Raw genomic sequence first — 72,089 nt, 5'->3', positions numbered from 1 at the left:
AAAATCCCAGTGGCTCGATGTGCCAAGCTTTTAGAGCTATACCCCAAGAGACTTGTAGCTGTAATTGCTGCAAAAGGTGGCTTTACAAAGTATTGACTTAGGGGGGTGAATAGTTATGCACTCTCAAGTTTTCTGTTTTTTTTTTGTCTTATTTCTTATTTGTTTCCCAATAAAACATATTTTGCATCATCAAAGTGGTAGGCATGTTGTGTAAATCAAATAATACAAATATTATTTCCAGGTTGTAAGGAAACAAAATAGGAAAAATGCCAAGGGAGGTGAATACTTTTGCAAGCCACTGTATTGTAGAAGGCAGTACCACATATTGTGAAAAGCAGTACTATGTATTTTAAAAGTCCACATGTTCATTCATTTGTATTGCCTCAAACCTTTTCAAATACAAAGTAAATACTTTTCTCTCTTTTCAGGTCTGCTGCTGTCTTTAGTATCCACAACCACTTGAGTCTGAGGGTCTTTTCAGCCCCAAAAAAGACCACACAAAACGTGTTATGAATGAAGAAACGAAATTACTACAATCAAGATCATCAAGCTGGATAGCATCAGTACATAAGTATATTCAACTGATTCTTAGCTAAATCTCTTATCTTCTTTTGTCTGAGCCTGGACTAAAGGGACAACCCATAGTGAATGATGTCACACCAGAGGTACAGTGTAACATGGGTGGGAGGAGGCCACACAATGCAGGCTTATTGTCTCACGCAGGGCCTTCTCTAACAATATTTTTTCTAGACGGCCTTTTTCTTACATTCTCCACAGCATTTAGAGTCCAGGCAATGCTTCCCCTGCTGAGTTGCAGAGCCAATGGGATTACTGCCGCCCATACAAACTATAGCCCTCCCTAACACCCAACCACCCGCCCCAATGCTGGCAAAGCACTATGCCCTTTTTGTGAGGTGCTTTTCACACGAGAGGGTTACATTTGATGGTTGATCTGAAAAACACATTTTTCAGTTACGGCGGGGGCTCCGTATTGGAAGAAGTAAACATATGTTGATGGTTAAATCATATAGTGTACAGTAGACGTCCTGTTAAAGGTTTTTCAATGGAAGCCAACCGTTTAACACACTTTTTTTATTTCCTGCTTGTGACATGATAGACATTGAAATTAATTGGGATTACACATTGAAATTGAGTCCCCTACCTCCCAAGGCAATTTCATGAAGTGGTATTGAATATCTGAGTGAGCAATGTTTGGCTCCATCTTTCTGACTGACTTCACTCTTCAACATAGACCAAAAGAGAGACAGGAAACTTAAAAGAAAGTGGTTTGTGAGGTGTGGGATTTTTCTGTTGAACGCAGCAGACAACCTTTAGACTCCGCTCATTACATGTTCAAGATATTTGATGTCAAAGGTTCATACTGGGGTTAGATCATAGCTCCAGGCAATGTGAAAAGGCCTGTAAGCGAGAGCATGCTCTGTGGAAGCTGTAATTAGAGAAATAAGTCAGACGAAACCTGAAATTAGCCCCAGTACAGTCAATTTGGGCACGTTGACAAGAGTGTGTGTGGTTTGATGTAGATATGTGAGGTTGGGTAGAGTCACTGAGACTGAGAGTTAATTGGTTCCCTTAGAATGGAAGACATCAGTTCCAATGGCTGAGTATCCTACCATGGCCAATGCAAAATACTGCTTTTTGATCCATCTTTCACCAAATGATGCTACTGTACTCTTGACAACCAACTCACAAATATGCCCCCAAATAGAGAGAGAAAGAGAGCATTGGAGACAGAGGGAGACAGAGGGATAGAGAGGGAGGGAGAGGGAGGGATAGGGAGAGGGAGAGAGAGAGCGAGAGAGTTAAAGGCATATGGAGAGAGGGAGAGAGAGTTTCTCCATTCTGAGGGGTAACTAATGTTGAGTGACAGAGAGGCAGAGATCAAAGCTGCCCTGGTGCAGGGGGCCCAGTATTCACAGCTGTAAGAGGGGAAATCACAACGCTAACAGGCACACAGAGCAGAGCAGGGCTGCCGCTGGCTGGTTGCTAGATGACTGGCTGACTGGTGTGGCTGGCTGCTAGATGACTGGTTGGTGTGGGTGGCTGCAAGATGAGTGGTTTTGTGGGTGGCTGGTTGGTGTAGGATGACTAGTTGGTTGCTAGATGACTGGTTGGTTTGGCTGCTAAATGACTGGTTGGTGTGAGTGCTAGATGACTGGTTGGTATGGCTGCTAGATGACTAGTTGGTGTAGGTGGCTGCTAGATGACTGGTTGGTGTAGGTAGCTGCTAGATGACTGGTTGGTGTAGGTGGCTGCTAGATGACTGGTTGGTGTAGGTAGCTGCTAGATGACTGGTTGGTGTGGGTAGCTGCTAGATGACTGGCTGTTTGGTGTGGGTAGTTGGTGTGGCTCAGGATGATTTGTTGGTGTGGGTGCTAGATTTTTTTATTTTTTTTACCTTTATTTAACTAGGCAAGTCAGTTAAGAACAAATTCTTATTTTCAATGACAGCCTAGGAACAGTGGGTTAAATTTGTACCTTGTCAGCTCGGGGGTTTGAACTTGCAACCTTACGGTTACTAGTCCAACGCTCTAACCACTAGGCTACCCTGCCGACCCAATGACCAGATGACTGGCTGGTTGGTGTGGTTGGCTGGTGTGGGTGCTAGATGACTGGCTGGTTGGTGTGGGTGATTGGTGTGGTTACTAGATGACTGATTGGTGTGGGTGCTAGATGACTGGTTGGTGTAGGTGCTAGATGACTGGCTGGTTGGTGTGGGTGGTTGGTGTGGTTGCTAAATGACTGGTTGGTGTGGGTGCTAGATGACTGGCTGGTTGGTGTAGGTGGCTGCTAGATGACTGGTTGGTGTGGGTGCTAGATAACTGGTTGGTGTAGGTGGCTGCTAGATGACTGGTTGGTGTGGGTGCTAGAACTGGTTGGTGTAGGTGGCTGCTAGATGACTGGTTGGTGTAGGTGTCTGCAAAAGTACTGGTTGGTGTGGGTGCAAGATGACTGGCTGGTTGGTGTGGGTGGTTGGTGTGGGTGCTAGATGTCTGGTTGGTGTGGGTGTTAGATGACTGGTTGGTGTGGGTGCTAGAACTGGTTGGTGTAGGTGGCTGCTAGATGACTGGCTGGTGTAGGTGGCTGCTAGATGACTGGTTGGTGTAGGTAGCTGCTAGATGACTGGTTGGTGTGGGTGCTAGATAACTGGTTGGTGTAGGTGGCTGCTAGATGACTGGTTGGTGTGGGTGCTAGATGACTGGTTGGTGTAGGTGCTAGATGACTGTTTGGTGTAAAATGACTGTGGCTGATGTCTGGATGACTGTTTGGTGTGGGTGCTAGATGACTGGTTGGTGTAGGTGGCTGCTAGATGACTGGTTGGTGTAGGTAGCTGCTAGATGACTGGTTGGTGTGGGTGCTAGATAACTGGTTGGTGTAGGTGGCTGCTAGATGACTGGTTGGTGTGGGTGCTAGATGACTGGTTTGTGTAGGTGCTAGATGACAGTTTGGTGTAGGTGGCTGCTGGATGACTGTTTGGTGTGGGTGCTAGATGACTGGTTGGTGTAGGTCACTGCTAAATGACTGGTTGGTCTAGATGTGTGCAAAATGACTGGTTGGTGTGGGTGCTAGATGTCTGGTTGGTGTGGGTGTTAGATGACTGGCTGGTTGGTGTATGTGGCTGCTAGATGACTGGTTGGTGTGGGTGCTAGATGACTGGTTGGTATGGGTGCTGGATGATTGGTTTGTATGGGTGGCTGCTAGATGACTGGTTGGTTGCTGTGGCTGCTAAATGACTGGCTGGTTGCTGTGGGTGTAAATGACTGGTTGGTGTGTGTGGTAGATGACTGGTTGGTGTATGTAGCTGCTAGATGAGTGGTTTTGTGGGTGCTGGATGACTAGTTGGTTGCTAGATGACTGGTTGGTTTGGCTGCTAAATGACTGGTTGGTTTGGCTGCTAGATGACTAGTTGGTGTAGGTGGCTGCTAGATGACTGGTTGGTGTAGGTGGCTGCTAGATGACTGGTTGGTGTGGGTAGCTGCTAGATGACTGGCTGTTTGGTGTGGGTAGTTGGTGTGGCTCAGGATGATTTGTTGGTGTGGGTGCTAGATTTTTTTTATTTTTTTTACCTTTATTTAACTAGGCAAGTCAGTTAAGAACAAATTCTTATTTTCAATGACAGCCTAGGAACAGTGGGTTAAATTTGTACCTTGTCAGCTCGGTGGTTTGAACTTGCAACCTTACGGTTACTAGTCCAACGCTCTAACCACTAGGCTACCCTGCCGCCCCAATGACCAGATGACTGGCTGGTTGGTGTGGTTGGCTGGTGTGGGTGCTAGATGACTGGCTGGTTGGTGTGGGTGGTTGGTGTGGTTACTAGATGACTGGTTGGTGTGGGTGCTAGATGACTGGCTGGTTGGTCTAGGTGGATGCTAGATGACTGGTTGTTATGGGTGTTAGATGACTGGCTGGTTGGTGTAGGTAGCTGCTAGATGACTGGTTAGTGTGGGTGCTAGATGACTGGCTGGTTGGTGTGGGTGGTTGGTGTGGGTGCTAGATGACTGGATGGTTGGTGTAGGTGGCTGCTATATGATTGGTTGGTATGGGTGCTAGATGATTGGTTGGTGGAGGTGGCTGCTAGATGACTGGTTGGTATGCTAGGTAAGAAGGTCGACGACATCCGATCCTCGTTTGCTAAGTCAAACGACACCGCTGGTTCTGCTCACACTGCCCTACCCTGTGCTCTGACCTCTTTCTCCCCTCTCTCTCCAGATGAAATCTCGCGTCTTGTGACGGCCGGCCGCCCAACAACCTGCCCGCTTGACCCTATTCCCTCCTCTCTTCTCCAGACCATTTCCGGAGACCTTCTCCCTTACCTCACCTCGCTCATCAACTCATCCCTGACCGCTGGCTACGTCCCTTCTGTCTTCAAGAGAGCGAGAGTTGCACCCCTTCTGAAAAAACCTACACTCGATCCCTCCGATGTCAACAACTACAGACCAGTATCCCTTCTTTCTTTTCTCTCCAAAACTCTTGAACGTGCCGTCCTTGGCCAGCTCTCCCGCTATCTCTCTCAGAATGACCTTCTTGATCCAAATCAGTCAGGTTTCAAGACTAGTCATTCAACTGAGACTGCTCTTCTCTGTATCACGGAGGCCCTCCGCACTGCTAAAGCTAACTCTCTCTCGTCTGCTCTCATCCTTCTAGACCTATCGGCTGCCTTCGATACTGTGAACCATCAGATCCTCCTCTCCACCCTCTCCGAGTTGGGCATCTCCGGCGCGGCCCACGCTTGGATTGCGTCCTACCTGACAGGTCGCTCCTACCAGGTGGCGTGGCGAGAATCTGTCTCCTCACCACGCGCTCTCACCACTGGCGTCCCCCAGGGCTCTGTTCTAGGCCCTCTCCTATTCTCGCTATACACCAAGTCACTTGGCTCTGTCATAACCTCACATGGTCTCTCCTATCATTGCTATGCAGACGACACACAATTAATCTTCTCCTTTCCCCCTTCTGATGACCAGGTGGCGAATCGCATCTCTGCATGTCTGGCAAACATATCAGTGTGGATGACGGATCACCACCTCAAGCTGAACCTCGGCAAGACGGAGCTGCTCTTCCTCCCGGGGAAGGACTGCCCGTTCAATGATCTCGCCATCACGGTTGACAACTCCATTGTGTCCTCCTCCCAGAGCGCTAAGAACCTTGGCGTGATCCTGAACAACACCCTTTCGTTCTCAACTAACATCAAGGCGGTGGCCCGTTCCTGTAGGTTCATGCTCTACAACATCCGCAGAGTACGACCCTGCCTCACACAGGAAGCGGCGCAGGTCCTAATCCAGGCACTTGTCATCTCCCGCCTGGATTACTGCAACTCGCTGTTGGCTGGGCTCCCTGCCTGTGCCATTAAACCCCTACAACTCATCCAGAACGCCGCAGCCCGTCTGGTGTTCAACCTTCCCAAGTTCTCTCACGTCACCCCGCTCCTCCGCTCTCTCCACTGGCTTCCAGTTGAAGCTCGCATCCGCTACAAGACCATGGTGCTTGCCTACGGAGCTGTGAGGGGAACGGCACCTCAGTACCTCCAGGCTCTGATCAGGCCCTACACCCAAACAAGGGCACTGCGTTCATCCACCTCTGGCCTGCTCGCCTCCCTACCACTGAGGAAGTACAGTTCCCGCGCAGCCCAGTCAAAACTGTTCGCTGCTCTGGCCCCCCAATGGTGGAACAAACTCCCTCACGACGCCAGGACAGCGGAGTCAATCACCACCTTCCGGAGACACCTGAAACCCCACCTCTTTCAGGAATACCTAGGATAGAATAAAGTAATCCTTCTCACTCCCCCCCCTTAAAAGATTTAGATGCACTATTGTAAAGTGGCTGTTCCACTGGATGTCTTAAGGTGAACGCACCAATTTGTAAGTCGCTCTGGATAAGAGCGTCTGCTAAATGACTTAAATGTAAAATGTAAATGTAAATGTATGGGTGCTAGATGACTGGTTGGTGTGGGTGGCGGGTTGGTGTGGGTGGCTGGTGTGGGTGCTAGATGACTGGCTGGCTGGTGTGGGTGGTTGGTGTGGGTGATAGATGACTGGTCGGTGTGGGTGGCTGCTAGATGACTGGTTGGTATGGGTGCTGGATGACTGGTTGGTGTAGGTGGCTGATAGATGACTGGTTGGTGTGGTTAACGGATGACTGGTTGGTGTAGGTGGATGCAAGATGTCTGGTTGGTGTGGGTGTTAGATGACTGAATTGTTGGTGTAGGTGGCTGCCAGGTGACTGGTTGGTGTGGGTGCTAGATGACTGGTTGGTCTATGTGTCTGCAAAATGACTGGTTGGTGTGGGTGCTAGATGACTGGTTGGTGTAGGTGCTAGATGACAGTTTGGTGTAGGTGGCTGCTGGATGATTGTTTGGTGTGGGTGCTAGATGACTGGTTGGTGTAGGTCGCTGCTAAATGACTGGTTGGTCTAGGTGTGTGCAAAATGACTGGTTGGTGTGGGTGCAAGATGACTGGCTGGTTGGTGTGGGTGGTTGGTGTGGGTGCTAGATGTCTGGTTGGTGTGGGTGTTAGATGACTGGCTGGTTGGTGTATGTGGCTGCTAGATGACTGGTTGGTGTGGGTGCTAGATGACTGGTTGGTATGGGTGCTGGATGATTGGTTTGTATGGGTGGCTGCTAGATGACTGGTTGGTATGGGTGCTGGGTGACTGGTTGGTGTAGGTGGCTGCTAGATGACTGGTTGGTGTGGGTGCTAGATGACTGGCTGGTTGCTGTGGGTGGTTGGTGTGGGTGTAGATGACTGGTTGGTATGGGTGCTAGATGGCTGGCTGGTGTGTGTGGTAGATGACCGGTTGGTGTGGGTGGTAGTGGACTGGTTGGTGTAGGTAGCTGCTAGATGACTGGTTAGTGTGGGTGCTAGATGACTGGTTGGTGTGGGTGCTAGATGACTGGTTGGTGTAGGTGGCTGCTAGATGACCGGTTGGTGTGGGTGCTAGATGACTGGCTGGTTGGTGTGGGTGCTAGATGACTGGTTGGTGTAGGTGGCTGCTAGATAACTGTTTGGTGTGGTAGCTAGATGACTGGCTGGTTGGTGTGGGTGCTAGATGACTGGTTGGTAATGGTGCTAGATGACTGGTTAGTGTAGATGGCTGCTAGATGACTGGTTGGTTTGGGTTTTAGATGACTGGCTGCTTGGTGTAGGTGGCTGCTGGATGACTGGCTGGTGTAGGTAGCTGCTAGATGACTGGTCGGTGTGGGTGCTAGATTACTGGTTGGTGTAGGTGCTAGATGACTGGCTGGTTGATGTGGGTGGTTGGTGTGGGTGCTAGATGACTGGTTGGTATGGGTGCTAGACGACTGGTTGGTATAGGTGTTAGATGACTGGTCGGTGTAGGTGGCAGCTAGATGACTGGTTGGTATGGGTGCTAGACGACTGGTTGGTATAGGTGTTAGATGACTGGTCGGTGTAGGTGGCAGCTAAATGACTGGTTGGTGTGGGTGCTAGATGACTGGTTGGTATGGGTGCTAGACGACTGGTTTGTATAGGTGCTAGATGACTGGTAGGTGTAGGTGGTTGCTAGATGACTGGTTGGTATTGGTGCTTGATGATTGGTTTGTATGGGTGGCTGCTAGATGACTGGTTGGTATGGGTGCTGGATGACTGGTTGGTGTAGGTGGCTGCTAGATGACTGGTTGGTGTGGGTGCTAGATGACTGGCTGGTTGCTGTGGGTGGTTGGTGTGGGTGTAGATGACTGGTTGGTATGGGTGCTTGAGGGCTGGCTGGTGTGTGTGGTAGATGACCGGTTGGTGTGGGGTAGGTACTGGTTGGTGTGGTTGGTGACTGGTAGCTGCTAGATGACTGGTTGGTGTGGGTGCTAGATGACTGGTTGGTGTGGGCTAGATGACTAGATGACTGGTTGGTTGTGTAGGTGGCTGCTAGATAACTGGTTGGTGTGGGCTAGCTAGATGACTGGTTGGTTGATGTGTGGGTGCTAGATGACTGGTTGGTAATGGTGCTAGATGACTGGTTAGTGTAGATGGCTGCTAGATGACTGGTTGGTTTGGGTTTTAGATGACTGGCTGCTTGGTGTAGGTGGCTGCTGGATGACTGGCTGGTGTAGGTAGCTGCTAGATGACTGGTCGGTGTGGGTGCTAGATTACTGGTTGGTGTAGGTGCTAGATGACTGGCTGGTTGATGTGGGTGGTTGGTGTGGGTGCTAGATGACTGGTTGGTATGGGTGCTAGACGACTGGTTGGTATAGGTGTTAGATGACTGGTCGGTGTAGGTGGCAGCTAGATGACTGGTTGGTGTGGGTGCTAGATGACTGGTTGGTATGGGTGCTAGACGACTGGTTTGTATAGGTGCTAGATGACTGGTTGGTGTAGGTGGCTGCTAGATGACTGGTTGGTATAGGTGCTAGGTGACTGGTTGGTGTAGGTGGTTGCTAGATGACTGGTTGGTATGGGTGCTTGATGACTGGTTGGTGTGGGTGCTAGATGACTGGCTGGTTGGTATGGGTGCTAGATGACTGGTTGGTGTGGATGCTAGATGACTGGTTGGTGTAGGTGGCTGCTAGATGACTGGTTGGTGTAGGTGGCTGCTAGATGACTGGTTTGTGTGGGTTCTAGATGACTGGTCGGTGTAGGTAGTTGCTAGATGACTGGTTGGTGTGGGTGTTAGATGACTGGTTGGTTGGTGTGGTTGCTAGATGACTGGTTGGTATGGGGGCTAGATGACTGGTTGGTGTAGTTGGATGCTAGATGACTGGTTGGTTGGTGTGGGTGCTAGATGACTGGTTGGTGTTGGTGGCTGCTAGATGACTGGTTGGTATGGGTTCTAGATGACTGGTTGGTGTAGGTGTCTGTTAGATGACTGGTTGGTGTGGATGCTAGATGACTGGTTGGTGTAGGTGGCTGCTAGATGACTGGTTGGTGTGGGTTCTAGATGACTGGTCGGTGTAGGTAGTTGCTAGATGACTGGTTGGTGTGGGTGTTAGATGACTGGTTGGTTGGTGTGGGTGCTTGATGACTGGTTGGTATGGGGGCTAGATGACTGGTTGGTGTAGTTGGATGCTAGATGACTGGTTGGTATGGGGGCTAGATGACTGGTTAGTGTAGGTGGCTGCTAGATGACTGGTCGTTGTGGGTGCTAGATGACTGGTTGGTGTAGGTGGCTGCTAAATGACTGGTTGGTCTAGGTGTGTGCAAAATGACTGGTTGGTGTGGGTGCAAGATGACTGGCCGGTTGGTGTGGGTGGTTGGTGTGGGTGCTAGATGTCTGGTTGGTGTGGGTGTTAGATGACTGGCTGGTTGGTGTAGGTGGCTGCTAGATGACTGGTTGGTGTGGGTGCTAGATGACTGGTTGGTATGGGTGCTGGATGATTGGTTTGTATGGGTGGCTGCTAGATGACTGGTTGGTATGGGTACTGGATGACTGGTTGGTGTAGGTGGCTGCTAGATGACTGGTTGGTGTGGGTGCTAGATGACTGGCTGGTTGCTGTGGGTGGTTGGTGTGGGTGTAGATGACTGGTTGGTATGGGTGCTAGATGGCTGGCTGGTGTGTGTGGTAGATGACCGGTTGGTGTGGGTGGTAGTGGACTGGTTGGTGTAGGTAGCTGCTAGATGACTGGTTAGTGTGGGTGCTAGATGACTGGTTGGTATGGGTGCTAGATGACTGGTTGGTGTAAATGGCTGCTAGATGACTGGTTGGTATGGGTGCTGGATGATTGGTTTGTATGGGTGGCTGCTAGATGACTGGTTGGTATGGGTGCTGGATGACAGGTTGGTGTAGGTGGCTGCTAGATGACTGGTTGGTATGTGTGCTGGATGAGTGGTTTTGTAGGTAGCTGCTAGATCACTTGTCGGTGTGGGTGCTAGATGACTGGCTGGTTGGTGTGGGTGCTAGATGACTGGTTGGTGTAGGTGGCTGCTAGATGACTGGTTGGTATGTGTGCTAGATGACCGGTTGGTGTAGGTGGCTGCTAGATGACTGGTTGGTATGTGTGCTGGATGAGTGGTTTTGTAGGTAGCTGCTAGATCACTTGTCGGTGTGGGTGCTAGATGACTAGCTGGTTGGTGTGGGTGCTAGATGACTGGTTGGTGTAGGTAGCTGCTAGATGACTGGCTGGTATGGGTGCTAGATGACCGGTTGGTGTAGGTGGCTGCTAGATGACTGGTTGGTATGGGTGCTGGATGAGAAACAATCCAATGATTGTACATTGGCTATTAGGACTGATGGTAAAGGCAGATTACCCACTCGTCGTCGGATCCTTACGAGGCACCCAAACCTTCGTCCCCGATATCTCTGTTGGTGTAGGTGTGCTAGATGACTGGTTGGTGTAGTGTGGCTCTCTGGTTGGTAGATGACTGCTGGATGGGGTGGTTTTGTGGTAGTGCTGCTGAGATGACTGGTTAGTGTGGGTGCTAGATTCCTCCTGCGAATGTCAGGGATGAGGGCCTTGTCGGGCGTCTGAAGTAAATCCTTCCCGTTCGACTCGTTAAAGAAAACGTCTTCCTCCAGATCGGGGTGACTAATCACCGTCCTGATATCTAGAAGCCCTTTTCGGTCATAAGACACAGTGGCAGAAACATTAAGTACAAAATAAGTTACAAATAACGCGAAAAAAACGCACTCAATAGTACAATTCATTAGGAGATCCTACAACGGCAGCCATCTACTATTATCATGATTATCGATATTACTGAGTATTTCAACAAAGCACTAATAGGAATACGGATGCGAAATCCAGGCCCCTAACAGAGTATAGCATCGTCTTAAATCCTGCTTAAAATCAAGCATTCCCATATGGATCAATGAAAAAATATATATTTAAAGGCACAAAAAAAGCCCATAATGCCAGACTTACTGTGTGAGGCCAAGAGAAACAATGTGCCTGGCCAGAAAAGTCTGTCTGAAATACACCAAGCTAATTCCATTCTCTCTCATGAAAAAATGGGCTGGAGGGAAGAGGGGGGCACAACTTCAAAACTGGCTGGTAAATTACACACTTCATTCAAAGAATTTGCGTCTGAGCACTGATATATCACACATAGACCAGATTAAAAAATGGCTTAAGGGCAAATCTCATCCATTACAGTTGCGCAGGGCCAAAGTCACAGCATTACGGAGTGATTTATAGACAGTCAAACGAAACGGTGTGGATGGGAGGGGAGAGAGCAGTGCCCGTCGTCAGTCCATTTGGTGCATTAAAGTGAAGTGTAATGGTCTCACTGACTGAATGATGATGGGAAAATGGCCTCCCTGTTTGGGAGCCCTTGAAGTGATTGATTACCATGTGGATTGAATACAACGCTCTATGACCAATCACGCTTTCCGCAACTCATCGTAGGCATAAACAAAAGAGGGGCCATTGAGCGACTGGACCATTGGCGTGGCCCATTCCCCCTGCCTGAAGCAGATACAGCTGTTTCTCAGCCAAACTCACTGTGTCGTCCAAACAGAAGCCTCCAACAGTGAATAATGGTTGTAACTCAATAGCTTTGTCCATTTTTCAAAAGTGCCCAAACACATCAGGCTTGCTTGTTTTCAGATAGGCATCTCGCATTAAGAATGACCAACAATTCAATTAAAACTTGCTTTAAGTAATCAAAGCAATGACTTCACGTTCTGGAAAGTGATCATCAACTGATAATAACTTGACATAGCATCATAAGAGATAGAGAATGGTCCATCTCAGTAGACTGTGTGCGTGAGTGCAATGGTAAGAGTTCATACGGTCAATTGTGTAAGTGACTGTGCTTTACTGTATTAGTTGTAAGTGTCTTGGCAGATATACTGCAGACTGATACAGAGGCTTAAAGATTACTCTGGGATTTGAAGAAAATGAGCTGAAGAAATAAAACCATCTAATGAGTGGATGTAACTTTGATTCAAGACTATATGGTTTCTTTCTCTGCCTAAGTGCTAAGGGAATTCCCCTATCTACAGCCAATTATTCCTGAGTTGAAGGGAAAAACTCCAGCGCTCCTTACTGAGGCAAAGATAACTTTGGTGTATTCATAAGTGGTCAGAGAATATACCTCAAGTCTAATTTTGTATCTATAATGATTTCTTAGTATTTTTGTAATTGGGTCACATGAAGCGAACGTTGGAGGTGAAATCCATCATGTTGATTGCTGGCTCTGTCTGTGGGTTGAGTTTCTGCAGATGTAGTGGGTCTCAGGAGAGGAGCTGCACTGCTCAGCTAGCGCTGCTCGCACTGCTGAGAGCAGCTCTTTACCTTTGTTACTGAACCCAAATGTCTGAACCCCAATGATAAATCACTCACTTTTTATGCGGAGCTCCGACAGGCCATGGCACTGGGTCAGGCCTTTATTCAGAAATCAGACGTCTGAGCGGCCCGGCTGGACGAGACAAGGTCTGCAGAAATACACCCTGATGTGATCATTCTGTCAGCAAGCAGCCCAGGTGGTGTGTGGGGGGGGATAAACTACTCCAGTCCCACTCGGATGCCATCTATACCCAGTAAACCCTGCAATTTGCTGAGATTTGGGCCATAAATTTGTCATAACAAATCCTTTCCAGGAGGCATTCCATCTTCTGTTGGCGTTGATCTCTAAATGTGCTGCTATGCAAATGCAGGAGCTGTTCCGGATATCTTCTGGGAGAGGAAGGCTGTCTGTCTTGCTGTCTGTTTTTCTCAGAAGGAGGACATTGATGTGAACTCTTCTCTCTGAGTGTCCATGAGGGAGGTATGGCAGAGGACCCAGTCTGGTGAGGGTCTGTGTGATCACACATGGACATCTTGGCAGGGATCAGATGAGTAATGGAGGGGTTTTCATGGCCTTTGGACATCCATGACCAAATCAGTCAGAGCGGTCATTTAGTCCTAGCCAGCAGTAAGAAAACAAGTCGAGGGGAGATTGGTGTCCAGCCAAAAGCAACATGGCGGACTCACTGTCTTTCACTCCTTGATGAACGCCCCAGGCAGATATTCTGTGAATCAAAGCATTTTCTTCTGTCCCCCTACTTCATCTCTCTACCAGAGGTGATTCATGCATGATGTCATACGGAATGCCATTTTTTAAATGGTCTTATGTGTGAGGGGCCATTGTCTTGGCCAGTGTCTGCTGTACCGATTAAAAAAATATGAAATGATGAACAGTTAAAGGTCCAATGCAGCCATTTTTATCTCAATATTAATTTCTTTCTCAATATTAATTTCCTTTCTGGGTAACAATTAAGTACCTCACTGTGATTGTTTTCAATTAAAATGGTCCAGAAGAAACAAAAATAGTTTCTTAGCTAAGAGAAATTTCTCAAGCAATCATTTTTCTAGGACTGTTTTGGATTGGTCTGGGTGGGGAAGGGAAAACTGAAAACTAGCTGTTATTGGCAGAGGTTTGGAACTCGCTTTCTTATTGGTCTATTAACTAATTTACCACCTGGTGACATCACCAGGTGGTCTTTTCAAACAGCTCTTACACTAAAAGGGCATTAACACAATTTTCACAAGTTCACAGTATTATTCCAACCTCATTGTCACAAAGGAAATTATGGGTAGCTCTAATGGGAAGCGTCTACCATGATCGCGACACATGATGACAGCTGAGGCTGATATGATCTTGCTTGGGCTATGTAGTGAAAACCTTAAGACAATCCTTGCTTTAGTGATGGGCTTCAGGAGCAGGGGGCTTTTAGTGCTGTTGCAGGACATGTAAAGCGTGGTGTGAAAGGCCCCAGTGATTCCCGTCGGGCCAGTAGAAGGTATTTTAATGGCTCACTGACCCCAGTAGCCAGGCTGTCACCACCTCTCTCACAGGGTCCGCATTGTGCTGCTGTTAACTAGACATCAAGACCCCAGAAACGCAGGAGGCTCCAGCAGGGCCCTCCGACCGAGGGGCCACAAAAGAATGAAATGGAAGAAAAACAAGAGCACCTCACAAAAGGTCTTAACATCACATGGTTGGCTGGAGAGACCAGGAAGGGAGATATGTCTTTACATATCGGCATGCCACCGAAACATCAATTCTTCATGCAACTCTTCACTACAAGGGAGTGCCCTGTGCCCCAGTCATTGTGTGATCATCATGCCTATGTTTATCCAGAATGGAACGGAATAGACATTATAGTTCAAATAGTCAAAATTAATTTAATTAGTTAGGTTTAGAGTGTAAATGCTTTTTTAAATGATGTATGAAAACCTTTAATAATAATATAATATAATTCCTGTTTTCATAGTTGCAATATCTAAAGTACTGTAAATTTTAACAGCAGCCAGCACATACAGTTATTCTACAATGTGGGAGATCTGCGGACTTGACTCTCTCGTTGGCTGGGCGCTGCAAAGCGTCACCATCTGTCACTGCTAAAGCAGTAGTCTACCCCCTGGTCTCTCTGTCAGTAAGAAAACAGTGTGGAGCAATACGCTGTGAAGTTTGCCAAACGATTTACCGATTTAAATGTTGACCTCCAATCTACATATGAGTAAAAAGAAAAACAACTAATCAAGCGCGTCCTGGAATTGCACTGCCGAGAGCTGTGGAGGATTTTTCTCACATTTTGGCACATTCAAACACTAAAGAAAGACGGTCCTTGATGGAATAATTCGTTTTACATCGAAAATATGACGAAGATATTATTACATCTGGTGCATTTGATGTTATTTTTTCATTCCGGTATCGGGGAAGTTTTATCAGAGGAGCCATTCGCAATTACGCAGCAGGACAGCGATATCCACGAAACTACCGGATGGCACCTCCTCGCGCGAAAGCGCACGGCGGGACATGGTCTCCATCAATATGTTTAAAGTCTATGAAAAGTACAGTAAGGAACCACAACGCCATCGAGACGAAAATACCGTCAGAAGTTTTAAGGCTATTCCAGGTGAGTGTTCTCCTGCCCTATGTACGGCAGTAGATTTTATGTAGGCCTTTTTAACGTAAGATGTCATTGAGTGTCCCGAAAGCCGTCTGCTACATAAAATGCATTATTATTATATGTGCATATGTTACTGCATGACACTGTAATGTCACATAACCTAATATGAAGTGGCGGGCTGCTGTAGGTAGGATACAGCAGCTACAGTAGCCTATATCACTTGGAACCGTACAGTGACATAAATATAATTTTGCAAGAGCAAAACGTAAATCATAAATAAAGTTCAGCTACTGAATGTGTTTAATATAAGCACCCCCCATTCCCTGTCACTACTTGATACAAGCTCAATGTGAGAGTATAGGCTACTGTTAGTATCCACGACATATTAGACCAAAGCCGATTATGACGCCAATAGAGGCACATGGAAAATTATTCTCGTGCGCTCCTGAGCATTTCCACATGTCTGAGACCTTTTCAGAGGCTATGTTTATCTTTCAAACAGCAGTGGGAGTCAAGGGATGAAATTAAGATGATTGTTTATTGTAATCCAAATGCTGTATATTGCAATCAGATCGTTATCATGCCATGTGGTAGCATGCACTATAACCTGCTGTATGTGATGCTATTTCACCCAGAGCTAATCATTCATTGTTTTTATGACATTATAGTTAGCAGAGAAAACAGTTGAAATAAAGCTACATTGAAAAATAAAGTTTAGAATTGAAAATGCTGTCACTACGTCTTTCCATTGTCTTGTCTTTTTTTTGCAGGTGTCTCCAAGAACAGTGTGTGGTTCCATTTCAACCTGTCGTCCATCCAGGAGTCGGAGGACATCCTGTCCGCCACATTCCACTTCCTGGACCAGCGTCCCCGCCACCGACCCTGGATCTGCCGGCGCTCCCGAAGCGCTTCCTGTCGCCTTCAGTGGCATCCCCCGTCCCAGCTCCTCTTCCGAGGAACGTCCCCAAACTCTGCCTTTGCCTCCCTGCTGGGCAATGTCACCCTGCCCCCTCCCAGGAGAGGGTCCTGGCAGACAAGTGATGTCTCCGCTGTAGTCAAAGAGGCCCGCATCCTGGGAGTCTTCCTCATTACCGCTGAGTTTGACTTCGGGATGAGGCTCCAGAGGAACCAGGAGCGCCTTTCTCCAACCATCCTACCGTACGTCCTGGCGTATGCCAACGACATGGCCATATCTGAGCCCAACAGTGTGGCCATGACCCTGCAGAGGTACGGGCCTTTCCCTTCGGGCGAGGAGCCCACCCGGTCATCCAACGAATCTCCTCCAGCCTCTAGGCTGAAAAGAGAAGCTTTGTCCCCCCTGAACCAAATACTGGACAATGACCTGCCTGAGGTCCAGTTCAACACCCTGAAGAGCCATGAGCTATGGGAGAGCACTTATTTGGTTCCCAAGATCAAGCCCTCAATGAAAGATGGGCAAAAGCATGGCCAGGAGAGCAGTGAGGGGTTGAATAAGCCCCAGGTGCTGAGCTTTGATGAGAGGACCATGAAGAAGGCTCGCAGGAGACAGTGGAGTGAGCCCAGGGTCTGCGCCCGGCGCTACCTGAGAGTGGATTTTGCAGACATCGGCTGGAGCGAGTGGGTGCTAGCCCCGAAAGCCTTTGATGCATACTACTGTGCAGGCACCTGCGGATTTCCTATTCCTAAGGTAAGTTAGCGTAGTGTTTTACTTCAGTGTTTCATGTAGTATTTATTTAGTAAATAAAATATTGAATTGTTTTGAAAATATGTTTGGAATTGCTTTAATTGATCAGATGACGAAGGGCATGCTGGATAAAATACACTACATGACCAAAAGTATGTAGACACCTGCTCATCGAACATCTCATTCCAAAATCATGGGCAATAATATGGAGTTGGTCCCCCCTTTGGTGCTATAACAGCCTCTACTCTTCTGGGAAGGCTTTCCACTAGATGTTGGAACATTGCTGCAGGGACTTGCTTCCATTCAGCCACAAGAGCGTTAGTGAGGTCGGGCACTGATGTTGGGCGATTTAGGCCTGGCTCGCAGTCTGCGTTCCAATTCATCCCAAAGATGTTCAATGGGGTTGAGATCAGGGCTCTGTGCAGGCCAGTCAACTTCTTCCACACCGATCTCGACAAACCATTTCTGTATGGACCTCGATTTGTGCACCAGACCATTGTCATGCTGAAACAGGAAAGGGCCTTCCCTAAACTGTGCCACAAAGTTTTCCCTTCACTGGAACTCAGGGGCCTAGCCTGAACCATGAAATTAGCCCAAGCCCATTATTCCTCCTCCACCAAACTTTACAGTTGGCACTATGCATTGGGGCAAGTAGTGTTCTCCTGGCATCCGCCAAACCCAGATTCGTCCGTCAAACTGCCAGATGGTGAAGCGTGATTCATCACTCCAGAGATGGCGTTTCCACTGCTCCAGAGTCCAATGGAGGCGACCTTTACACCAATCCAGCTGGGAATTGGCATTGTGCATTGTGATCTTAGGCTTGTTTGTGGCTGCTCGACCATGGGGACCCATTTCATGAAGATCCCAACGAACAGTTTTTATGCTGACGTTGCTTCCAGAAGCAGTTTGGAACTCGATAGTGAGTGTTGCAACTGAGAACAGATGATATTTACGTGCTTCAGCACTCGGCGGTCCCGTTTTGTGAGCTTGTGTGGCCTACCACTTCGCGGCTGAGCTGTTGTTGCTCTTAGACATTTCCACTTCACAATAACAGCACTTACAGTTGACCGGGGCAACTCTAGCAGGGCAGAAATGTGAGGAACTGACTTGTTGGAAAGGTGGCATGCTATGACAGTGCTATGTTGAAAGTCACTGAGCTCTTCAGTAAGGCCATTCTACTGCCAATGTTTGTCTATGGAGATTGCATGGCAGTGTGCTAGATTTTATACACCTGTCAGCAATGGTTGTGGCTGAAATAACCAATCCACTCATTTGAAGGAGTGTCTACATCTTTTGTATATATAGTGTACATGCCTAACAAACGTGATGTCATCATCATACTCCCTTGTGAATGAGAATCCCTCTTAACTCCAGCTTCTTTCCCTCTCTGGCTCCCAGGTTGCCCGGCCCTCGAACCACGCCACCATCCAAAGCATTGTGAGGGCGGTGGGAATCGTTCCCGGCATTCCGGAGCCCTGCTGTGTTCCGGACAGGATGAGCTCTCTGAGTGTTCTCTTCCTGGACCCCAGCCGGAACATGGTGTTGAAGGTTTACCCCAACATGTCTGTGGAGACCTGCGCCTGCCAGTAGAACCACCCGGAAGGAGCCTCAATGCATAATGCATGAGCCAGAGTACAATGAATCAGACAGAGTGGAGCAGAAGAGACATTCAGTCAGTACAGTAAAAAAGACAGACATCTTTGGATGAGGCTGCGATGGATAAACCCACCATGGAGGGAGATCTGGATTATAGATAAGGGTTTCTGGATTATAGATAAGGGTGGCGAGATGCAGAGAACGCCGTGTCTGACCATCAGATCCGTGTGATTCACACAGACATTTCCTTGTCATTCAGCAGCTCAACTGTAGTTGAATTTGGGCCTGTATCACTGTCAGTGCCAAGTCTTCAGCCATCCAGAGCTCCTGATGTATACACGGATTCCAAAGTAACTCAAATGATGGACCCTATTGCCATGTACTGGACTTCGGTGGGGGCTGGTGGGAGTAGCTACAGGAGGACGGGCTCCTTGCAATGGCTTGAATGGAATAGATGGAATGCTATCAAACACATGGAAACGACATGTACGACTCAGTTTCAGCCATTGCAATGAGCCCCTACTCCTATAGCTCCTCCCACCAGCCTCCACTGCTGCACTTAGACTATTGGACTCAGGTGAGCTTTACATGTGATGTCTTCATACGGTACAAGACTCAAAAGCTGAACCTCTGTAAATAATAATGTAACTAATACAACTAAATAAGACTTATTTCTGTAAATAATTGCTGGGATCTTAAACTATGTTTTGCCTGTAGTGTTCACTAGTTGTGCAGTTTGAATGAATCTGTCAACATAAATGGTTAATACATGAGAGAATGTACTGTTATAATAAATAATCCCATGTTGTTTTCTGACATGTCATGTTTGCATAAGTTTGAATCAGGAATCCATTGTCATCATATTCAGCGAAGAAAATGGAGATAGACAGCACATTCCTGCCACCTGCTGTTTTGAAATAGAAAATAGTTTTCAAAAAATGGCCATTTGAAGAGGTAGACCTGAGATTGCTGGTTTTGATCTTATTGACGGAAAGATTGTGAGAGCTTAATTACTTATAGACCACTAGTGCAAAGTTATTACATTCAACATTTTCAGCATCATACTGTAGTTGATTAACGTCAAACTACCACAAAAGTATTGAGAATATTGTGCTATGTAATTTCTATTCCAACATTGCGAATTGTGCATTTATACTTTGTTTAGGCTTTGTCCGGTTTTGATCATGTGTGCTTTAATTGCCCAAATATGGCCTAGATTGACTCAAAACTTAAATGGAAATAAACGGAATGCTCCATAAAGTGGAGTACATGAATGATGAGAACCCTGGGAGATTGGTTGGGGTTGTAATCATTTTATGATGACCTTGTCCTGAGTCCTCATAGGCTGCGTTTACACAGGCTGCCCAATTCTGATATTTTTTTCACTAGTTGGTCTTTTGACCAATCAGATCAGCACTGAAAAAGATCTGATGTGAAAAACTCTGATGTGATTGGTCAAAACAACAATCAGTGGAGAGAAAAAAAAGCATCCTACATATTTACAGTATTAGCCAAGCAGCTAATATTAGAATTATAGGAATGTTTAGGGAATAGGAATGTGTTACTCATTTCAGACTCAAATAAAGAAAGTACCTTAATCACCAAATCACTTGTTTATCTGGTGCATTCTTCTCTACGGAAAATGCATGTCAGAGGATATTTAACTGGCCTTTACTCATAAAGATATCCCACAGAGTGGGGGGTTGGGGGGGGGGGGGTCTGCCTGAATGTGTGAGAGAGAAAAACACACTGTTGGAAAGTGCCAGGACTCAGGCCAATGTCCTCAGACACATTGGCCTCGGATGTCACTGGATCCTAGCCACAGTGTTTACTGGTGATGAAGAAGGTGTTCTACACAAATAATTCCCCTTGGAATATCGAGTGCTGCCAATTTAACCTGTAACTAACATTTCTGAGCAAATGTGTTAGTTTGACATCTTTATTGCTTATGTATCTGAAAGACTCTGAAGAAAACATGTCCTGTATCAATATGGGAAAGTTCTCACTATTTATTTTTTTGCCTCTCCTAACTTATGGTGATTTCCGTCGGCCTCAAACTATGACCCGTTAGTGGAAAGCAAGTGGGAAGAATTTAGCAAAGTGTTTGTCAGTAGTCTCGCAATTTCCAGCGCCTCGCTCATTATCGCAGTGTGTCTGTCAAATGTTTACAGAATATTCATTAACGGCAAGCGCCCTAATGATAACAAGGCCCAAATGAAGATACAGTGTCAATGGTCGAGATAAGAATGGCTGTGCTACTATTTTGGTTGAAACGAGGCTACTGTTTACTCTAGAACATGGGAGCGGATCCCAGCTCTAGCATAGAAGAAGCTCAATTTCAACAGATCGTCACCCAAAGTCCATGTTAAATACATAGTGGGAACTGGGAAGGTAAAGTGTGTTGATTGGGAAGGATTTGCTCTGAAGATGCAATGCTCAAGGCGTTTCTTCTTCCAGATGTGTCTGAGTTTGCTGGTGTCCACGGGGTCCTGTAGATGCAAGTCACTGAACGATGTCCTTCAAAGTGAAGATCCTGAGAGCTTCACTGAGACTTCCAAGCAGGACTTTGTTGAAAAGGAGGAAATGGACAGCAGGTTACAGAGCTTTCTGGAAAACATGAAGGAAGGGTTTCTGAGAGAACTCAACTTATCAGATGTCCCACAAGAGCACATCAAGATATACCCACCGCCGTTCATGATTGAACTGTACAACAAGTATGCCTCCGACAAGTCCGCGATGCCTCGTTCTGATGTCATTCGCAGCTTCACCGTTCAAGGTATGTACATAGGCAAGTCAAACAGGAATATTTGGGGCAAGACTTATGCCACAGGGTTTAAAAAAAATCAGTTATCACAACATTTACATACATACAGTGGCTTCAGAAAGTATTCAGAAATATTCACACCCCTTGACTTTTTGGACAATTTGTTGTGTTACAAAGTGGGATTAAAATGGATTTAATTGTCATTTTTGGTCAACGATCTACACAAAATACTCTGTTATGTTAACGTGTAAGAAAAATTCTAACATTGATGAAATATTTAGGAAAACTACAACACTAATATATCTTGATTAGATAAGTATTCACCCCCCTGAGACAATACATGTTAGAAACACCTTTGGCAGCGATTACAGCTGTGAGTCTTTTTGAGTAAGTCTCTAAGAGCTTTGCACACCTGGATTGTACAGTATTTGCCCATTATTCTTTTTTAAATTCTTCAATCTCTGTCAAGTTGGTTGTTGATCATTGTCAGAAAGCCATTTTCAAGTCTTGCCATAGATTTTCAAGCTGATTTAAGTCAAAACTGTAACTAAGCCCCTCAGGAAAATTCAATGTCGTCTTGGTAAGCAACTCCAGAGTAGATTTGGCCTTGTGTTTTAGGTTATTGTCCAGCTGAAAGATACATTTGTCTCCCGGTATCTGTTGGAAGACTGAACCATGTTTTCCTCTAGGGCTTTGCCTGTGCTTAGCTGTGTTCCGTATCTTTTTATCCCCACAAACTCCCCTAGTCCTTGCCGATGAAAGGATACCCATAACATGATGCAGCCACCACCATACTTGAAAATATGAAGAGTGGTACTCAGTAATGCGTTGTGTTGGATATGTCCTAAACATAACACTTTGTATTCAGGACAAAACATTTATTTCTCTGCCACATTCTTTACAGTATTACTTACATGCCCTGTTGCAAACATGATGCATGTTTTGTAATATATTGTTCTGTACAGGCTTCCTTCTTTTCACTCTGTCATTTAGATTAGTTTTGTGGAGTAACTACAATGTTGTTGATCCATCCTCAGTTTTGTCATACAGTGTCACAACCATTAAACTGTGTAACTGTTTTAAAATCACCATTGGCTCATGGTGAAAGTCCTGAGCAGTTTCCTTCCTCTCTGGCAACTGAATTAGGATGGATGCTTGTATATTTGTAGTGACTACCATAACAAAGGATTGCCATAACAAAGGGGTTGAATACTTATTGACTGAAGACATTTCAGCTTATCAATATTTATTTAAAAAAAAAAAAATCTTCAAACAAAAATCCACTTTGACATTATAGGCTATTGAGTATAGATCAGTGACGTAACATCTCAATTTAAAAAATACACAAGTCAGGCTGTAACACAACAAAATGTGGAAAAAGTAAAGAGGTCTGAATAGTTCTGAAGGCATTATGTTAGTACTGTATGCTTATTAAGCAAGCCTGTGTGCCTCTATGGCTATTGATTCAAATATGTGACATCAAATATGAAACTGCGTATGCCTGTTGCCTACTTTCGCAGATGTTAGTCACTCTGCAAAAAATGGAACAAAGTCAAAACACAGACTGCTGTTCAATGTAACTGTCCCAAATCACGAAGAGGTCACCATGGCGGAACTCAGGCTATTCACCCTGCTGGATAATAGGGCGACCTCGCACTCAACCTCCTCCAATCAGATCGGGGCTTCCATAAAGGTCTATGAAGTGGAGTATAAAGGAAACAATGTCACAGCCCACTTTGTGAATGGGAAAGAGGTCGTTGGGGCCCATCACTCTTGGGAAGCTTTCGATGTGACCACCGCCATCCAGAGTTGGGTCAAATCAGGCCGTGGGGCCAGTGCATTTGAGGTGGTGGTCGACAGGTGGGACTGTGGGCCTTTCAAAGGCGGAGGTTTTGACGTGAGCGTGGCTGTGGGGGATAACCAGTCAGCTGCTTTGATTGTCTTCTCTGATGACCTGGGGAGCAGGAAGAGAGAGGCCAAGAAGGAGCTGAAGGAGGAGATAGTCCATGAGGAAGAGACGGTCTTCTCAGGGAGCGACTGGCAAGGGCCCGACTTCAATGAGATCCCCGTGGACCTACACCCCAGGCGGAAGAGGCAGGGGGACACCAGCTACTGCCGACGGACCTCCATGCGCGTCAAATTCAAAGATATCGGCTGGGACCAGTGGATCGTAGCGCCCCCTGAGTATGACGCCTTTGAGTGTAGAGGGGTGTGTTACTACCCCCTGACTGAGGACATGACCCCTTCCAAACACGCCCTCATCCAAACCCTGGTCAATCTCAAGAACCCCAAAAAAGCCAACATGGCATGTTGCGTTCCCACAAAACTGGCCCCAATCCCGGTCATGTACCAGGAGAATGGTGTCATCACCTTGCGACAGATGTATGAGGAGATGAAGGTGGCAGAATGTGGATGTAGGTAGTAAGAGGTAACATCCACGGTGGTTCCCTTTACCCTTTACTGTAAATCTGTACATTCCTGTTGTAAGATGCTTTTGAGTTATTTTATTTAGTATACGCTCAGAAAATATATCAATAAAACCTGAAATTCAGTATTTATTAACTATGTATCATTATTGTAATGGTTTTAGAAAACAAAAGAGATGATAAATTGGATCTATTATGAAGTCAGTGTTCATCAATTGTTTGATATCTATAACAAAATTATCATAATCGAAAAGAGTAGATTTTGAAAGTATTTTTTATAACAGGGCATTTCTGTAGTGTACGCAAGAGGCGTCACTACAGTACCTGGTTCGAATCCAGGCTGTATCACATCCGGCCGTGATGGGGAGTCTCACAGGGCGTGCACAATTGTCCCAGCATCGTCCGGGTTTGGCCGGGATAGGCCGTCATTGTAAATAAGAATTTGTTCTTAACTGACTTGCCTAGTTAAATAAAGGTTCAATTAAAATGATGATTATGAATTCTAAATGATTCATTTGAATTAAACATGTAGTGTTCTCATTAGTTTCATATTAGAGGCAGAAACTGCTCTATAGCATAGCAGTGTATTTCTCCGCTAAATATGTTCTACTGTATAAATTAATATTAATTTTTGAATTTCTAAAGTTCAACTTTTGGGGATGAATTTCTCCTTTGAATAATGTGTACAGAGTGCCCTCTAATGGTGGACAATAAACTATTTTTTATGTATATATCTTCCTCCTTCATTCATGCCTTACATTTTCTTTTGACTGTTTTTGTAATTATTCAACTAAAATATTGCACACATATCTAAATATTAAGTACGCGTTGATCCCGACATACTTCCGTTGTGAACATTAGTCAATGCACAATAGTCAATACACATCAATGTATTCTAATCAGAGGTGATGGTTCCCGTCCCAATGAAGCAAATGTTTGTCAGAGGATGAGGAAGCCTAGATGTAGACACTTACATCACCGCTTCACAGTAAAAACAAAGTTGGCCCAGTCTTAATATACACTATATATACAAAATGTGGAAACCCCTACAAATGAGTGGATTCGGTTATTTCAGCCACACCTGTTGCTAACAGGTGTATAAAATCGAGCACACAGCCATGCAATCTCCATAGAAAAAACATTGGCAGTAGAATGGCCTTACTGAAGAGCTCAGTGACTTTCAACGAGGCATCGTCATAGGATGCTAGAGCTGCCCCGGTCTGCCCTGCTGTTATAGTGAAGTCGAAACATCTAGGAGCAACAACGGCTCAGCCGCGAGGTGGTAGGCCACACAAGCTCACAGAATGGGACTGCTGAGTGCTGAAGTGTGTAGCGTGTATAAATCCTCTGTCCTCGGTTGCAACATTCACTACCGAGTTCCAAACTGCCTCTGGAAGCAGCATAAGAACTGTTCGCCGGGAACTTCATGAAACGGGTTTCAATGGCCGAGCAGCCGCACACAAGATCACCATGCACAATGCCAAGCGTTGGCTGGAGTGGTGTAAAGATCATCGCCATTGGACTCTAGAGCAGTGGAAACGCCTTCTATGGAGTGGTAAATCACGCTTCACCATCTGGCAGTTTGATGGACGAATCTGGTTTTGGCGGATGGGGCTGTTTTTCATGGTTCGGACTAGGCCCCTTAGTTCCAGTGTAGGGAAATCTTAACGCTACAGAATACAATGACATTCTAGACAATTCTGTGCTTCCAACTTTGTGGCAACAGATTGGGGAAGGCCCTATCCTGTTTCAGCATGGCAATGCCCCTGTGCACAAAGTGAGGTCCATACAGAAATGGTTTGTTGAGATCAGTGTGAAAGAAGTTGACTGGCCTGCACAGAGCCCTGACCTCAACCCCATCGAACACCTTTGGGGTTGAGGTCACCTTTACATTCAAAAACAATGTGACATCTGATTTTAGCCTAGTTAACAGAGTCCACAATTGCCTAAATTAGTTCCTCCCCCTGATGACCTCCTCACTATCCATTTTAGCGCCAAGCATACCCTCCAAAAAAGGTCCTTGCTTTCTGGATCCTTGGGACGTCCCTACCCCATTAAAATGGTTAGGGTTAAGGTTAGGCTTAGGTAATGGTTATGGGTAGGGTTAGGGTAGGGATTAAGGTTAGGGTTTAGGATAGGGACATCCCAAGGATCACGGATAACACTAACCCTCCCAAATGACACAGTGAACAATGTACCGGAGTCTTAAAATGAGATTCCAGGTCCTGATTGGTCATGAGGAATCGCCAGACGGGCTTATGTAAGAATGGGTATTAGAAGTTAAGGCAAGATTAACGGTACACACTGTGCTGCCGCATTAGACGATATGTAGTTGCGTAATTCTGTGTTGTAAAAATTCCCAGTCATAAATTTCAGTTTTGAACTCACTCAACCCTAAATTCTATTCACTGTTGATAAATTAACATAGGGGCAATGCAGTGAGTGAAAATCTGGATGCAAACATGCATTGTAAAATAGTGAATATATAAGTATTTTCAAACAAATGGTAATTCATGTTCATTTTTATAATCATTGCTGTTGAATCTTCAGTTTCCATCCTGCATTCTGTGTTTAAGGCAGCGTATCAGGAATACACACGTGAACACAAACTGTGTAATCGTGTCATCCACTCCGCGCCCCAGACACGGCCTCACAAAGCATGGCCCTATTCTCCATCTGGCCAAACCACAATGCTTTCATAAGTGATTGTGACTTTCACATGGGGCTTTCATACTAATCCGGTTGTCTTTCACTTCTTTAATCTGACCTAATCTCTTGTCATATCTCATCCCTTTTTTTCAAGAAAATGAGTATGACATGATAGTGCATATCATAGAAATTCCCCAAGAGTAATATGGAATGCAAAGGTTTCGTATTTGATGCCTAAAACAAAATACTGTACATCCACACAGAAACATTCACAGTAATAAAACAACAGAAAAAAGGGAAACTCCAATAATCCTGTGGCATCCCCAAATATGCACATTATAATACCTTTGATGTAACATCTCCAGTTAAACATTTTCATCTGTTACTGTCTGGCGGATGCACCTCAGATAATACGATTAAAGGTTTATTGGGAACAAAAGCCTCTTATGTCATTGTTGCTGTCCGAATCCTGGTGGTTAAAACATTCTCTCTTAACAAAGGACCGCCCCTCTAAATGAATGGACAAAAAAAGCAGGATAACAGATCAAATATAACATTCTCCGCAGTAATGGCAGGAGGTCGGTTCTCACCAGCACTGCTGGTGCTTCTTTGCCATGTTCTCTTTGGCAGCTCTTCCTTCCAGCCAGCTCTGGTGCTGGACATGGCAAAAATTCTACTCGACAACTACTGCTTCCCAGAGAATCTGGTCGGCATGCAGGAGGCCATTCAGCAAGCCATCAACAGTGGAGAAATCCTCAAAATATCTGACCGCAAGACCTTGGCATCTGTGCTGACAGTTGGCGTGCAGGGTGCACTCAATGACCCTCGACTAACTGTGTCCTTCGAGCCAAACTTTGTCCCAGTGATGCCGCCCGCCCTCCCTTCTCTCCCCACCGAGCAGCTCATCCGTCTGGTCAGGAACTCTGTGAAGCTGGAGGTCCTGGAGAATAACGTGGGTTACCTGAGGATCGACCAGATCATAGGGGAGGAGACGGCCGCCAAGCTTGGCCCGCTGCTCCGGGACAACGTCTGGAACAAGGTTGCCAACACCTCCTCGTTAATCTTTGACCTGCGCTACAGCACAGCTGGGGAGCTGTCCGGAGTCCCGTTCATCATCTCCTACTTCTCCGACCCAGAACCTCTCATTCACATTGACACTGTGTTCGATCGACCCTCCAACACGACTAAGGAGCTGTGGACTATGTCGTCTATCATGGGAGAGCGGTACGGAAAGCGAAAAGACCTCATCGTATTAACCAGTAAGCGTACTATGGGTGCGGCTGAGGCAGTCGCCTACACTCTGAAGCATTTGAAGAGGGCGAACATTGTTGGAGAGAGGTCAGCCGGGGGGTCAGTGAAAGTGGAGAAGATAAGAATAGGAGATTCTGGTTTCTACATCACAATTCCAGTGGCCAGGTCAGTGAACCCAATAACAGGCCAAAGCTGGGAAGTGAGTGGAGTATCTCCCTCTGTAAATATCAATGCCAAGGAGGCTGTTGCTAACGCCCAAAATCTACTGGCGGTCAGGAGTGCCATTCCAAGGGCCATCCAGAGCGTCTCTGACATCATCAGGCAGTACTACTCATTCACAGACAGAGTACCGGCTTTCCTTCAACATCTGGAATCCACTGATTTCTTCTCTGTCATTTCAGAGGAGGACCTGGCGAATAAACTCAACAATGAACTGCAGTCTGTCTCAGAGGACCCTCGTCTGATGATCAAACTGACCCAAGATCACCCGGTTATCATTGAGGAAGACTTTGAACCTGAGAACATACCAGGTGATCCAGCATTTCTCAGGAACTTGGTGGATACAGTCTTCAAAGTACGCATCCTAACTGGAAACACTGGTTATCTCCGCTTCGACAAGTTTGGAGACGTGTCAGTGATGGCCAAATTAGGAGAGCAGATTGCCCAAAAAATCTGGGAGGCCCTCAAAGACACAGAGAACCTCATCATCGACCTGCGATACAACACAGGCGGGTCCTCAGCTTCCATGGGCATCCTGCTCTCCTTCCTCCAAGACCCATCACAACAGTTCCACTTCTTCACCATATACGACAGGATCCAGAACACCACCACTGAGTTTAACACGCTTTCCGGCCTCCTAGGCCCACTCTATGGGTCTAAACGTGGAGTGTACATCCTGACTAGTCACTATACCGCCAGTGCAGGGGAGGAATTTGCTTATCTGATGCAGTCGCTGCACCGTGGCACCCTCATCGGGGAAATCACATCTGGGACCCTGATGCACTCCAAGTCATTCCAGGTGGAAGACACAGACATTGTCATCACCGTCCCCTTCATAAACTTCATAGACAACAACGGGGAGTGCTGGCTAGGTGGAGGCGTGGTCCCCGATGCCATAGTGCTTGCTGAGGAGGCCGTGGACCACGCCCATGAGATAATAGAGTTTCACAAGGAGGTTCTGTCACTGGTGGAGGGGACAGGGGAGCTCTTGGAAGTACACTATGCCATCCCTGAGGTCGCCAACAAGGTCAGTAGAGTGCTGCTCACCAAATGGGCCGAAGGCTCATATCGATCAGTGGTCGACTATGAGTCTCTGGCATCCCAGCTAACAGCTGACCTCCAGGAGACGTCAGGCGACCACCGGCTGCACATATTCTACTGCGACATCGAACCCGAGTCTCTGCATGACATGCCAAAAATCCCAACAGCTCAGGAGGTGGGTTACATCATTGACACGCTGTTCAAGATCGAGGTGATGCCCGGGAACGTGGGCTATCTGAGGTTCGATATGATGGCAGACATAGAAGTGATGAGAGCCATCGGCCCTCAGTTGATCAAACTGGTGTGGAGCAAGCTGGTGAACACGGACACAATGATCATTGACATGAGATACAACACAGGTGGTTACTCCACAGCCATCCCGCTCCTCTGTACCTACTTCTTCGATGCTGAGCCCCTGAGGCACCTTTACACCGTCTTTGACCGCTCTACAACCACCATGACCGAGGTCATGACCCTGCCTCAGATCCAGGGTCAGAGGTACGGCTCCACCAAGGATATCTACATCCTCACTAGTCAAATGACAGGGTCAGCTGCCGAAGTGTTCACACGGGCCATGAAGGACCTGAACAGAGTGAAGGTGATTGGGGAGGCGACCATCGGAGGGTCCCTGTCCAGCGGCACCTACCAGATCGGGAATAGTATCCTGTATGCTTCCATACCTAACCAGGTGGTCCTGAGTGCTGTTACTGGGAAGGTGTGGAGTGTCTCTGGGGTCGAGCCACACGTTGCTGCCCAGGCAAATGATGCTCTGAGTGTTGCACAGAGAATCATTGCAGCCAGGCTTTTAAAGCAAGATAAAGGGAAATAGTGGTCATGTTTTAATTTCTCTTTCCTTTAAATGTTTACTTTGTTTGTGCTGTATTTGGAATTATGTTATTTTTCCTGTGTAATTTCTAACAGAAATGTTATTTATTATCATAATTTTTCTGTAACCTGACATAATGTATCTGTGGTATAATATATCCACCCCAAGGAAAGCTATTTTGGTTCTCTTATTTGAAATCTTAAAATAGTAGATTGCACATTATTATTTAGAAAATATACAGATCAATAACTGTCGCAGCACTGGGATCAAATGAGTTGCCTTCGATGAATTTGACCAACCCCTCTGTGCGTCATTTTGTTTGAGAAATCGGATTAGATTTCGAAGTAAATCCTCTTGTTTATATGTTATGAATATCTAAATGTATTTTTTTATCTCTTTGATGTAACTCTTTGGGCTATATTTGTGTTGGCCTAAATATGGGTGAGGAAACAGGGTTGATATTTCATTTCATTGTACTATCACGGACTTCATTTGATTATCGCTAAAAACTTTATACTTCTATATTAATCTGCTTTTAAATGCATCTGTTATTTGTCCTTTTCTCCATTTGTTAAGTCATGCAATGTAGAGGAGTCTTTAGCCAGTTAGTAGAGGGAGCATTTCCTATACAAAACTGTAGTGAACTACTGTACTCAGTTCTCCTACTGTGTATTTAGCATCAACGATAACCACATGAACTCATTATGAATAGTGTAATATCGGTTAACCTAGTTTCACGTAATTGGTCAAATGCTTGATTAAGTTCTGGGCTCATACATGTTAGGAGAAAAGACTATAGAACAAGGATCGGAACCAGAACGAAGAGCATCCCTTTTTTATCATGACAGATCTGCGGTACCATTTATGTTTACATAGTCTATCCACATGAAATGATGACTAGCGTCATGACCAAACGGAGGCCATATACTGTAGTTTAGAAGAGAAAACACAAATGTTCTATTTTACGCTGGTATAGTAGGTTGACTAGAACTGTAGAGCAAATGTTGTTGGTTCCTGGTAAGTTTCATTTGATTTTTAATCAACACTAAACTGTTAAATAAACTTGTGAGTTATTGATTACCTGAGATGAACTGTTCAGAGCTCAATGTCATATTTACAGACCATAATATTGGGTCAGCCAATGGGAAATTAAGAAAGAGGGGGTGGACGACTTGATTATTTTATGTTCTAAGTTTTAAGTATAAATTCTAAGTACAAGTTCTACGTTCTAAGTACAATTTTATGTCCTTATGTCCTAAGTATAAATTCTATGTTCCAAGTATAAATTCTATATTCTAAGGATAATGCTGAGTGTGAGATTAGACTCCTAAATATGGTATAAGGACAGGTAATATTACACTTAAGATCAACTTACTGACCAACAGAAGGCCTAATTATAAGGTACAAAAAAATATATATATATATTTATATCTAGTTATATCTAGTTAACATTGATGTTCAATCAGTGAGATGTTTTCTTCAAATGAAAAATAATCATAAATGTATACAGTAATGTGAATATTTCCACCAAGTATAATCACAGCAGTTATTTGTGTCTAGTCAAACCTTACCTCACATGCACAGCAACAAACATATTTTTAACACCTACATCTTGGGCAACATGCTGCACCTACATTGTTAGCTTGTTATTGTCTTACCCAAGTACTCAGGATAATACGATTAAAGGTTTATTGTGAGGAAAAGCCTTGTGTGTGTTAACAGAAACTTTCAGGAGAAAGAGTCTCATTTGACCAAGGACCTCTTTGCAGACGTACCTTCCACCGCAGAGCAGCTACTACTGTGGTTTACTGCAATCTAGAAACCCGACAAGATGGCAAAGTCTCTCCTCTTGTTGGCATCGGTGGTGGTCTTCGGCAATGTTGCCATCCACAGCGCTTTTGCACCCGACCTGATTGTAGACATGGCTAAAATTCTCCTGGACAACTACTGCTCTCCGGAGAAGCTGACTGGCATGCAGGAGGCCATTGACGCTGCGAGCAGCAATACAGAGATCCTCAGCATCCCTGACCCCGACACTCTCGCTTCTGTCCTGACCGGTGGGGTCCAGAGTACCATCAATGACCCCCGACTGGTCATCTCCAATGAGCCCAACTATGTCCCTGCGGTGGTCCCTGCCCTGCCACCCCTGCCACCGGACCAGCTTATCGGCGTGCTCCAGAGCTCCATTAAGCTGGAGGTCTTAGAGGGCAACATCGGCTACCTGAGGATCGACCACATCATCGGGGAGGAGTTGGCCGACAAGATTGGCACCCTCCTCCTGGAGCTGGTCTGGAAAAAGATCCTGCCCACGTCCGCTCTGATCTTTGACCTCCGCTACACAGGCAGCGGGGATCTGTCTGGCATCCCATACATTGTGTCTTATTTCACCGACGCCGAGCCTCTGATTCACATCGACAGCGTGTACGACCGTCCCTCCGACACCACCACCGAGATGTGGTCCATGCCCACACTGCTGGGCGAGAGGTACGGAACCAAGAAATCCCTCGTCATCCTGACCAGTGCAAACACCAAGGGAATTGCAGAGGATGTCGCCTACTGTCTGAAGAACCTCAAGAGGGCCACAATCGTTGGGGAGAAAACTGCTGGCGGGTCCGTGAAAATTGACAAGATCAAGATCGGGGACACAGACTTCTATGTCACAGTGCCCTCGGCTAAGTCCATCAACCCAATCACAGGGAAGTCTTGGGAGGTCACCGGCGTGACGCCCGATGTTGAGGTCGATGCTGAAGATGCCCTGGCTGTTGCCATTAAGATCATTAACCTCCGTGCCGAGATCCCTGCCATTCTCGAGGCAACTGGCACTCTGGTGGCCGACAACTACGCCTTTGAGAATGTCGGAGCGGACGTTGCAGAGAAGCTGGCAGCAGCGAGCGGTGACTACAACTTGATCTCTTCAAAGGTGGATCTGGAGACTAAACTCTCCGCTGACCTCATGACACTGTCTGGAGACAAGTGCCTGAAGACCACACACAACACCCCACCCCTGCCACCAATGGTAAGACACATTTGATGTTGTATTGTATTTCTAGCCTTTGTGATACATTTATCTATAGAGAATACTTTTATGTGAATCCAGAGAGCAACTTTTTAATGAATATTTGCCTGAAAAATATATATATTGAATTTCAGTATTAATTTGGGGGACAATTTTGAGACATTTTATGTTGATTTCAGAACCCATCTCCAGAGATGTTCATTGAGCTGATCAAGGTCTCCTTCCACACGGATCTTTTTGAGAACAACATTGGCTACCTGCGCTTTGACATGTTTGGTAACTTCGAGGAGGTTCAGGCCATTGCCCAGATCATCGTGGAGCATGTGTGGAACAAAGTTGTTAACACTGACGCTCTGATTGTTGATCTCAGGTACAGATGTAGGATCATAATTTGATCACACCGTTGCAGAAGAATGTAAAACTAGTTGTGTGTATGAGGTTTAAAAAGGCTTCTGAAGTTTGTCATTTTGATTTTCCCTTATGAAAAATGTATCAACCCTTACAAAAATGTTCATGAATTATAATTCCCATAATAATTCACATTTACTGTTGCTGCATAATTATTTTCCTGCTGTGGCAAACTGGCTAAAATTACGATCCTACATCTGTAGAACTTCTCTTTATAAGTGAAAATCAAAAGCTCAAATTACGAGCATAGCAATTGGAGGAACATATTTATGTTCACCAAGATGAACAGAGTTACAGAGTGGCTTACCATTTCGTTGGGTTAAATGGGGACAGTTGCACCATCGGGAAAGTTTTTATTTACAACATGTTCATCTTTTATATTGAATGAGTTTGCATAATTGATTTTGCAGAAACAACGTTGGCGGGGCCACTACTGCCATTGCGGGCTTCTGCTCCTACTTCTTTGATGCAGACAAGCAGGTCTTGCTGGACAAACTGTACGACAGACCGTCTGGCACCACTAAGGAGCTGTGGACTCTACCTGAGCTCACAGGTTTAAAAAAAACTCAAACGTTTCATAATGTGCACTGTATAATGAGTTTATCGATTTGGATTAAGCAGAACACAACTGTGCGCTGTCAGCAGATGAAAATGACTCTCATCTTCTCTCTCAGGTGCGAGGTATGGCTCTAAGAAGAGCCTGATCATCTTGACCAGCAGAGCCACGGCCGGCGCCGCCGAGGAGTTTGTCTACATCATGAAGAAGCATGGTCGGGCCATGATCGTGGGCGAGACCACCAACGGTGCCTCACACCCCCCTGAGACCTTCCGCGTGGGCGACAGTGATGTGTTCCTGAGCATCCCCACCACCCATTCAGACACAGCCCAGGGCCCCGCCTGGGAGGGTGCCGGGGTCACCCCTCACATCCCCGTGCCCGCCGACGCAGCCCTGGACACCGCCAAGGGCATCCTCAACAAGCACTTCGCCGGTGCTAAGAAGTGAAGTCTCCAACTGTGGATGTTGGCAGCCAAAGGCGTTTAGGATCTTATGTTCTCAGAGGAGAGAAGTGTGTAGGGTACCGTTAAATGTAATTGACCAAATTTAGGCAACCAGCCTCTGCACCTAAGCTTTCTTTCTGTAGCCTGTTCTCGTTTTGCAAGAAAATGTGAGAGGTTCTGAACCAGTTTGTGGTTTGTTTTTACTTATAGTTTTTACTTCTGAAAACTACTGTGATTGCAGAATGATTTAAGAAAGTGTGAGTGAATGGAAATGTTATACTGAAATGTGACTCTTAAAGGAGTGGTTCAGAAACGATGTTTGTGTTTGAGTTACTGATCCACTAGCCTTTGTGGCAATGATTTGTCAAAGCAGCTTAGATCTTTGGCTGTCAAAAATAATGTGAATTGTAAATTGTGCGAGAGCAGGAAAGCTGAAACTAGTTTAAAAAGCAGCGTTGGATCAAATGCTGAAATATTTGTAATGACATATTTGCTTTTCCTATGATATTTCTCCTGTAATTTCAAGTAACATTGTTAGGACCTTTACAAACACATTGTCCTGTCTGTTGGGGGAGCATTCTTACATTTGATGCAGGGTCTTTTTGCTGTGTATGGGAAGTAGTGTTGTGTCCATACATAGTGACTTGCCATGTGAAGACATTTGGGTTGTATCAATTCCAATTGGTGGGACACAATAAAGGCAATGGAAACACAATAATACATATGTGTATTGTTTTATAAGAGAGGTTAGGAGTTGATCAAGAAAACCAAGCAGCTTTTTATATCATATAACACCAAACACATTATAATTACTACAATTCCTACCAGATTTTCTCCCGATGGCAATTAAACACACCAACAAAATGGAATCAATCCCAGCCATTGTTACACAACTTTCCGTTACAGCCTCTTGTAATAATCCAAACCAACAAATTAGTGAGATTATGGCTGAGATAAACTGTGTTTCAGCTCTAAGTAGCAAAAGCTTTTTACAAAAACTACTCATTCAGATGAGAATTTAAAACCTGAGAACAATTATCAGTCTGTCAATTCAAGTCATACTTACCCATTCTAGTTGCTTTCTGCAGTTTCAATTTGGTCTGCAATACACAAACACAGTTTATTAGTACTCTGTTAGAGGATATATTAAATCAGCCAATATAATTACATTGACTCCCTTTGTCTCTTTTCAATCTACACCATTCTATTCAACCACTGGGATGCAAATCCATTCCACCCAGGAGATGGCAGTGCAGCTGTAACATCTCAGAGGCACACACAGATACTAATCAGTGAGAGAGTGAGAACAGACCAGCTTTTGGCGAGCACCTTTTCAAAACAAGGATTTAACAGGATACGTTATGCAGGGAATACCACGTACATAAACACGTGCAGAGCCGAGGGACAAGAGATACAACACAACACTACATAAAGAGAGACCTAAGACAACAAAACAGCCAGGCAGCAACACATGACAATACAGCATGGTAGCAACACAACATGACAACAACATGTTAGCAGCACGAAACATGGTACAAACATTATAGGGCACAGACAAAGGCACAAAGGGCAAGAAGGTAGAGACAACAATTCTTCATGCAAAGCAGCCACAACTGTCAGCAAGAGTGTCCATGATTGAGTCTTTGAATGAAGAGATGAATGAAGCTAATGAATGAAGCTAATCACAGATCACATACAGTAGCTAAAGTTTAGCTGTTATGTGTGTGTGTGTGTGTGTGTGTGTGTGTGTGTGTGTGTGTGTGTGTGTGTGTGTGTACAGTGTGTACAGTGTGTACAGTGTGTGTACAGTGTGTACAGTGTGTGTGTGTGTGTGTGTGTGTGTGTGTACAGTGTGTGTACAGTATGTGTGTGTGTGTGTTCTGTATTTCATGTACTGTATGCACTGCACTGTATTGTACTATATGTTTCCATTGTGTGAAAAAGTAGATAGAGTAATGGGAAAAATGATCAATGGAGAAATACATGTTAAGACAGACGTCCGGTTTTCCTGTAGTCATCACATTCATTTGATCATTCTTACTTCACTTGTCTCTGGAGGCGTAACTTTGCTTTACAGCTGACTCATGCGGTACCTGCAGCAGCTTGCTGGCTATGGATTAAATACTGTGGACATCACTACAGCTTCTGCCTACTTGGCTCTTCAACATTCAGCCTCTGAGAGAGGATGAGAATGTGCCAATCAACATGTGTTCATTACAGTCCCAGTAATTGCATGTCATTATAAATGTGTAGGCTAATTACATGACAATTACATAGTCACATCATTCCACAGTGCTAATTAACTGGAAGGGCCAGCCCAGTAAACAAGGGTTAAGGTAGGTTACAAGTCAGTGGTAACCTACAAGAGGTGAGATTTTATCTTGAATAAATCTATTAACTTTGTTTGTCTAGAGAAGTATACAGAAACTGCAAGCAGCAATGAGCTGCAAGCAGCAATGAACGGGGTTCACAGGATGACAGAAAGGAAACAAGATCAGTTGGATAACTGTAACGGCTGTCGTGGGTTGAAGAAGGTGAGGACCAAGGTGCAGCGTGGTAAGTGTTCATATTTTATTATGAATTGAACACTGAATGGAAAAACAAAAAAAGAGAATGAACGAAACCGAAACAGTTCTGTCTGGCACAGAATACAAAAACAGAAAACAACTACCCACCAACACAGGTGGGAACAGGCTACCTAAGTATGGTTCTCAATCAGAGACAACGATTGACAGCTGCCTCTGATTGGGAACCATACCAGGCCAAACACATGGAAATACAACACACAGAACAAAACATAGAATGAAAAACATAGAATGCCCACCCCAACTCGCGCCCTGACCAAACCAAAATAGAGACATAAAAAAGAACTAAGGTCAGGACGTGACAATAACAAAGCAAGCACACTATCATTTAGGAACTATCTTCCTTTATGTGCAATCAGTGAAAGCATTACCATGTTTATCTCTTAAAGGGATATTTTGGGATTTCTTGATTAGACAATAGGCCTTACATGTCATCCGTGTGTAAGCCCAACAAGGTGGGAAAACATAACAGCCCAATACAGAAACAAGAATATCTCTGGTAAGAAGAAGGGCAGGGGTGTATGCCTTATGATTGACGAGACGTGGTGTGATCATAACAACATACAGGAACTAAAGTCCTTTTGTTCACCTGACCTAGAATTCCTTACAATCAAATGCAGACCACATTATCTACCAAGAGAATTCTCTTCGATTATAATTACAGTCGAGTATATCCCGCCCCAAGCAGACACCTCAACGGCCCTGAAAGAACTTCATTTGACTCTATGTAAACTGGAAACAACATATCTTGAGGCTGCATTTATTGTAGCTGGGGATTTTAACAAGGCTAATCTGAAAACAAAGGCTCCCTAAATTTGATCAGCATATTGAATGCGCGACCCGGGCTGGCAAAACCCTGGATCATTGTTATTATAACTTCCGCAATGCTGACCACGACTCCATTGTGTTGCTCCCAGCCTATAGACAGAAACTAAAACAGGAAGCGCCCGTGCTCAGATCTGTTCAACGCTGGTCCGACCAATCAGATTCCACGCTTCAAGATTGCTTCGATCACGTGGACTGGGATATGTTCCGCATGGCGTCGGACAGTAACATTGATGAATACGCTGATTCAGTGAGCGAGTTTATTAGCAAGTGCATCGGTGATGTTGTACCCACAGCGTCTATTAAAGCATTCCCCAACCAGAAACCGTGGATTGATGGCAGCATTCGCGCACAACTGAAAGCGTGAACCACAGCTTTTAATGAGGGCAAGGTGACCGGAAACATGACCGACTACAAACTGTGTACCTATTCCCTTCGCAAGGCAATCAAACAATCTAAGCGTCAGTATAGAGACAAAGTAGAGTCGCAATTCAACGGCTCAGACCCGAGAGGTATGTGGCAGGGTCTACAGTCAATCACGGACTACAAAATGAAAACCAGCCCGGTCGCAGACCACGATGTCTTGCTTCCAGATAAACTATACAACTTCTTTGCTAGCTTTGAGGACAACACAGTGCCACTGACACGGCCCGCTACCAAAACCTGTGGGCTCTCCTTCACTGCAGCCAAAGTGAGTAAAACATTTAAATGTGTTAACCCTCACAAGGCTGCCAGCCCAGACGGCATCCCCAGCCGCGTCCTCAGAGCATGCGCAGACCAGCTGGCTGGTGTGTTTACGGACATATTCAATCAATCCTTATCCCAGTCTGCTGTTCCCACATGCTTCAAGAGGGCCACCATTGTTCCTGTTCCGAAAAAAGCGAAAGTAACTGAGCTAAATGACTATCGCCCCGTAGCACTCACTTCCGTCATCATGAAGTGCTTTGAGAGACTAGTCAAGGACCATGTCACCTCCACCCTACCTGACACCTTAGACCCACTCCAATTTGCTTACCGCCCCAATAGGTCCACAGACGACGCAATCGCAATCACACTGCACACTGTCCTAACCTATCTGGACAAGAGGAATACCTATGTAAGAATGCTGTTCTGCGACTACAGCTCAGCATTTAACACCATAGTACCCTCCAAACTCGTCATTAAGCTCGAGACCCTGGGTCTCGACCCCGCCCTGTCCTGGACCTCCTGACAGGGTCTTGGACTTCCTGACGGGCCGCCCCCAGGTGGTGAGGGTAGGTAACAACATCTCCACCCCGCTGATCCTCAACACTGGGGCCCCACAAGGGTGCGTTCTCAGCCATCTCCTGTACTCCCTGTTCACCTATGACTGAGTGGCCATGCACGCCTCCAACTCAATCATCAAGTTTGTAGACGACACTACAGTGGTAGGCTTGATTACCAACAACGACGAGACGGCCTACAGGGTGGAGGAGGTGAGGGCCCTCGGAGTGTGATGTCAGGAAAATAACCTCACACTCAATGTCAACAAAACAAAGGAGATGATTGTGGACTTCAGGAAACAGCAGAGGGAGCAGCCCCCTATCCACATCGATGGGACAGTAGAGGAGAAGGTGGAAAGTTTTAAGTTCCTCGGCGTACACATCACGGACAAACTGAAATGGTCCACCCACACAGACAGCGTGGTGAAGAAGGTGCAGCAGCGCCTCTTCAACCTCAGGAGACTGAAGAAATTTGGCTTGTCACCAAAAACACTCACAAACGTTTACAGATGCACAATCAAGAGCATCCTGTCGGGCTGTATCACCGCATGGTACGGCAACTGCTCCGCCCACAACCGTAAGGCTCTCCAGAGGGTAGTGATGTCTGCACAACGCATCACCGGGGGCAAACGACCTGCCCTCCAGAACACCTACACCACCCGATGTCACAGGAAGGTCAAAAAGATCATCAAGAACAACAACCACCTGAGCCATTGCCTGTTCACCCCGCTATCATCCAGAAGGGGAGGTCAGTACAGGTGTATCAAAGCGGGGACCGAGAGACTGAAAAACAGCTTCTATCTCAAGGCCATCAGACTGTTAATAAACAGCCATCACTAACATTGAGTGGCTGCTGCCAACATACTGACTCATCTCTAGCCACTTTAATAATGGAAAAATGTATGCAATAAATGTATCACGAGCTACTTTAAACAATGCCACTTATATAATGTTTACATACCCTACATTACTCATCTCATATGTATATACTGTACTCTATACCATCTACTGCATCTTGCCTCTGCCGTTCGGCCATCGCTCATTCATATATTTTTATGTACATATTCTTATTCATTCCTTTACACTTGTGTGTATAACATTTACATTTAAGTCATTTAGCAGACGCTCTTATCCAGAGCGACTTACAAATTGGTGCATTCACCTTATGACATCCAGTGGAACAGTAGTGCATCTAAATCTTTTAAGGGGGGGGGGGGTGAGAGGGATTACTTTATCCTATCCTACTACTAAGGAAATTGTTAGGTTAGATTACTTGTTAGATATTACTGCATGGTCGGAACTATGAGCACAAGCATTTAGCTACACTCGCATTAACATCTGCTAACCATGTGTATGTGACAAATACAATTTTATTTTATTCTATATAATTTTCTTATTTTCATGACAAGCTTATAGTTCAATAGCTATTGATGAGAGAAAACCGTATATACAATATAAAACTAACTTTACCATGGTGCCGAACCGAACCATAGCCTATGCCTACCGGTTCTCTAAAAAGTTTGGTAAACAATACTTTCCGTTTTGAGCAGCTGAATAACAAACCGCACAGACAACCGGTAGAGTTTAAAGCTGTAATATGTAACTTGTTGGGCGACATGACCAAATTCACATGGAAATGTGAGTTGTAGATCTGTCATTCTCAATGAAAGCATGTCTAAGAACTGGTAGATCTCTTCTATGTGCAGTATTTCTATGCTTCCCATTCTTACGTTTCGTTTTAGCATCTCCACACTATACTTGCTTGTTTTGACACATAAACTGAAATTAGGCGAACTATTCACATTTTTGCAAACAGGAAATGACGACGCGCTTTCTGCATAGCGCACCTTAAAATGTAATTTTATTAAACATTCTTGTAAAGAACAGTTATAGGATTGTTCAGCCATTAGTTTCAGGCTGTATATACAAATTGATTAATCAGACTGGTCTTATGCTGGGATGGGCTGTGAAAAGGCTAGTAATATGCACAGTAACGGTGAGTGGGTCAAATCACTGGGGAAGCCAAGCCGGAGAGAAAAGACATATTACAACCTGCAGTGTGTGTTGTGATAATTGCATTGTTTGCTTTATAACCTGTTAGTTTATATACCTTGCAAACATGATATATAGGCCTAAGGCCGAGACAATAAGAAGACACAGTGGCAGAATAAATTCAACCACGTATTTGTTTCATCACAAAACTGGAGAGCAACCTCTGTCAGGTGATTTCTGTGATTTCTTTCCGCTTGTGTGCGTTCATGCAAGTAGATGTTGACTCACCCTACTTGAAGAGAAACACCAATGTCCTCCTCCTCTCTTTCATGTTGATGAAACGTTCTGTGATGCCGTCATACAGTACACACTTACATTTTTGTTGTCCTAGGCTACCTGGCTAAAATGTTTGCTCGCCAGCTTAAATTCCTTTCATGTGCAACATTAGCAAGTGAACATTAGCCTTCTACATCTAGCTACATATTGAACGTCCATCATCTCAGGCCAGGGGCACAATGTATGAATTTATGGCTGGATCAGAATCGCTGTTATAATCATTGGCCAGTACGGAGAATTAAGTAAAACAACAAGTCAATCTTCATCCATGGCTAATTTAGGAAATGGCCAATTTTAGCTAGCTAGCCACCAGGGGACAACACAACGAGATGCAACAATTCAAGTTGTTTCTGTCAATGACATATTGCTCTAGTTGTGATGTGATTGGAGTGAAGCCAAATCCAAACTAGCTTCCCATTACATTTTTTTTTGGTGCTCCAGGACCATTCACAGTTGAGCTCACTCAGTTCAGCTCAATGTTGATTGGCTATTATTTTATCCTTATGACTCATACCATACTCAATAGAGCCCAACAGCAGATGTGTCATAATACCATAACACCTAGCAGTCAAACAGGGATTTGTTAAATTTAACTAGGTAAGTCAGTTAAGAACAAATTCTCTCTACCCCAGCCAAACCCAGATGACTCTGGGCAAATTGTGCGCCACCATATGGGACTCCCAATCACAGGCAGGTGTGACACAGTCTGGATTCGAACCAGAGACTGTAGTGACACCTCTTGCACTGAGATGCAGTGCCTTAGACCGCTGCGCCACTCTGGAGCCCATGGTGGTTCCTAATAATTTTTCCACCATTCATTTTTCCCATAGGGAATTTTCAAAACACCTAAAACTGTGTTTTGTGTATGAATATCCTGGCGTTACATTTCAATAATCATGTAAATCTCTCGGACAAGTTGACTTTAATCAACATATTTGGCTGTATTTACTCTCAGATTCTAAAATGCTAATTAGCATCAAAGTAGACATCATGCAAGACTACAAATCCCTGCAAGCTCCTGCAAGTCATCTCTAGCTGAGACCTTTGCTAATAGGGATTGTCAATTGAAAACGTGCACACAACAGTTCACAGAATTATCAATTGAAAAAAATGTTGCCAATTTATTAATGATTAAATGTAGCCAACATTAGATAATTAATCCAGAGATTCTTACCTTTGCCTCGATTTGGCAGTTTCGTCCAGATCATCATGGCATTTGTAGTTCTTTATGATAGCCACATTAGCAGCTAATTAGCATTTCATGGGAGGGGGGGGGGGGGTAAATATAGGCAAATATATAAATATATTGATAAAAGTCACGTTGTCCTATAGAGATTTAAATCCAAATGTCTTGCCAGGGTAAACCTACAAGAAACTCAGCCCTTATTTTAAGTGTTTCTAAAATCCCCTTTGGGAAAATGGATGGTGGAGAATTTTTTTTTTAACAATTTCCTTGTTTGACTGCTAGGTTTTCTGGGTATAATGACTCATACTGTGGTACTCTATTAGCCTACAATAACATTCTGGACAGATGGGATTTTGGTGTTAAGATGTCAGTGGATGCTGCAGCTCATCATTTCTTCCTTGTTTTATAGGCAGGCATATGTTTCTCCAAAGTTAGCTTCTTGAGAGGGAGGTGCAAGATGAAATCTCGACCTTTTTTCGTTTTTTTTCTCTAGGCAGAAATATGAAACCTGGTTCATTTCTGCCATGTTTGTTCCCGAGCTCCCAGTTCTTAACATTGCACGTCTCCATTTAGCTTTTTTAACCTAAATTATGTTGACACTTTTCACAGGAAACGTGTCTTTTTGTGAATTATCCACATATATTCTAACACGTTGAAACATTTTAGATGTGTTACTCAAATACTCCACGATTGTTTTATCTTGCGAATATGACAGGATGATATCGGAGAGTAAAATCTCTGAACAAATTATTTTCTACGTTTTCAAAGGATAATAAAGTGCTGCAAGTTTTGGTATGGTATATTCGCCTTCACCAACACGGTCTGTATTGTTTGGAAACTGAGAGCATCGGTTTTCTATGGCGCAGCCTTGACCGTCTTTTTTTGTCGGTTATGCATCTCTGCCTAGATAAGTCATTTCAAGACTTTGTGGATGTGAGACAGCATTGACTTAGTTCCATTGAGTTTTTGGAGTATTTTGCGTTTTTGGCGGGGGAAAGATGGCGAGGTTTTGGAGAAAAGTGTCTCTTGCCCTACTTTTCCTTGGATTTTTAATGTTTACTTTAGCATCTGTAAATGCTGAACCAGAGCAAGAAGTAGAAGAAGAAGGGGAGGAAAGTACATGTCAGGGGGCTTTTGACTTGTATTTTGTGCTTGACAAGTAAGTAACTGTCTAAATGGCATATTTATTATTATACTGCATAATAAACCCAGGGAGCCGTTATATTGAGATGCCAAGCCTCGCTCGTTACACGGTATTAAGTCATTACTAAACAGACAATAGTGTACAGTGAGCTCCAAAATGTTTAGGACAGTGACACGTTTTTTGTTGTTTGGGCTCTCTACTCCATCACTTTGGATTTTAAATGATACAATGACTATGGGGTTAAAGTGCAGACTATCAGCTTTCAATTAAGGGTATTTTCATCCATATCGGGTAAAATTACAGCACTTTTTGTACATAGTCCCCCCATTTTAGGTAAACAATAGTATTGGGACAAATTCAGTTATATGTGTATTAAAGTAGTAAAAAGTTAAGTATTTGGTTCCATAGCACGCAATGACTACATCAAGCGTGTGACTCTACACATTTGTTGGGTGCATTTTCTGTTTTGGTTGTGTTTCAGAATATTTTGTGCCCAATAGAAATGAATTGTATATAATGCATTGTGTCAATTTGGAGTCAGAACGTCAAATCAAATCACATGCGCCGAATACAACAAGTGTAGACCTTACCGTGAAATGCTTACTTTACAAGCCCTTAACCAACAGTGCAGTTCAGGAAGAGTTAATAAAATATTTACCAGATAAACTAAAGTGTTTTTATATTTTTAAGTAACACAATAAAATAACGAGGCTATATACAGTGGGTACCGTATATACAGGGGGTACCGGTACTGGTACAGGTTAGTTGAAGTAATTTGTACATGTAGGTAGGGGTGGTTATTTGTTCAGCAGTCTTATGGCTTGGGGGTAGAATCTGTTAATGAGCCTTTTGGTCCTAGACTTGGCACTCCAGTACCGCTTGCTGTGCGGTAGAAGTGAAACAGTCTATGACTTGGGTGACAGGAGTCTCTGACACTTTTATGGGCTTTCCTCTGACACAGCCTATTATATAGGTCCTGGATGGCAGGAAGCTTGGCCCCAGTGATGTACTGGGCCGTACGCACTACCCTCTGTAGCGCCTTACGGTTAGATGCTGAGCAGTTGCCATACCAGGCAGTGATGCAACCAGTCAGGATGCTCTCGATGGTGCAGCTGTAGATCTTTTTGAGGATCTGGGGACCCATGCCAAATCTTCTCAGTCTCCTGAGGAGGAAAAGGTTTTGTTGTGCCCTCTTCACGACTGTCTTGGTGTGTTTGGACCATGATAGGTTGTTGGTGAACTTGAAACTCTCGACCCGCTCCACTACTGCCCAGTCGATGTTAATGGGGGCCTGTTCTAGAGGTCGACCGATTATGATTTTTCAACGCCGATACCGATTATTGGAGGACCAAAAAAGCCGATAACGGTTAATCGGCCGATTTTTTTATTTTTAATTTGTAATAATGAAAATTACAACAATACTGAATGAACACTTATTTTAACTTAATATAATACATCAATAAAATCAATTTAGCCTCAAATAAAATGAAACATGTTCATTTTGGTTTAAATAATGCAAAAACAAAGTGTTGGAGAAGAAAGTAAAAGTGCAATATGTTCCATGTAAAAAAAGCTAACGTTTAAGTTCCTTGCTCAGAACATGAGAACATATGAAAGCTGGTGGTTCCTTTTAACAGTCTTCAATATTCACAGGTAAGACGTTTTAGGTTGTAGTTATTATAGGAATTATAGGACAATTCCTCTCTATACGATTTGTATTTCATATACCTTTGACTATTGGATGTTTTTATAGGCACTTTAGTATTGCCAGTGTAACAGTATAGCTTCCGTCTCTCTCCTCGCCCATACCTGTGCTCGAACCAGCAACACATTGACAACAGCCACCCTCGAAGAAGCTTTACCCATCGTTCCACAAAAGCCGCAGCCCTTGCAAAGCAAGGGGAACAACCACTCCAAGTCTCAGAGCGAGTGACGTTTGAAACGCTATTAGCGCGCACCCCGCTAACTAGCTAGCCATTTCACATCGGTTACACCAGCCTAATCTCGGGAGTTGATAGGCTTGAAGTCATAAACAGCTCAATTCTTGAAGCACAGCGACGAGCTGTTGGCAAAACGCACGAAAGTGCTGTTTGAATGAATGCTTACGAGCCTGCTGGTGCCTACCATCGCTCAGTCAGACTGCTCTATCAAATCATAGACTTAATTATAACATAATAACACACAGAAATATGAACCTTAGGTCATTAATATGGTCGAATCCGGAAACTATCATCTCGAAAACAAGACGTTTATTCTTTCAGTGAAATACGGAACCGTTCCGTATTTTATCTAACGGGTGGCATCCATAAGTCTAAATATTCCTGTTACATTGCACAACCTTCAATGTTATGTCATAATTACTGTACCGGAATTCTTCATCCTCCTCTGACGAGGAGTAAGAAATGTCGGACCAATGTGCAGCGTGGTATGTGTTCATGATGTTTATTGACTGAACACTGAAAATACAAAATAACAACGTGAAATAAACGAAAACCGAAACAGTCCTGAAAGGTGCAGAAAACACTAGACATAAAATAATCACCCACAAAACACAGGTGGGAAAAGGCTACCTAAGTATGATTCTCAAGCAGAGACAACGAAAGACACCTGCCTCTGATTGAGAACCATACCAGGTCAAACACAGAAACACAACATAGAAAAAATAACATAGACTACCCACCCTAACTCTCGCCCTGACCAAACTAAAACAAAGACATAACAAAGGAACTAAGGTCAGAACGTGACAATTACGTAAAATTCTGGCAAATTAGGCGGCCCAAACTGTTGCATATACACTGACTGCATGCAATGAACGCAAGAGAACTGACACAATTTCACCTGGTTAATATTGCCTGCTAACCTGGATTTCTTTGAGCAAAATATGCAGGTTTAAAAATATATACTTCTGTGTATTGATTTTAAGAAAGGCATTGATTTTTATGGTTAGGTTCACATTGGAGCAAGACAGTCCTTTTTCGCGAATACGCACCGCATCGATTATATGAAACGCAGGACACTCTAGATAAACTAGTAATATCATCAATCATGTGTAGTTAACTAGTGATTATGATTGATTAATTGTTTTTTTATACGATAAGTTTAATGCTAGCTAGAAACCTTACCTTGGCTTCTTACTGCATTCGTGTAACAGACAGGCTCCTCGTGGAGTGCAATGTAATCAGGTGGTTAGAGCGTTGGACTAGTTAACTGTAAGGTTGCAAGATTGAATCCCCGAGCTGACAAGGTAAAAATCTGTCATTCTGCCCCTGAACAAGGCAGTTAACCCACCGTTCCTAGGCCGTCATTGAAAATAAGAATGTGTTCTCGCCTAGTTAAATAAAGGATAAATAAAGGTAAAATCGGCCAAATCGGTGTCCAAAAATACAGATTTCCGATTGTTATGAAAACTTGAAATCGGCCCTAATTAATCGGCCATTCCGAATAATCGGTCGACCTCTAGCCTGTTCGGCCCACCATTTTCTGTAGTCCACGATCAGCTCCTTTGTCTTGCTCACGTTGAGAGATAGGTTGTTGTCCTGGCACCACATTGCCAGTTCTCTGACCTTATGTAATATATCTATATTCTATGTGTGCAAACTTGTGTGGCCCTGATGATGAGGATGTTGGTGCTACTAAGCGAAGTTCCTGACTTCAAACAACCGGATGCTCGTTAGTGACATCCCCTCATCCCTCAGGCCTGAGCTGTTTACGAGATGCACAGGCAAGTGTTTTTACAACACCAGTATCGCAATACTAGGAAGTAAGGAAGCAAAGGAAACAAAACATGAAGCAGACAAGTCCTGATGTTGGTGTTGTCACCCAGAGTCACATTTGGTCTTTTTTGCAAGCTATAGCACACCCTATTTTGCAAAAGTATGTTTTAATGGACAATGAAGTTGATGTTTTCTTTTTTGCCAAGAAGAATCTGGTGTCATAGTATTGCAATACTGGTATCGTGACAACACTAGCACAGACCATATTCTGGTTGAGATTAGATTAAGGGCATAGCCCTTTGTACTTTAGCTTGGTCATTGGGTTCCTGACCAGACCTGAACAGGAACAACTCTGGGCCTTAGTTGTATCCCATAGGACCAGGAGTTTTTCCTCCGGGTCTGGCTCTTGTCACACTGCATAGGCCTACAACTAGGATACAAATCAAATCTAATTTTATTTGTCACATGCGCCGAACACTGGAGTGGCTGGAGTCAACACTTTGGTCTCGAGTTTCTTTGAATATAAATCCTGTAAATTTCACGACTAGTTTATGGAAAAATCTCCCTCAGCCAAGTGGTCACCAAATAAAGGAAAACGGACCATGTGGATATCATGAATCATTACTGTTAAGGTCCAAATGGGTAGTGGATCAAAGAGAACCAAGCTAAAGTTATCCCTATGTTGTGGTGTACTATAGGCCTACTGAAGTATGACCATATAATTAGTAATTTAATAAGATCTCTATGGGTATGACTTTGAGCTTAATCAGACTGGTAGGCCCTATCCCACTGTTTTATAAGGAACACAACTAAATGTATTGTTTTAGGGCATGTTTCTATCACTGCAGACCAGTACTGATGCCAAATGTTCTGCATAATAAAAATCATCAAAACTCACTCCCTACCACTGTAGCTAATGCTCATCAGATGTTATGGGAAAACACCCTGGTTTTACTTTTGGTCTGCTGACATCACTTCCTTGCCCTTACTTCCTTATCTGTAACCAGTTCGCTGCAGCCTGCAACAAACACTCAAACTGGGCAGTTTTATCTCCATCTCTTCATTCAAAGACTCAATAATGGACACTGTTACTGACAGTTGTGGCTGCTTTGCGTGATGTATTGTTGTCGCTACCTTCTTGCTGCCTTGCTATGTTGTTGTCTTAGGTCTCTCTTGACGTGATGTGTGTTTTGTCCTATATTTATATATTTTTGTATTTTATTTTTTATCCCAGGTTCCCATCCCCACATGAGGCCTTTTGCCTTTTGGTAGGCCGTCAATGTAAATAAGAATTTGTTCTTAACGGACTTGCATAGTTAAATAAAAATTAAATAAAAACCACATTTCCATCCACAGTTTTTATGTGAGTAAAGTCATACTGTATAAAAAATAATCACATCAGTTGTGATGGAAACAGGAAGTTTCGGATACAATTTTATAAATGCCAACAAGATCATTTGTTCGTTCGACATGGTGGCATCTTTTTGTGTCGGTAACATTAATTATACGAGACATGGCGATGGAAACACCTTATTGATATAATAACCATAATATCGAAGTAAACTTTGCGAGTCACGCGATGATTTGTTGTGTGGTCCTCACAATACGACTCGGGAAAGCATGCAGTTTATTAGGCTACAGATGAAATACGTTTTGATGAACTTCACAGGGTGGTGAAAGTGCAAGGTGGACTAACCTACCCGCAGGGCCTACCCGCACTGTATCTGCTGTTGTCTAGAGCACATGTGTCAAGACCAGACTAGGCACATTTGCTATTTAACGCAACAGTATTTGGGACATAACTATAGGTAGAGTTGAAAAAGCTATGGAAACACATTGAAAATTTGATTTTTATTCGGTCCTTGAACACTTAAGTGAAAAGGTACATTTTGTGTGCAATTCTTCATCACGCACAGAGTTTTACCCGCAATAAGTCTGTTTGGTGGAAACTGGTGGGGAAATTCGCATATTTTCTTAATGCAGAGTTTGCGGAATATTTGCGTGAAAATCTGTCGCCATTCGGATGGAAACCTAGCTACTGCCACCTGCATTTACCTCTTGTAGGACGTAAAAACTCTGGCCAACGGAACATTCACTGTTTAGAAGACAAGATAATAATGCTAGAAGCTCTGATGCCCTAGCAGATTCCTACAGCCATACTGTGTGTCTTGACCTGCTTGGCCTTGATATAATTGTTTTCTGATCAAGCTATGGGACAATAGGAAACAATTATATTTGGCACCTGTGTTTTCCCAATAGAAGCTGCATGTAGCAGCCATTTGTTCTTCCTTTTCAAGTCTAGTCATTCTTCACAAGAATGTTAATCATTGCTAAAGGTTTTTTTCCACAGGCCAACATTGAAGTTGGGCGTTAAGTTGTGATCATTTTTTAAATCCAAGCCAACCCGAACTACATCTGGAGTCTATAAATAATGTAAACATGTCAAGACTTTCTCACTGTGGAATGTGTTGTTTTTCTCTCTCCTGGACCATGGTGCTGCTCTGGCCTCCATAACGCATCAGAAGAAGCCTTTGGCATGTGTGTTTTGCAGGAATAAATGCCTTGTTAAAGGTGATGCACTATGAAGAAATCGCGCCGCCATTTCCTGATTGCTAAAATTCTAAAAGATTTCAGTTTATGTGACAAAACAAGCAAGGAAAGTATAGAGCAGGGTTACCCAACTGGCGGCCCGCGCGCCAAAATTTGCCAGCGGGTGATTTTATTTGGCCCCCAGGTTTTTTTAAATTATTATTTTATTGTTGAACATAAAAGACTGTAAACATGCAGCAAATCAGCTCCAAATGATTTTCATTTTGGAAATCTGTTCCAAAGTATTCCCACGCGTAATAGACAGATATACAGTAAGTGATCGTATACAAATGTCAGCAAGGTTTGAAATGATTCTGTTTTAGTTCAATCTTGTGTCCGTTTGGTCAATTTGCCGTTTACAAATTATTTGTAATTATGTTCCGAACCCCTGACCATCCGCTCAAGAAAATAATTGGCCCGCGGTTGAATCAAGATGATGATCCCTGGTGTAGAGAATCATTGTACCATCTAAACCGCTGTGAAATATATTTTCCATAAGCCAAAGTATTGTATTTTTGTATTGTACAAAGACGCAAAAGACGCAAAAACTTAAGAACGGGAGCCATAGAATTAATGCACATAGAACAGATCTACCGCATCTTAGACTTGCTTTCAACGAGAAGGGCAGATGGATAACTCACATTTCTACGTGAGTCTATTTAGAGAAAATAATATTGCACCCAGAGAAAGAGGGTGAGAAGAAGAAAGAGAGGGAAAAAAGAAAAAAAAATCCAAAAGGGAGTGAGAGTAAAGAAAGATTGCAGTTGGAAGCCTAGACACAGCAAGTAGGCCTCAAGCTAAAAGTAGGTTAATGGCCTCTCTGTACAAATCCATGTGCATAGTCAGTTAAATTGGAGTAAGATCACTGCTTCGCAGACTGGGGTGGTTCTTAACATGTAGCAGGCCCAACTGGAAAGGGACCCTACAGCTTCATGGTGTTGTATTTTCCTCTCAACACTTAGAAGCGTGAGAGCAGAGCCGTTTACTGAACACCTGGGTCTGACAGAGCCTTTTCCCCCACATGTTTTCTGACATCCCTGGCCTAGACCGAATGAACACTCTCTCTGTCTGTCTCTTTCTCTCCCTCACTCACTTCATTTTGCTCATTGTAGTGGTGAGTTTTCACACAGTCAGCTGAAAGAAAGGCTTGATTTAAAAAAATATATATATATAAATGACTCTGGGCTTTCTTGTTTAAAGTAAGAAATTCTCTCCCTCTCAGACATCTAGCACAGTCCTGAGTGTCCAAAGGTATTTGGAAACAATACAGCTACAGCCGTCCGATCAAACGCTGTAGTAAACTAAATAGCTGTTGTTTATGGCCTTGAGGCCATAGCCTGTCATCCGTCTTATGTCATTTGTCTGTTGTGCTCGTTGGTCTGTTATTCCCCAGGACAGATTTCAGTGGGTTGGTTAGAGCACAGCCCTCACCAATCCTGATCTATTTGGGCTGTGTGGGCTGAAAGACAAAAAAATGGACTTGTGGTTGGAGATCCATGGTGGATCTTTTCTGCTTCCCCCAGCAGCAGAGACATTAAAGAGCCAACGCGTGGTTTTAATTATCCCAGTCATCCGAATGTTACCCCGCTCACTCTCTCTCTTGGCTATGGGGTTCCATCAGTTTCAAAATGAGTTTCATATGGCCCGACATGTGTCGTTTACCATGTACGTATAGTCAGAGGATTTATCAATTATATAACACTAGACAAAGGAAACGTGCACTCTTTTCGATATGATATCATCTCAAACTCCTGTCATCAAGAGCTCAGTCATTCAACAAAGCTGTTGAAGCTTGCAATAACAACTTCCAAAACGTTTGAACTGTGATGGTTTGACTCAGTCTATTAATATTGTATCAAAGAAAAAGTACCACAACATTTTTCTTCAAGGATCTCACAAGACAATAGCCCACTTCCTTTCCTAATGCTGTTTATACAGGTGAGAAAACTGAAAGCTAGACTCCAATCCCATGACTGCCTGGTACCTCAGAAAACATTCTTGTCCAACACAAATAATATCCATTGTGATGCAAAAATTTTTTTAAATCTCCAAGGCGGGGAGTCCTTAGCTTCACTCCTCTTAGAAAATCACTGAAACACTATCCCTATATGGCTGTACTGTACATGAAAGAAGCCATTTTGAGGTGTAGTATTTCCCCCGTAGTAATGAAAGGAACTGCATGCCTGACAGATTGGCTCTTCCCTCGGGTCAGAGCAGTCCGACTGTGTGTGTTCAAGCCGCTTCAGATGAACACTGTTTATTCAGCACATTTGTTGAACATCCAAGTGTGACGCTCCACAAGTTCTGTTTGGTTGAGGTTTATTTACTTTGACAAGTATTGTCCTCACAAGGTGCTTTGACTCTGTTGAATGCAATGTTTGTAAGGCTTCTAAAGAATATACTCAACCCTAGCTGCACAGTATGTCATGCCTGTTTATCCTACACATTAACGACACAAATATACACCAAGAAAACCAGTGCGGAGACTAAACTGGGAAAACAAGTTCATGTTATGTCTGGTGCCCAGATTGTAACTATTACACCAGACATCCATGTGAGGCTTCGTTAGCAGCATTGTCGCATTTCAGGCTACTGCTTCATCCATCCGCTAACAGCGCTTTGGTTCAGTTCAATAAATTAGATAATTTCCCATGTGTAGTATTCTTCAGTAACGAGTCACCGCCACAACCCCCAGCCAGGTCCCTTCCCTCCCGAACTAAGAGGAAATGAAGCTCTTCTCTGTGGAGAGCATTCAGCTTTCATAGGGACTATTTCATAGGGACTATTACTGCTACTAGGTTGCTAACTTACAGACTTGGTCCTCAGATGTGTCCTAACTCACTTTCCTCATTTTCCCTAATAAATGGGGTTAGTTTGTGTCAATAGAGATTCTTCTGCTAATGTTCAAATGGCTTGTGTTTTCCACGACATATTGTTTGGCCAATCAGCTTACTGATAACCTTTCTGTTAGGAATTTGTGTTGACTTTATATGTCACAATAGTACAAACAGTTCCTGTACTAGGAGATGTTGGATAAACATTTAGGAAATGTGTCACATGTGGGTTTAAACAAGGTTAGGTTGTGGGATATAACTATTCCTCTGTTTTCTTTCTTTATAAGATCTGGCAGTGTCAAACACCACTGGATAGAAATCTACTCCTTTGTGGAGCATCTAGCTGAAAAGTTTATCAGGTAAGTGAACATCACAAAGATATTTTGTTGTCCATCAGGGCCTGAAGAGGCAGCATGGCTAGTTCCTGCACAGAGGTGAGTTGAATCGGGACTGTCCGATTAGCTGAGGCCACGAGCTGGAGGTGATAGCGATCTCTCATGTGAGGGTGGGTGAAAGCCAGACTCTGCGGCGTCAGCCAGAGAAATAAACAACACGCATGCTGGAAAATAGCCCTTCATCGCCATCAGCATGGGAATTCTGTAAAAGCATTTATTTATTCATAGGAAAAGTATCTTCATTGCTGCTTGGCCTGTAGTTGCAGGATCCATCCAACGAGCTTTAAGAGAAACAGCACTCGACAACACATAACCCCCTCCCCCAGCAAAAAAAAAATGATTTCCCCAATGGAGCACAGACTGTCCATGTGCTCATTCACTTACCAACCAACCGCGGTAATGGCATGTGTCATGAACATAATGGCAGCTCGAGAGCTTCAAGCTGGAGGACAAAGACATACATGACCAGAGTGCACAGCAATGTCAGCTAGCTATTCCCTTAACGTCAATAGCTAGTAAGCTTCCTCCGATTGGGTGGTATTGTTTTTCCCCCATCACAATAGTCTCAAAAACAACATATGAATCCACCAAATTGGGTCCAGAGTCCTTGTGAACATGGCCCATAAACAAACAATAGGAAAGAACTAACCACAGAGAATTCAGTGATTTATGCTTGAATGCCTGGACATGTTTCCATGTGAGATTGTTTTTCATCCTAGGGACACGTCCTTGCATGTCACAATATATACATGAAATAAATTATTTGGAGAGTGTGTCCATTGTGTGGTCCGATTTTTAGTTTGTTTGTTTATGTGTTGAGTTCGAACATAGTATGGCCTCTTTGAGGCTTGACAAAAGGGAATTGTTGAACGGTTCAGGACCACCATAGTATCTAACCGTTGTTTGTGTGCTGTGTTGTTTTACAGCCCAATGTTGAGAATGTCCTTCATTGTCTTCTCATCCAGAGGAACCACTCTCATGAAACTGACAGAAAACAGGTACACTGAAAATATTAGGTTAAATGCATCCCAAATGCCACCTTATTCAGTTTATAGGGTGCATTTTGGGATGCATCTGTTTTTCTTGTATGGGGAATAGAAGTGGCGATGACTATTTTACTCAGTAATGACATTTAGACATCAGACCAAGACCCCAAAAAATTACAATGTGTGATTTGTGTTCTTTGTCAGGGTGGAGATAAGAAAAGGATTGAATGTGCTGAGAAAAGAGATACCTGGTGGAGACACCTTTATGCACCTGGGCTTGGAAAGGGTATTTATCTGCTCCTGACATGGTCTTACTTTATCATGTTATACACCTGTTTAACATTTTTTATTTTTTATTTAACATAATGAGAAGACTAACATTGTCTTCTCCTTTCAGGCAAATGAGCAGATACACCACGAAAACTTTGGTGAGCTTCCAATGACATCTGTCACTAGGGTTAGACAGCAAAGAGCACTCTATACTTGGCAATGTTGAGGTCATACAATTGATTGACCTCTCCGTTACAGGGACAGCAAGTGTCATCATCGCCTTGACGGATGGGGAGCTGAACGAACACCAACTCGTCACTGCACAACAGGAGGTAGGCCAATTGGATTGATATAACATTCACCTTCCTGTTGATGTAAAGGAAAGACGATGTTAAAACAATGTTCTCTGGTGCTGATTCTTGGTTTCCCCCCCCCCCCCCCCCCCCAACAAACAGGCAGAGAGAAGCCGGTCTCTAGGAGCTATGGTGTACTGTGTTGGCGTAAAGGACTTTAACGAGACACAGGCAAGGGTTTAGTTTGCAGTAAAACATGCATGTCCTACTCCCTGTCAAAACACATTTAGGAGCCTGTTGTTAACAGAAAATGATATACTGTAATTACATCTAGTAATACTACGCACTCAATATTATTTCACAACAATGATTACAATATGTGCTATTTACATTTAGTAACCCATTTGTAGACTATGTATCCCATAATTGCATCTACCTACACATCTTGAACCCTTGTGAGGTTTACAGGGCTACTTATACGCCAGGCTGAGCAGTAATGAAATTGGGCGTTTTGACTTGCATGCAAATGATTACCATATTAGCTAAGGAAGCAAGCTTCAGAGTCATGCAGTGTTTTAACTGGATTTTGTATGCATCGTTCTACCACCCAGATTGACTTTCACTAAATGTCTGGATATAACATACTGTACTTTTCCCTTCATCAAGGTTGTTTAGGCCTCTGTCCAATGTCCATTGTTCATCAGGATTGTACGTAGTGTCCCTATCATTGTACTGTTATTTCCCCGCTAACCTGGTCATGCATGTAGAGAGAGATGAAGGTACAATCACCATACAATATAATTATATGGTTATTTCGTCTCAAATCAAGTGTTCATTGAACTCTTCACCGAAGGTGAATGGGTCATGATGTGTGTGTCTCTGGTTCCTGAGCACTGGTCTGTGTAAATTAAACCTGTTCTCTCCATCCCCATGTAGCTGGCCACCATAGCAGACACCATCGAGCATGTGTTTCCTGTGATGGGCGGATTCGTAGCCCTGCGAGGAGTGATCGACTCGGTAAATACACACTGGCCAGGAAGGAGAGACTTAGACCTGTTTCACGAAACATACAGTACCTTCAGAGAAAGATCAAATAAAGTTGAAAGGTCCAAATAGACTGTTGTAAATGTAGCCTATAGCTATTGAGTGTCTCAAATTTGAGGAACCTGTCTCTTATTTCGATACAGAATCTTCACAAGATATGAGTCACCTTTAGCGTATTTAACCTTGTCAACTCAATCATTTTCTCCTTCTCCAGATCATCAAGAAGTCCTGTATTGAGATCCTAGCTGCAGAGCCCTCCAGTGTTTGTGCAGGAGGTGGGGTCCCTAAAGGATCAAAGCAGAGCAGCGCTAGTTCCCTGTCATTGCCTAAGTGCTGTGTTCATTTCATTAAGGGGCCAGGCTGGTGCCCTTCCCTCTGACTGGGGCTCAGCTGGCTCGTAGTCATTATGGCACACTGTAGCAAAACATAGAAAAACATTTTGAAATGGAAAACGTCAGGTAGCCTCGCGGTTAAGAGCGTTGGGCCAATAACCGAAGGTCACTGGTTTGAATCCCTGAGCCGACTAGGTGAAAAATGTGCCCTTGAGCAAGGCACTTAACCCTAGTTGCTCTGGATAAGAGCATCTACTAAAACTAAAATGTGTTTCTTATTGGATTTTTTTTTTTTTTTTTGGCCATTTGGTACCTAATGAATGGGACCCTGATCACTCGAATGACCCCAACAGACAGGAATCCATCCCCATTGGGGTTAATGGAGGGTAGTGTATTGGGAATCTTGTAATGAAAGGGTCTCTAAATGGAATGTCCATGTTTAATTTATGCTGGCCTGCCAAATGGAAGTCAATTTGATAAATGACTAAAAAGTCCCATAAGACCTGTGTACCCCGAGCATGATGTTTTCTGTATTTTATTTAACCGATCTTGACAAGTCAGTCTAGCTACTCTTGTATGCTACCCAACATAATTGTGCAAAGTCTGATAGCCTATGATCATATTACATTTATGTAGTATTTTTCTAAACTCAGGGTGTGTCTTATTTCCAGAGAGCTTCCAGGTAGTGGTGAGAGGAAACGGTTTCCTTCACGCCAGGAACATAGAGCAGGTGTTGTGCAGCTTTAGACTCAACGACACCCTCACCATTAGTGAGTACCTGCTTCCATTTACACTTCATCTACTGTAGGCTGAACCAGGTGTTTCATACCAATGTGTGTTTCCAGCTGTAACATGCATGAAGAACTACAGTCGATTGAAGAAACGAAACGTATTTAAGTAAACCGAGTGTTTGGCTCTCTCCATAGATAAGAAGCCTGTGGAAATCGAAGACACGTTCCTGCTGTGTACGGCTCCGGTTATAGATGAAGTTGGGCAGTGAGTACCTTTTTTAAAAAAATACAATTTTTTTATCTGTTTTAAGATGGTCAGAGCTATCACTGTTTTTAAGCACAGTAGGATGAGTGTGTGTTCCCTCGCATTTCTAGCCGATCACCCCCCAAGCCCTCCCACATAAACACACTACCAGAAGAAGCCTGCTATTCATTAGGGTGTCTTAATGGACTCTGTCAGGGCCAAATTCCACTCCTCCTCTATTCTCTTCTCTCTATAGGCCAATGAGTTCATTCAGGTAGAGCCTCATTGGTTAGAGCCCTGTGTTTTCATAATGAGGACAGTGTTATGGTTGCCCCATCACAGGTGGCTGGTGGCACCTTAATTGGGGAGGCGGGCTCATGGCTGGAACGGAATTAATGGAATGGTATCGAATGTGGTTTCCATGTGTTTGATACCATTCCATTTACTCCATTCCAGCCATTACTATGAGCCCTCCTCCCCTCAGCAGCCTCCTGTGTGCTCCATAATCCAATAACAGATACATCCATCATCAGGCTGCCTCGTTTCTAATGTAGGCCTCAGAATCTCCAACATCAACAAACCAATTCAGAACCCCATTTTTAAGAACTTATTGGATCAGATCATAAATTGAGGAATTAGACAGCAATGGTAAAAGACTTAAGACTCTGAGGGCTCTTTTGACCTTGGTCGAGACAGTTTAAGGGAGACATTAAATAAAAGTACATGACGTACTTTCCAGCCCACAAACTTTCTCTCCCACCCACTCTTTGTGCTCCCCCAGACTCAAAACCCTGTTACTCTCCACTCCTCTATTCCTCTCTCGTCTCCCTCCAGCCCACACCCCATTCCCCTGCCTGCCTTACTCTCTCCTCTACCCCTCCAGCCCTCACCCCCTTCCCCTGCCTGCTTCTCCCCTCTACCTCCAGCTTTCTCCTCTACCCTCACCCTGCCACCTCTCTCTCTCTCTCTCTCTCTCTCTCTCTCTCTCTCTCTCTCTCTCTCTCTCTCTCTCTCTCTCTCTCTCTCTCTCTCTCTAACAGCTCTGATCAAAGCAGCAGAACGTCTGCCTTGTGCAGACCCTGCCCTTTCATCTGCTTGTTTAACAGATGTCTGACACCACACAGCCAAGACTGGCACTTCCTGTCTTCCTCTCTGTCTGGTATTTTATTCCTGAACATCCAGTTTCTCTCCTCCTCCTTCCCTCCTCCTACCCTCTCTCCCATTGTTTTTCACCATTTTTCTCTCATCGTCTTTCATCTTCTTTTAGTCTGTAGAGTCATCTAGCAGTTAGCACCCCATGGTCAAATTGATCATTCTCCCCTCACACACATGCACACGCATACTCACATCTCCACAAAATGTGAACATGGCCCAAGTCCAACTGACCATATTTTTCCCTTGATCGTTACTTCTATCAGGGATAAGAGTGGAGTCTACACAGCCGTTTGCTGGCACTGAATTTAACCCACGGACTCCAGACAGCCAAACCAAATAATGCTTATCAGTCCCTAGTTCGCATATCCTGTTGATCAGTCTGTGTGCTTTGCAACCCTAGAAAATGCAGGGAATTCCAAATTAGGCTTTTTATCGCCAAAGTTTTAGAAGTTTTCCAGGCTCCCTGAGGTCACATGTGAATAATTGTTTTGCACCCAGAAGAGAAAGGTACTTGCAGTAGTTTTTGGAGATATGAAGAAATGTGGGCATCAACTGTTTTTGATCGGGCAAGGTAAAAACCTCTCTTGGCTGAAAAAGGGTTAAACCAACTTTGATACCAGTGCCCTACTTAGTCTCAGACATGTAATAACATGTCTGCGCATTAATAGTTTTGTTTGTTGGGCGCAAAGCTCTCTTTGTGTGGCACCTTGGCACTGGACAACTGTGCCCTTTTGCCATTCAGTGGTCTTGGGCAAGCAGGTCTTAACTAGCCTAATTTGTCTGTTTTTTTGTTTCAGGGTTGTTTATCTACAAGTGAGCATGAATGAAGGCCTGTCGTTCATCACTAGCTCTGTACACATCACCACCACAGAGTGTGTAAGTATGCTCTACCAATCACATTACAACTACTACTCAAAACTCACTAGAAATTGTCTAATGTTGGGAAACAATTATCCAATTTCCATGATTTTGCATTGAATCTTTGGTTTGTTTCTTCTATCTGAATCGTGTTCTGTTTTTTATTTCTGCTTCCTCCTCCTAATGTTAGTCGTAACCCTGTCTTAACTCTGTCTTTTATCTTCCCTGGCAGTTTGATGGCACCATCCTTCTCATCACCCTCCTGGTTCTGTTCCTGTTAATGGCCGTGCTGTTCATGTGGTGGTTCTGGCCCCTCTGCTGCACTGTGGTTAGTGAAACCCTCCATTAACAGTTGGTTCAATATGATGCCGATTATGGGCCATGTGTTATTTTACAGGTGTAGGATTTTAATTTGATCACCCGGTTGCAGGAGAACTTTCCTGCAATGTATGACATTTAAAACATGTGGCGTATTTGTGATTTGAAAAGTCTTCTGAAGTTTGTTATTTCTACTTCGAAATTTCAGACATGATTTTTATATCAAATGTATCAACCCCTACGAAAATGTCCATTCATTATAATCCACATAATAACTCAAATTTCCTGTTACTGCAGGATTATTTTCCTGCTGTAGCAAACTGGCTCAAATCAAGGTCCTACATCTGTATACTGTATAGAGTAGACCCTATAGCAGAGTAATTTTCATTGGAATGACTTATGTAATTACCGTAAACAAAGTAACCTGGTTCAATCTAATGACAATTATGTTGTTATTGTTTGTAAGGGCTTTTACTTACCAGAAAACATGACTTTAAACGTTTGTAACAAATTTATTTAAGTTTTGCAGTTCATTCAGATAATAAATGATACATCTGTGGTTTTCCTTTTGTTGAACATTCTTTATTTGGACAATAAATGATGATTGCCACATCTAAACTGCCGGCTAAAACTATTTTTCTATTAAAAAAAATCATGTTTCTTTGCAGGATACTTTTCCTGGCGTTCAAGAACAGCTGAATTGTTTTTCCTTGTTTTTCTGGTTGTCTTGATACAAGTTTCACCATCCAGTTATGTCACATCTACAGGAGTGCAACTTTCGCCACGGCGATACATTCAGGCACATGGGAATGATTAGAATATGGCAAATATTAGACAGTTATTGCATTCTATCCATGCTGGCTTTCTCGGGCTACCTGAGACCTGAAACAGATAGGTGGGAGGGGATACAGGCTGTAGCCAATTGATTCATGCGCAATTTACCTCAATGGATAATGAAACACTTCAGCCACTACATTTTTATTAGACACTGTAGTTTTTCTGGTGTCATGTCATTACATCCAGCTGTTTTATCAAAACAAGATTGTTAAATGGATACGCACCCTAGCAGGCGATTGTCTAATCTATTTTCTATGCAAACGTTCTAAATGTCGAAAAGAAAAATCACTGGAAACATAGCTGTGGTGTCCAACAATTGAGATTAATGTGACTTTCTCCCCTGAACTTCCTGTCAAGGTGATCAAGGAGCCTCCTCCGCCACCCCCTCCAGAGCCAGTAAGTCAGCCCTTAAATCTCTGAAAGTATACGCATGCATTATAGACTATACACACACACACTCAGTCACACACAGGGTCTCAATCATAGCACAGGCCTATTAGTGAGCCAGGGAACGCATCATCAAGCTCAGTGGGGTCTATGCTCAATAAGTGGGGTCTATGCTCAATAAGTGGGGTCTATGCTCAAAAAGCAACAGTATTCAGATGAAAAATCGAAGAGTAAGTGACAAAATGTTAAGTGATGCAGTCATGAGGCCTTTTCAGGGCATTTCGCCACAGAAGTTGATTACAAATAATAAGTCTTTGTCACATTTTCCATGGATGTGACACAGCTGTTCGTGAAGCAGAGGCATTATATTCTATTGATCTCTGATGCATGAATGGCCTAAAGCGCTTACTAATTCTCTATTTTACTCTCACTGGGAGTCTTTCAATTCTATTTCCTTTTTGGCGGAATTCTTGTTTTATTTTCTGTGAAGCTATTTTGTTGGTGAATGAAATAAGCTTTCATACAAGGCAAGTGAGATAAATCGCTCTTTGTAGACGCTTCCTATCGTGGCCAAGAATAGGGGAAAGATGCATAATATCGTAACACGTGCTCCTATCTTTTCTCTCCGCCAGGAATCAGACGATGAAGATGGCATGCCCAAGAAGAAGTGGCCCACCGTGGATGCATCCTACTATGGAGGAAGAGGAGTCGGAGGAATCAAACGAATGGAGGCGAGTTGGATCTAATCCACTTTTGACATTGATTGTTTGTCAAAAAATTGTCAAGAGTCTTTATCCTCCATATTTCCTTACAAACACACCAAAGTTGGAACTTTATTATAGACTACGTCACTGCCCGTGTGTAGTATGTAAAACCCCTTCTGCGGGTACTGTAGGTCATATAAGCTGTGTTCCACTCCTACAGGTGCGCTGGGGAGGGAAGGGTTCAACGGAGGAGGGGGCTAAACTGGAGATGCCCAAGAACGCTGTGGTGAAAATGCCCGAGCAGGAGTTTGAGCCTTACGAGCCCAAGCCCAAGAAGGCCCACAACAGGAAGCCAGCCGCGGATAGGAAGTGGTACACTCCCATACAGGTAGAAACACACTTATGTTCTCTTTCCTTTCTTTGTTTCTTTCTAAGACTAGTATGTACACTCTCTTCCTCACTACCACTACTATTATAATAGGGTACTGTGTAGTATGAAAGAACATATTGGACATGCACACTTACCAGTTTGCTAGCTAGAATTTATTTTTGACAGTATTCACTGTAGTCGTTTCTCTGTCTCTTGTCGGCAGGGTAAACTGGACGCCATTTGGGCCCTGTTTCGCCGCGGTTACGACCAGGTCTCTCTCATGAGGCCTCAGCCAGGAGAACATGTGAGTACTAAAGCCTTAAAAAACCCTGGGAGCCCAGCCTTAGTCCAATCCCTCATCAGACAGTCCAATCCCCAAAAAACGCCCCCGCAGTGGCCAACACCTCACCAGTGCCAAGATTCATGACCAGGCAGAACCCAACACCTGCTTCAAATCAGCCATAAAAGGGAAATAAACCAGGACTGTGGACACACTCCAGGAAGTTCCTCTTAATGTTTTAAAATCTCTACTTTCACATGTTTTAACTTTGCAATGCTGACCCTTTGTATCAAAATGGAGATTGGAGTTTGGATTGAAGTTGGTTTTGCTCTAGATATGCACTTTGGAGGGCTGGACTATCTGAGGGACTGTATCCCATAGATCTCCCATAGATCTCTTTCCTTTGAGAGCGGCAGCTAGCCTGTTGAGATGGCACCTCTCCAGGTCCTAGTTAAAATCATGCGTTATTTGCAGAAAATCTTCAATAGCCCTTTTTAAGTGGAATTCCACATTTAAAGAGTATTCTCTCGGCCAAAAATAGGAACTGAGAAGACATGACTGTACTGCCAGATAAGCTCTCAACAACAACACGGGAAGTCAGCTATCAACCGCAAAGAGGAACAATGATGATTAGCGTCCTTCAGATTTCTCTCGGACAAAAAGATGTCGATACTTTGTTCAAAGGGTTTGACCCAGGAAAGCTTTTAACGATCGCCACCTGCAAAGGGTTACGTGACGCAATGCTTACTCCAGTGGAATCGTTTCCATCCCTCCGTGTAATGGCGTCGCCTACTCTGGTAATTTGCGGTCGGTTACGAAGAAGCACAAAAATTCAGAGGCAGGCCTACTTGTACTGGTGTAATATGTATTTTTCTCCTTCAGGGAGGAATGAACACACATACAAGGCAGAGGAGCTCTTTTCTTTCCTGTGTAAAGTGTTACCTGAGGAGACGGGGCCATGCTTGTTGGTAACACAGCTCTTTCACTCTCACACACACACAGGCCATATTGGTGTTCACAGAACATGTACAGGCCTTGTGTGTTCCATTGGATCCATTTGGCCAAGATCAGATCTGGTTTCCCGACAGACATATTTCAGTCTGTTGCTATGTTGCATTTTATCACCACGCAGATTGCTATGACGACGCCTGTATCCTGAATGGCACTATTGAGAGAAAAGCCTTTCCAGTACAATTCCATAAAACACGACTGAATGCTCCTCGTATCCACAGTAGAAAGGCTGATCTATCAAGCCCAGTTTCCTTTGATTTCATCAGTTTACAATGGACCTGCTATGTCCCCTAGTCTATGCATCCTATGAATACAACTCACGTAGCTATTGATCTAACTCCATGACTACTGAAAAACAGAAAGGCAGCATCTATTGCTCTCTCTTTCTTTCAATTTCAACTCATGAGGCTTTGTTGGCATGGGAAACATATGTTTACATTGCCAAAGCAAGTGAAGTAGATAATGAACAAAAGTGAAATAAACATTGCACTCACAAAGGTTCCAAAAGAATAAAGGCATTTAAAATGTCATATTATGTATAAATGCAGTGTTGTAATGATGTGCAAATAGTTCAAGGGAAAATAAATAAACATAAATATAGGTTGTATTTACAATGGTGTTTGTTTTTCACTGGTTGCCCTTTTCTTGTGACAACAGGTCACAGATCTTGTTGCTGTGATGACAACAGTGGTATTTCACCTAATAGATATGGGAGTTGATCGAAAATAGACTTGTTTTCGAATTCTTTGTAAGGTCTGTGTAATCTGAGGGAAATATGTGTCTCTCTAATATGGTCATACATTCGGCAGGAGGTTAGGAAGTGCATCTCAGTTTCCACCTCATTTTGTGGGCAGTGTGCCATAGCCTGTCTTCTCTTGAGAGCCAGGTCTGCATTCGGCGGCCTTTCTCAATAGTAAGGCTATGCTCACTGAGTGTTCATAGTCAAAGCTTTCCTTAAGTTTGGGTCAGTCACAGTGGTCAGGTTTTCGGCTTTCTAGTTTGCTCAGTTTTTTTGTACATTCTTTCCAATGTGTCAACTAATTATCTTTTTGTTTTCTCGTGATTTGCTTGGGTCTAATTGTGTTGCGGTCCTGGGGCTCTGTGGGGTCTGTTTGTGTTTGTGAATCGAGCCCCAGGACCAGCTTCTCTCCAGATTAATTTCTTTGTTGGTGATGGCTTTGTTATGGAAGGTTTGGGAATCGCTTCCTTTTAGGTGGTTGTAGAATTTAACGGTTATTTTCTGGATTTTGATCATTAGCGGGTATCGGCCTAATTCTGCTCTGCGTGCATTATTTGCTGTTTTACGCCGTACGCATATTATATTTTTGCAGAATTCTGTATGCAGAGTCTCCATTTGATGTTTGTCCCATTTTGTAAATTCTTGGTTGGTGAGCGGACCCCAGACCTCCCAACCAGGTCTAACAGAATCTGTGCAGATAATCTAGGTCTAACAGAATCTGTGCAGAAGATCTAGGTCTAACAGAATCTGTGCAGAAGATCTAGGTCTAACAGAATCTGTGCAGAAGATCTAGGTCTAACAGAATCTGTGCAGAAGAGAAGATCTAGGGGCTGCTGTAGGCACTCCTTGGTTGGCGACAGAAGCACCAGATCATCAATAGACATTTGACTTGAGATTATAGTAAGGTGAGGCCGGGTGCTGCAGATGATTCTAGTGCCCTCGCCAATTTGTTGATATATATGTTGAAGAGGGTGGGGCTTAAGCTGCATCCCTGAAATGTATGTGTGTTTTGCTAATTTTCACTGCACACTTGTTGTTTGTGTGCATGTATTTTATAGTGTTGTATATTTTTACCCCAACACTTTTTTTAAATCAACAAAGCATGAGAAGACTTTGCCTTTGTTTTGGTTTGTTTGTTTGTCAATTAGGGTGTGCAGGGTGAATCCGTGGTCTGTCGTACGGTCATTTGGTAAAAATCCAATTTGACATTTGCTCAGTACTTTGTTTTCGCTGAGGAAATGTACGAATCTACTGTTATTGATAATGCAGAGGATTTTCCCAAGGTTGCTGTTGACGCATATCCCCCAGTAGTTATTGGGATCAAATTTGTCTCCACTTTTGTGATCAGTCCTTGGTTCCAAATATTGGGAAAGATGCCATAGCTGAAGATGATGTTAAAGAGTTTAAGTATAGCCAATTGGAATTTGTGGTCTGTATATTTTATCATTTAATTTTGGATACCATCGACCCCACAGGGTTTTTTGGGTTGGGGGGTTTGTATTTTGTCCTGTAGTTCATTCAATGTAATTGGAGAATCCAGTGGGTTCTGGTTGTCTTTAATAGATGATTCTAAGATTCGTATTTGATCATGCATATGTTTGTTCGTTGTTATAGAGCCAAAAACATTGGAGAAGTGGTTTATCCATAAATCTCCATTTTGGATGGATAATCCTTCATGTTGTTGTTTGTTTAGAGTTTTCCAATTTTCCCAGAAGTAGTTAGATTTCTGACGTGCTGTTTTTCCGTAGTGTATTTCTGTATTGTTTTAGTGATTCACAATAGTGAAGGCGTAGGCTCAGGTTTTCTGGGTCCCTATGTTTTTGGTTGGATAGGTTTCTCAATTTATTTCTTAGGCATTCTTCATCAAACCATTTGTCATTGTTGTTCATTTTCTTAGGTTGACTGCTTGACATTTTTGGATTTTGATAGGGAAGCTGAGAGTGGTTAGGTTTTCTACTGACAAGTTTACTCCTTCACTATTACAGTGAAACATTTTGTCCAGGAAATTGTCTAGAAGGGATTGAATTTGTTGCTGCCTAACTATTTTTTGGTATATTTCTATACTACTTTCCTTCCATCTATACTATTTCTTAATATTGTGCAGTTTCTTTGGCTTTGATGCCTCATGATTGAGCATAGCTCTGTTCAAGTAGAGTGTGATCTCCCCTTCTCTACCCCCCCCTCCCTCCCTCTCTCTCCCTCTCTCTCTCCCTCTCTCTCTCCCCCTCCCTCTCTTCCCCCTCCCTCCCTCTCTTCCTCCCTTCCTCCCTCTCTCTAACTTCCTCCCCAGCTTTACTGTGGGATTCTCTGTGCTGGTTTAGGACACCCAGACACACTCCTTGTTTGCTTAGTTTCGGTTGAGTGTGGTATAGTGCAGTGTGTGTGTGCTTGTGTACTGTGAGCACAGCCCTACAGGGTATGATTATCTGTGCATAGTCTGGTTTAGTCATATCCCTCTCTCTTTGTGCAGCCCTAGTCTTAATTCGCTGGCTCCACACCGCTACATAGGACCACAGCTATGTCTCCAAATACTCTCAACTTCTCAGCGAGCTCCTACATAGAACATCATGTGTTCGAGCAGATCGCCTCCTGAGGTTACATTAGAGGCTTTGATTTAACGTCTGACAGAGTGTTCGCAATGCGAACGACATGATGTAATAGCGAGCAGAGATGACCGCGAGAGTCGTCTCAACCAGTGGGGGGGCACATGACAACCATTCTGACGTAACACAGGCTAGTCTGTTTTATGAGCTCTGGGTTTTAATGGTAGACGTTAGAAGAGGGAGGTTTGAAGGGGCATCTTTGTTTTGCCTTTGTACTGTAAGTTCTGTTTCAAAGTCTCGCACCAGATTCTTCTATTGGTCTTTCAATCAATCCACGCTTGTGCACCCCAATACATGTCAGATGTTTTTAAGTTATGTACCCAGTAGGTCCCTCAGGTCCTCTGGCACTGGCCAATTAATTATCCTAAAGCCTAGGACCAAGATGCACGGAGAGGCATCCATTAGTTCTTATGCCCCCAGCCTCAGGAATAGCCTGCCAGAGAACCTGAGGGGGGCCGAAACTGTGGACATATTTAAAAGAGATCTTAAAACACATTTTTTTTGCTTTTCCTTAGGGTGCCTTTTATTCGTTCAGTTTTAATGTAATTATTTTGTTTTTATCCTCTTATGTTTGTTGTGTAGTAAATATTTCAGTTTTTATTTATTGTTTTCATTTTATTTTTTCCTGTGAAGTACATTCAAATCAAATCAAATTTTATTGGTCACATACACATCTTTAGCAGATGTTTTTGCGGGTTTAGCGAAATGCTTGTGTTCCATGTCTGAAATGGGCTGTATAAATAAAGCTTGATTTGATTTGACCACAGTGGTTCAATGTTATGAACTCGCAGAAAGGTTGCTAAAATGAGCCTCTCTCAAAGGGTCTGCAGACAACGTATGCACTGAGAATGAAAGAATATTTGATTAGAATCCATGACCCTTCTCATGTTCTCATCCTGTTATTGACTTGATTGAATGTCAGAGACCGAGTTTGTTTACCAGAGGATTTCTGTATTTGTTCTACCCTCATATATCATTTACATATCAAGATGAATGGAATGTGTCCTCTGTTGTTTTCATTGCAGCCACTCAGGGTGTGTGTGTGTGTGTGTGTGTGTGTGTGTGTGTGTGTTTGTGTGTGTGTGTGTGTGTTTGCATATGTTAAATGGCTCTCCAGTATGACCTAGTAAGTCCATGTCTGCCTAGCTGCGTGGGGAATGGAAAAGGGGCCACTGGGATGTCTGTCTGTTAAGGGCATAAATCTGAGTTAGACCATATACCGCGAGAGTGCTCTGTAAGACACCACTGTGGTCGAAGTTAGGGGTTCTCACTATGTAGGGAAGTAGCTGTGGTGGACGAGAATAGGGAGCAAAAGTTTATGCTGCAAAAGGAACGTATTGCTTTGCATTGACTCAAATCACAGCAACCCCCCCACCCCCCTCTGTCTCTACATTTCTCTCTCTCATTCTCCATATGGTGCTATAAACAACTTGGGGTTATTGGAAAGCGGCCACAGTTTCATTGGTAACAGAACATTGGAACAGTTTCATTGGTAACAGGACATTGGAACAGGACATTAGGCTGGGAGGAGAGGGTAGAGAGGTCACAGCAGGGGCTGATGGGTAAGACACCTGTGTACTGTACGTGGGAGGTGGGCTGGACCATGTGGGGGAGGGGAGGGGGGTGCAATGTAATCTGAGTTATGTCTTTACTGTAGCTTAATGGGGTTCTGTATACCTCGTGACTTTTAGGACATTGATCACCATGTAATCGGATGTTACGGTCTCTTTCCCCCCAGGGTCGATGCATCAACTTCACCCGGGTGAAAGATGAGGCAGCGGCAGCAGCCAAGGCCCCTCCTCGGGCCCATAGTCCATCTGCTCCAGACTACCGTCCCCTGATCCGCCCCACTACACCGCCGCCAGCACAGACCAGCTCGCCCGCGGGCACCGCCCGTCACCCAGCTACCCCCGGGGCCACCCCTCCCGCACCCCCAGGGCCCCCTGCCCCCTCCCCTCGCGCCCCCACCGTGCCCCAACAACAGACCATGAAAGCGATTTAGGGACCCCACTCCAATAAAGCAATAGTCCCCGCTGCCAAAGATGCTCCCTCAACCAAAAATAAACATAATATTTATTTGAGTTGGGGTGAATTTAGCAGGAGATGTAATGGTTTGTTGCTGGACAGCAAAAGATTCAGTCAAAATACTACAATGGATGAAATTTGTTTCTCAACTACTGAGTATCCGATGATGGTAAGTGTCAAGGTGACAGTAGAGTAGACTGGGCCTTTGTGTGGCTTTAGTTATCACTGAGTCGATTTACTTTCAACCACAAGGATTGGATTTTTTCTAGTATGACGAACCTGCTGTCAAACCAATCTAGATTAGCTTTTTGCATCTCTCTTTTGTGAATATTTACATATAGCTTTTTAGATCTCTCTTTTGTACATTGAAAGATTTCATAAGGGCAAATTGTTTAGGGGGTCACACAACAGGGCTTGATTATGTTTTTTTCTCTGATGTCCAAATTAGTTAAACTCAGTTTTAGCCAGTGGTGGAAAAAGTACCGAAGTCATACTTGAGTAAAAGTAAAGATACCTTAATAGAAAATGACTCAAGTAAAAGTGAAAGTCACCCAGTAAAATACTACTTGAGTAAAAGTCTAAAAGTATTTGGTTTTAAATATACTTAAGTATCAAAAGTAAATGTTTTACTTTTGATGATTTTCTTGTTTTATTATTTTACGGCTAGCCAGGGGCACACTCCAACACTCAAACATAATTTACAAAAGAAGCAATTGAGTTTAGTCAGTCCTCCAGATCAGAGACAGTAGAGATGACCAGGGATGGTCTCTTGATAAGTGTGAATTGGCCCAATTTTTCTGTCCGGCTAAGCATTCGAAATGTAACTAGTACTTTTGGGTGACAGGGAAAATGTATGGAGTAAAAAGTACATTATTTTCATAAGGAATGTAGTGGAGTAAAAGTAAAAGTTGTCAAAAATATAAACAGTTTAAGTAAAGTACAGATACCCCTAAAAAAACTACTTAAGTAGTACTTTAAAGTATTTTTACATAAGGACTTTACACCACTGGTTTTAGCCCATGTGAGTTAGTCCATATTCCCATTGAGAAACCGATTTTCATTACTCCCATTTGGTAGTGTTGCCAGAAGCCATAAGCATATAAGCATAAGTTGACACTGAGATACTTTTGATATGGACTGAACGCGTAAAATGTGTATATTTTTTTGATTAGTAAATGGAAAATCATAGCGTAGGAGATGTGTATCGACAAAATCTGGCATTTTTAAACACTTTGTCGGTCAATATCTGAGAGTGAACCCAGGTTCACCTAAGTTAATATTGGTAATTGTGCACATTGAATGCAGTTCAGATATGGCATTATTTTAGTTTTCTTTCGTTCATTTGTTTTTTTATCCCTTTTGACTCATGAACCTCTCAAATCAAACAACCAAAGTCAGGTCATTGTTCTCTCATCATGTTTTTACATTCCCAAAACTACACTAATTTGATACGTTTTATCGTTTACCTTTTTGTTTTTGACCACAATCACATTGCAACTGCAGGGCAGTTCACCACGTCTCTAATTTATTAACCCCCAGACCTAGAGGAGGGTACTTGAATATGACAAAGGTGTCCACTGACACACTGTGCATGTAAACAAACTATTCACGCAACTTCATACGACAGCGTTTCTCAACCCCATTGGTCTATAGTCCGGCACTAGGTCATGGAATATTGCTTCCTTAGTGCAACTGTACTTTATCTAAAGGCTATTAAAAACATGGTGAAATCGGAGGGATTTTTCTACGAACCAACAGCGATTCAATCCAAGTCCCCAAAGGAGGAAGAACTACACCATGCCAGTCCTTGGTACAGACAAAGGTTGAGGAACACTATTAGAAACGTTTTACACTCGGTACCTTTCAGGATTCTTCTACTTCGATTTTTCTACTCTCTTTGTATAATGTACTTCATTCGATTATGTACTATAATACCATTGTGTTACTATATTCCTTTGATATCTTGTAGCACTGCTGAAAGCGGGAGGGTGATGATGATGATGATTAAGAGGTGCATACATTTACTTTGTTTTTATTGGTACAATAGCACAAATAAAACTAAAAAGGCACCCAAGTGTAATATAAAAGTTCTGCTTTTTGACAATGATGAAAGCCCTCCATTTCATTGACTGGTTTGATGGCTTTTATTAGTACATCACCCCACTCAAGCAATGACATACAATAGTTAGAGGAGCAAGCAACAACATTATATACACCTCATTATTATGTCGTTTAAAAAAAAATCTCTATGCTTCAGTATGACCATTAGGACCTTTGTGGAGTGGTGTTCTGAGAGATGCTAAATGTTAACCATTGTTTTACATGTTAACCATTGTTTTTCATGTATTAATGGGAGTACTGAAACAAGTATGGAAAGACATGAATGTGTTCAATGTTTTTTTTTAACAGTATTAATAAAGGGTGACTTCCAAGCTTTTATATGTGACTAATGGGTTGTTTTTACGTGTGTGTGTGTCAAAATCCAATGAAAAATGTTATTGGTTGCGTACACATATTTTGCAGAAGTTCTCGTGGGTTTGGCTAAATGCCAATGTTCATAAAACAATACACGCAACCTGAAAAATGTAAAGAAAGGAATTAAGAAATATTAGAACGAGTAATGTCAGAGTCCAGAATATAAACATATATGTAAATGATGGTGAGTATGGACATTATGGGCAGTATATGACAGTATATTAATTATGGACTGTGTGTGTGTGCGCACATGTGTGTGTGCATGTATGTGTGTGTGTGTAGACAGTATATGAATTATGGAGTGTGTGGGAGAGGGAGAGAGACCTGGCTGAGGTGAGTGAGGTCAGCGATGGTGCTGGAATGAGGTCGATGATGCTCCTCGGTGGTCCTCACCCGGCTGTCGATGGTGGGGTGAAAGGGAGAGCTGTCCACCTGGACCAGGGTCTGTGGGGTGGCTGCCCTCCTCACCTCACAGACAGAGGAGCTTAGACAGGCCAGCAGGGAGAGCACCACTATGGAGGGAAGAAACATTTACAACTTTGTTACTGATACACCAGTAATACTACAGACACTTGTTGACATGTCTTCTACTGCAGTGATTGTTTTATTACGCCGTCACAAACAGAGCAGGTAATAAGCTTAACGTACCACAATACTGTAGACAGTTCTCTCACCCCAGACAAATGACACATATAGGATCATTCTCAGACTGTGCCAACAAACTCTTATGTAAACTACAATGAAATACAGCAAGCCTTTAAATGATGGGAATTATGAGAGGCTCTGTGTTGTAAAAGAAGCAGTCACTGACCCCATTTGAACACACTCTTTGGTGCTCCACCCAGAACATTTGGATAGGAGACATCTGTAAAGAGAGGCAGGCCTCCCCAGGGACTGGCCCACCATCTACTTCTGCCACACACACACACACACACATTCAGCAGCTTCTGTATGATCCACTATGTCATTTAGATTACTATGATATGGAGTTGTGGTCACATCACATGTCACATTCACAGGGCCCAAAGAGGTTGTTTGTGTAACCTTGGAACATCTAATTTGTCAAGGATTCAGAGCTTCAATTGTATACCAAAAAGAATGATAATTTCCACCCAACTTTAACCAAGCAATGTGCTATCCAACTTTGTTTACATGTGTAATTGTACTTCCAGCTAATTACAGAATTATTATTTTCTCATGAAGATCAGAAGACATTTTGGACCAGAAAACGTATTGTTCATGCTGGTCTACGGCTATGGGAATATTCATCATCAAAATGAAATCCCTTCTTGGGAATATTGAGCAATAAGCAGTTACAGATATATAATTGCATTATAGTCTCGCAGAGCACTTGGGGCTCCCGAGTGGTGCAGTGGTCTAAAACACTGCATCTCAGTGCAAGAGGTGTCACTGCAGTACCTGGTTCAAATCC

General features: G+C 43.7%; 4 protein-coding genes and 1 pseudogene across 4 annotated transcripts; all 5 read left to right on the top strand.

Annotated features, from left to right (window-relative positions):
- Positions 1–14,636: 14,636 nt before the first annotated feature.
- LOC115106406 (growth/differentiation factor 10-like) lies at positions 14,637–20,162 on the top strand. Its single transcript, XM_029629108.2, is given in 4 exon segments — positions 14,637–15,166; positions 15,168–15,303; positions 16,068–16,963; positions 18,359–20,162. Coding segments are annotated over 4 exon segments (1,347 nt in total). The 5' UTR covers positions 14,637–15,043; the 3' UTR covers positions 18,551–20,162.
- A 303-nt stretch (positions 20,163–20,465) lies between these two features.
- LOC115106160 (growth/differentiation factor 2-like) lies at positions 20,466–24,475 on the top strand. The gene is made up of 2 exons (XM_029628717.2): positions 20,466–21,332; positions 22,841–24,475. Exons 1-2 carry the CDS (start codon positions 20,984–20,986, stop codon positions 23,740–23,742), a joined length of 1,251 nt encoding a protein of 416 aa, XP_029484577.1. The 5' UTR covers positions 20,466–20,983; the 3' UTR covers positions 23,743–24,475.
- A 2,376-nt stretch (positions 24,476–26,851) lies between these two features.
- Positions 26,852–30,817, top strand: LOC135563943 (retinol-binding protein 3-like). Its single transcript, XM_065007923.1, has one exon. The coding sequence runs from the start codon at positions 26,910–26,912 to the stop codon at positions 29,733–29,735; it is 2,826 nt and encodes a 941-aa protein (XP_064863995.1). The 5' UTR covers positions 26,852–26,909; the 3' UTR covers positions 29,736–30,817.
- A 628-nt stretch (positions 30,818–31,445) lies between these two features.
- LOC115106404 (retinol-binding protein 3-like) lies at positions 31,446–35,316 on the top strand. The gene is made up of 4 exons (XM_029629107.2): positions 31,446–32,748; positions 32,928–33,118; positions 33,567–33,709; positions 33,831–35,316. Exons 1-4 carry the CDS (start codon positions 31,564–31,566, stop codon positions 34,157–34,159), a joined length of 1,848 nt encoding a protein of 615 aa, XP_029484967.2. The 5' UTR covers positions 31,446–31,563; the 3' UTR covers positions 34,160–35,316.
- Positions 35,317–42,679: 7,363 nt separating this feature from the next.
- On the top strand, positions 42,680–70,621 carry LOC115106403 (anthrax toxin receptor 1-like; annotated as a pseudogene).
- The last annotated feature ends 1,468 nt before the right edge of the window (positions 70,622–72,089 follow it).

The sequence above is a fragment of the Oncorhynchus nerka genome, linkage group LG23, assembly GCF_034236695.1.
Source record: "Oncorhynchus nerka isolate Pitt River linkage group LG23, Oner_Uvic_2.0, whole genome shotgun sequence".
Classification (NCBI taxonomy): domain Eukaryota; kingdom Metazoa; phylum Chordata; class Actinopteri; order Salmoniformes; family Salmonidae; genus Oncorhynchus; species Oncorhynchus nerka.
The sequence above is the reverse complement of the archived record's forward strand: the minus strand, read 5'-3'. Positions and strand labels throughout refer to the sequence as shown.

Excerpts from the sequence above, each read along its gene's own strand:
- LOC115106160 (XM_029628717.2), top strand. The coding sequence starts at position 20,984 with ATGCAATGCTCAAGGCGTTTCTTCTTCCAGATGTGTCTGAGTTTGCTG. Across the intron at positions 21,333-22,840 it reads TCGCAGCTTCACCGTTCAAG|ATGTTAGTCACTCTGCAAAA; the intron begins GTATGTACATAG and ends CTACTTTCGCAG.
- LOC135563943 (XM_065007923.1), top strand. The coding sequence starts at position 26,910 with ATGAATGGACAAAAAAAGCAGGATAACAGATCAAATATAACATTCTCC.
- LOC115106404 (XM_029629107.2), top strand. The coding sequence starts at position 31,564 with ATGGCAAAGTCTCTCCTCTTGTTGGCATCGGTGGTGGTCTTCGGCAAT. Across the intron at positions 33,119-33,566 it reads GCTCTGATTGTTGATCTCAG|AAACAACGTTGGCGGGGCCA; the intron begins GTACAGATGTAG and ends TTGATTTTGCAG. Across the intron at positions 33,710-33,830 it reads GACTCTACCTGAGCTCACAG|GTGCGAGGTATGGCTCTAAG; the intron begins GTTTAAAAAAAA and ends CTTCTCTCTCAG.